This window comes from Chiloscyllium punctatum, chromosome 3 (genome assembly GCF_047496795.1).
Source record: "Chiloscyllium punctatum isolate Juve2018m chromosome 3, sChiPun1.3, whole genome shotgun sequence".
Lineage (NCBI taxonomy): Eukaryota > Metazoa > Chordata > Chondrichthyes > Orectolobiformes > Hemiscylliidae > Chiloscyllium > Chiloscyllium punctatum.
Genome location: NC_092741.1, coordinates 88,854,695 through 88,919,330, shown reverse-complemented (window position 1 = coordinate 88,919,330; position 64,636 = coordinate 88,854,695). Strand labels below are relative to the sequence as shown.

Below are 64,636 nucleotides of genomic sequence, written 5' to 3'. Positions count from 1 at the left end.
CTTCATTTTATTTCAATTCAACATGACCCCTGAGATCTGCACTTGATTGGCATTGGGTGAGTTAGCACGGAAAATATGGTGGGTGGTTTGGTGTGAGTTGGCAATAACATGGTGTAGGAATATAAATTTTCCAGGCTTAAGTTGCCATTAATGCCATGAAGGTCCATTGAGGGTGGAATGGTGAGTGGATAGAGGTGATTGGATATGAGATTGATGGCTAAATTTAATGAAAGGATTGGGGCAAATTCTCAGAGAACCACGTCAGGCCTTTTAACCAGCCCACTTTGGCATTCAGAAGCCTGTGGAAACCTTTGATATACATCCAGTGGTAAAAGGTCTGATCCTATCCTTCCCTATCCACAGAGTTAGAAATTTTCCAAGATAAGTTACCCATCAAATAGCAAAGATCCAACCCATAGAATTCAAAAGTCAACAGATTTGGACACAATATTTTAGTTGAGGCCAAAACAAATCTGTACACCATACTTTTAAATTATACAAAGACTTTAGAGAGGATGCAGAAAAGTATCAAACAAATGGTTCAGGAGATAAGGGAGTTCAGTTACATGAATAGTTCAAAGAAGCTGGGGTTGATCTCTTTCAGAAATGGAAGAGATTTAATGGAATTATTCAAAATAGTGCAGACTAGAGACAGAGATAGATTGATACAGAAACTGTTCTATTGTTAGAAGGATTAGGAAACAGACCTTACAGATTTAAACTCTATAGCAAATGAACCAAAGGAAAATGTCTTTTACTGAATGAGAGTTTACTACCTGGAATACACTGCCTGAGAATGAGTTGAAATTTAAGTATGATTTTCAAGAGAGGATGAGAAAAGAATAAATTTCTAAGTCTACAGAAATAGGGCTGGGAACTGAAATGAGTTAAATTGCTCTTCCAGAGAGTCAGCAATGTCTCAACATCTCAATGGTCTCCTTCTGTGCTTACTTTTGCTTAGGTCCATCGAACCACAAGCCAATCAGGCAGTGAAGAGGTCAATATTGGGGCTTTTAGTGGATGCTGGGCAAAGGTATCACTTATCAAGAGCTGCTGACCAATCCGAGGCCAGCAGTTGTTCTGCCTAGCAACACCACTAAAGAGGTGGTGCCTGCTACCCAGATGATAGACACTGAGGTTACATGATGGAGGACCAATCCATGTCACAATTAGGCAATATCCAACAAGGTTTTACAGAATTGGGGTCATAGGAATTGGGTGGATAGAAGGTCAGCTGAAAGGGCTAGGGTAAGTCTCAGTGGGCATCTCCTTCCCAGTGTCAAATTCTTCTGTTAGCCACTTTGATCTTTGATCTAGAAATGCCCCCACTCATTCAATCCCCACCATGGAAGATGATAAGTTGCTATTACCTACCTATCCACCTGCTGTGTTCTCCAAGGGTCAACAGGATGGCCATCACTGGCTTAATCCAGGCAGCAGCACATGAGGATTTACACGGTCATTAGTAGGCAGTGACAGGAATGTCAGAGTTAGGAAGGCAGCAGAGTTCAGATACTTCACCATCCTGGCTAATTAAATACCCTTCCCACATCTAAACATACTGCAATAGAGGGTCAAAGGCTGTGCTCAGGGGATAGAAAACTTATGGGATCTGTGAACTGGTAACTTCACAGCTTTCCTATTATTACTCAATAATTTCAATGTAGGTTCAAATCAGATGGATTAAAAAAAAGTACACCTGATTGCATCAATTTCCCAACAGGCAACTAAGATTAAAATTGTCCCTATTGGCCAGGATGTATGATCTGTGTTTCACGTGATCCCATGGGTTTACCCACTCAATAGATTACGAAAAGTCACCCTATTGATTGACTTTTCTAGTTTTTCCTCTAACAGTTCAACTTTAGCAGTTGTGGTCAATAGGTATCCTCTCCTTGCAATTGTGTGATCACCAAGGATAGACTTTCTAAATTAACATTCTGGAGCTCTTGTCATTCACTCATGTCTAGTGTTGTTATAGTGGAGAAAATAGGACTGTTTAATCATTTGTAATTGGAGAATTTACTCAATCATTCACAGTATGATCACTAGCACAGGTAAGGTATGATACCACAGACAACATGCCCATGTTGTATTCTGAGGCCTGACTGCAATCAATTTCTTGACATACTTCAGGAAGGATTACTCCAATCTTAATAATATGAAGCCAAGCATATTTTACCTTCTGGGCTTCAATCAATGCTCTACTGCTGGGTATCTGCTTAAATCCAGTTGCAAGAGGTATGCAAACATACAATTAAGTTTCATGGAAGGGATTTCGGAAAGATCTTATTTAGGGCAAATGTCCTAAAGGTTCCTTATGGGGATTTTGATCAAGGAAAGCCTCCTGTCACGTCTTGCCCAGTCCTCACCAAGAGAGGTGACAAGCTGAGCTTGATTCTATCCTTCCATGTATTTATACCCACCCCACGCCATGTTATGACATGGTTTGCTTTTATCACAGTCACCCATCACCATGTGCTTCTAGGTCCCTTATCACAAACTAGAGGGCATAGGTTGAAGGTGAGAGGGGAAGTATTTAGAAGGGACCTGAAAGGCAACTTTTTTCACACAGAGGGTGGTACATGTTTGGAATGAGCTGCCACAGGAAGTGATGGAGGCTGGTACAATTACAGCATTTAAAAGGCATCTATCTGGATGGGTATATGAATAGGAAGGTTTTAGAGGGATATAGGCCAAATGCTGGCAAATAGGACTAGATTAATTTAGGATATCTGGTCTATCTGATATATGAGTTGGACCAAAGGGTCTGTTTCTGTGCTGTACAGTGCTATGACTCTATATGGGTTGCACTCAGCACAGCCACCCATTTTCTCATCCACTCATTCTGCTGAAGAGATTGATCTGCCTTCCTCATTGAGGTGCACAAAAATAATGAGGTATTTAGATGGCGGGAACAAACCTATTTCCCCTTGAAGAGTCTAATTACCAAGGGCAGAGATTTGAGATGATTGGTACAAGGTTAGAGGGGGTCATGAGGTTTAACATTTTCACCTTGAGGATGGTGGGTGTCTAGAAGTCACTGTCCAGTTTGACAGTGGAGTCAGAATCCATCAACTTGTTTAAACAGAGCCTAAACCTTCATCTGAAGGACTATGGAGCAGCTGCTGGAGAGTGAAATTCAGGCAGGCAGCTAGCTTTTAATTTTTATTTGAAAACACAGACACGATGGATGAATGGCCTCTTTCTGAGCCTTAATATTTTATTGTTGCTCAAAATTTAAACACTTTTTTTCAATGGTTTTGTTTATTTTAATGGTTTCATTTCACTCAGTCTTTAATTGATTGAAGGCAGAAATGGAATAATTGAAGATTTAAGTTATCTGTGTCTTCTTGGGAATCCAGTCTAACTTTAATATTTAATTGTAAACATGAAAAAATACTATGATGCAGAAACCCATGATGCATTGTATTATACTCCTTACAAAAGCAGCGAATGATTTTGAAAAGATATTTAGCAAGCACATTTATAACTAATAAATACTGAAAATTAACAGATTAATAAATGTTTACAAAGACCAAAAGAATTACGGATACTGTAAATCAGAAACAAAAACAGAAGTTGCTGTAAAAGCTCAGTCTGGCAGCATACCTAAAGAGAAATCAGAAAGTTCCGGGTCCAGTGACCCTTCCTCAGAAGGGTATTAAATGTTGGTAATACATGTTTATAATTTGAGAATTCTATGTGGCATTTCTTTTCTTGGACATTATTTATTAATATAAAGTGCAAACAATTAGTTACATTTGAAAGGAACTGAAAATGACTGTGAATTACAATGTTGTTGAAAGCTCTCACAAACGAAAGGTCAAATCCTATTCCTCACTCTAGAGCAGTGCAAGGACTGGTCTTTCAAGCTGGCAAGGTGCCTAGTCTTCTCTGCTATGTTCACATTGTTCTCCAGAAAAGCTCTCCAGAACAGAACACTCACAAACAGAAACAAATAAGCTGATCAGTGAAGACATGTACATTCTCACACAATTTAAAGGACAGAGTATTTTTTATTCTTTTACTTATAAATTTGTATTTCTTCTGATTTGACTTGTTTTAATAGCTAACCATTAAATGGTTATGTTGCAATATTTTTGTTTCCATCAATTTTGCAATTTTTAGCTGATTCAAATAACAAATGCAATGATATAAAGCGTTTAGGTTAAAGACACTGTGAAAACAAAATAGAACTTTTGGAATAATTTATCAGATGTTTTCCCTTCTGGGTGTTTCCTCAGCCTGAAAGAGCAGTTCCCACAGTAATGCCAGCTGAGAGGAACCAGGGAAACTGTTACATAATTATGGAAATAATAAGGTTTGTCCACCTGATGTCCTCAAACATCAGATTGCGTTCCAGAGTGAGCATGCAGGATTGGACGCACAGACTGCCTACACCATTTATTACTAATACAGTCAGTACAGATATTGAATGCTGCATAATGATTCCTATGATTCATGTGTGGATTCAATGTTGTTCATTAGTTGTACGCCTACAGGGGTATCTAGTGAGGGGGAGTGAAGCAATATCAGGAATCCAGCAGTGTATTCATTTAAAGGGCAAGTGTATTTTATTTGCAGTGACTGTGTAAACAATATGATCAATAAATGTGTGAAGGAAGAAGTGAAAAACACCAATGGTGTTCTGAAAAACTTAGTGCACCCAGTGGAGGTTTTATCTCTTGGGTTCAAGGAACTCTGCAAGCATTGTCTCAGGAGATAGTGGGAAGAGATTGCTAAGGGTATGAAAGCAAGAAGAAAGACACTAAGAACACCAATGCAAACTTGGAAAAAAAACTGAATAACCAGAGCTGTTAAGGTAGGTAGATAGCTTAAATTACTTCTCATCATAGCCGCATCATTCCCAAACTATACTTACACATCTCATGGCACCCTAAAGAAATACCCTGCCACCACCATTCTACACTGTCCTACAATCACTCTATTACACTTCAATAAAACCTACTTCTTGTCATACACTCATACACTCTAAATGGTTGTAATCCCCATTTACCTACAATTTGTCTTTCACAGACAAGCTAACCTAAGATTACAGCTACATTTTCCAAACACCTTACAAGATTCTCAATGGCACAGATGGTATCTCGTGAGAGAAGGTTGTTCACAACATCAGGCTAACCTTGGAGGAAGAAGAGCTTGCCGGTACACCTTCCAGTCCCTCGAAGTGAGCATTGTGACAATGGGAATGAGAAGACTAGCAACTGGTAAGATGAAAGAATAGAACGAGAGAATTGTTACATTTGCTTATTATGCCTGAATGACCTTTCCAAATGAGCATCTCGATTAGTTCTATTCTCCTGTAGCTTCCCACAGCTCTGCATGCTTTTTTTAAAAAATAACAATCTGTCTCTGCCTCCACCATACTCTCAGGCAGTGCTTTCCTGAACCTAACTGCTGTCTATGTAAAAAAATATCCTCATACAATTTTTTGCTTTTTTACTGATTGCTTTAAATCTGTGCTCTTTGCTCCCCCTCCTTTCTTCCAATTTACTCTGACCAGGCTTCTCATGATTTTGAGCGCTTCACTAAGATCTCTTCTCAGCTTGCTCTTCCCCAAGGACAACAAGACCGTTTGGCTCCTGACCTCATTTCAACTTTGGTTCGAGCTTGAACGAAAGCACTGAACTCAAGAGAGGAGATGATAGTTACTGCCCTTAATGTAGCGATAACAAATAGCTTTGTGTACCATCAAGGAGCCTGAGTAATGTCGTGGAGAAAATGTAGAGAATCACCAGGAGACGCAGAGAATTCTTCAAGAAGTAGGTCTTTTATTTGCAAACAAAAAACCATGATACCGAGAAAGCAGATTCTCAAATGTCCACGAACCTTAAGGTCCATTTTTTTTATCATGTTTCTGTTAGCTTATCAGCATGTCTGTTAGTTCCATCATCTCTTCAGTTGTACATTCTACTTAATGTTATTCTAATATCACGGTTAGATATTTAGTATCAACTTTTGTAACAATGGTCTTTCATTCCAGACCCTACTTAATATTTTCCTAATGTCATATCCCAAATATTTATGGTCCCAATCCTATCATAATGATACTTAACAGGGATACTAACTTTACTAACTGTTATCTCATCTCGCCATAGTGACCTTTCAGCCTCAACTTTACTCTGCTAATTGGTGTAAGAGCATTCCAATATTCTTATCCCATCCTGCCTTCCACAGACCCCTTGCAACAGATTGCCAGTGGTTTTCATGCTTTAACCCTTCCCTTGCTTTCATGCACTTTATTTTCCATAGTTAAAACTAAACTCAACGGGAATCTGGGAAAAATTCTCCACTGGTTGATGTCATACCTGTGGCTTTAAGAGTTGGTCAGAGAATTGTGTCTGAGGCCCTGACTGCTGTGATAGAACATCTTCTGCTGTACTTACTGGATAAGTGCACCTGCAACAACAGTCAAGAAGCTTGACACCAGGGAAAAGCAGCAGCGTGTTTGATTTATAATCTTGAACATATAATGCTCTTTTACAGGATGCTTTGCAGTAACCCATTAATGCTTTAACAGCACCTTTCAAACCATGACTTCTGCAATCTAGGAGGCTAAAGGTTGTAAGTGGAAATCCATTGCTGTTCTTTCACTCTTACTAGGTCAAATGTACGGAACTCTCTACCAAGATTATAATTATTCTTTCAAATGGTTCACTAATATCTCGTCAGTTAGAATTGGTAACAAAGACATTCATGTAATAAAATCATTACTTAACAGGTTTGGAGCAAGTTAAATTCATGATAAAATAAAAGTGCATATGATTTTAATAAATAATATAGAATCATTTATCAGCCAGGCTTCAGTTTAGAATTTCTTTCATGTTTTCATCAAAATACCCCAATCAATTTTCAAACTCTTGTATGTTGAAAACTGTGTTGCCAATAAACTTTGAACTGTGGTTTATTTCTACTTTAGGCTTTATATCTCAGACAAATAGAGAAATAAACAAGAAGTATAGAATACAAAAATTACAACAGGAAATGCAGGCACCATAAACATGGTGTTTATTGCAAACGATTCAATAATTGTACTCTGCAGCATTGTTTCCCTGAAAAGGAAAGCGGCGGTACATAATTTATCTGAAAGAAAGAACTCATTCATCTATTTCTAAACAAGCTGAGCCTCATTTTCATGAAAGGCCTTGAAACAAAACGTGCTTTACTTCAAGCTTTGCTGGACACTATTGTCAACTATAGATAGACTCTGTTGTAGTCCAAAACAAATCACAAAGGCAATTATGCCCTGAGAAGAATGGTTCATAGAATAATTCTGTTTACCAAGGAGATCCAATCCCTCCAAATCTCATTACCACAACACCACTCTACTCAGGACAGTTTGAGAACTCTCTGCTTCTACCTGAAGTGAAGGGCCAATCGATTTCCAACATTCTCCTTCATACCAAACATCTCATTGAAACAATCTTTTCAGTTCAATGCATTTCCCTCAAATAGGTTGTGTTTCTATTGGTACCCACATGGGTTTCTGCTGAATCTCATGTTTTGTTCTAGTCTGCTCAGGTGTCTTTGCCCACCTCTTTATTCAGCTGCATTGATAACTGTATCAGTGCTTTTTCCTGGTCTTGTGCTGAACTGGAAAATTCTTTACCTATGCTGTCAATGTAATTTTTACTCTTCCTTCTGTTCACTTTTCTGGGCATAGTTAATCCAGTAGTATGGGCGGCAGGGTGGCACAGTGGTTAGCACTGCTTCCTCACAGCGTCAGAGACCCAGGTTCAGTTCCCGCTTCAGGCGACTCTCGGTGTGGAGTTTGCACATTCTCCCCGTGTCTGCGTGGGTTTCCTCCGGGTGCTCCGGTTTCCTCCCACAGTCCAAAAATGTGCCGGTTAGGTGAATTGGCCATGCTAAATTGCCCGTAGTGTTAGGTGAAGGGGTAAATGTAGGGGAATGGGTCTGGGTGTGTTGCGCTTCAGCGGGTTGGTGTGGACTTGTTGGGCCTAAGGGCCTGTCCCCACACTGTAAGTAATCTAATCTAAATATAGTTTCAAGCCCTCGAATTCCCACAGCTACTTTGTTGATATTTACTTCTGCCATATTTACTGCACTCTCCCGGTTTCTCTGTCTCTGTTGCATTTCCTTTCAATTATTCACCCATCATTCTAGTGCTTCTGACATGGCTCTTCATTTTGGTCTCAAGCAAGGTTTCTGTCTGGGCTTCATCCCCGGTGGAGAAGGAGACAATTTATCCCCAGCAGGGGAATTAATTGTCCCCACTTGGATAGCAATTGCTGACAGGATGGTAGCAAGTGCTGGTCAGATGCCTCCTCTCAAATACAGGAACATGCTCTATTGCAAGAACCTATCATTTTGTCCCTAGTCCTGTCCTAACCTTTCTGTGTAAAACCCCATCTTTCAAGTAAACAGCACTATAAACCAAATAAAAATTCTGAATGTGGAAAAAATAACAATGATAACTCACATGAATCAGGTTACAAAGTAAGGTATAAAGTAAAACAGAAGACAAAATGCAAAACAAAAAGAGAGAGAATGGGTAGAAAGAAAACTAGGGCCCCATAAAGGACCAGCAATATAGCAGCAAATAGATCCTTTATGTTTATATGATATTTGTCTTTTTGTTATTTTAATAAAGGGGTTAATCTGTTCAGCAGACAAGACAATGGCATGTTAACATGTTAAAACTTCAAGCCCACAATTTACTAGATAAATCCAAACCAGGTGACTAGAAGTAAAATATTTCTTCAAATACATTTATAATTTCTTGTTTTGTTTAGTTATGTGAGGTTAGTAGAGTGGAGCTAAAGCTAGTCTTGACAGCTGAATACTTTTTTTTGAATGAAGAACAAAGAATATTACAGCACAGGAACAGGCCCATTGGCTCTCCAAGCCTGCACCGATCCAGACTCTCAATCGAAACCTGTTGCTTATTTTCCAAGGATCTGTACTCCTCTGCTCCCTGCCCATTCATGCATCTGTCCAGATACATCTTAAGCGATGCTATCATGCCTGCCTCTACCAACTCTGCTGGCAACGAGTTCCAGGCACCCACCACCCTCTGCATAAAGATCTTTCCACAGAAATCACCCTTAAACTTTTCCCCTCTCACTTTGAACTCATGACCTGTAGTAATTCAGTCCCCCACTCTGGGAAAAAGGTTCTTGCTATCCACCCTGTTTATACCTCTCATGATTTTGCAGACCTCAACCAGGTCTCCCTCAACCTCTGTCTTTATAATAAAAACAATCCTAATATACTCAACCTCTCTTCATAGCTAGCACCCTCCAAATCAGGGTGAACCTCCTCTGTACCCTCTCCAAAACATTCACATCCTTCTAGTAATGTGGCGACCAGAACTGTACACAGTATTCCAAATGTGGCAAAACAAAAGTCTTATACCACTCTAACGTAACCTGCCAACTCTTGCACTAAATACCCCATCCGATGAAGGAAAGATACTGTATGCCTTCTTGACCACTCTATTGACCTGTGTTGTCACCGTCAGGGAACAGTGGACCTGATCACCCAGATCTCTCTGTACATCAATTTTCCCTAGGACTTTTCCATTTAGTCTATAGTTCGCTCTTGAATTGGATCTTCCAAAATGCATCATCTCGCATTTGTCCAGATTGAACTCCATCTACCATTTCTCTGCCGAACTCTCCAATCTATTTAAATTCTGCTGTATTCTCTGACAATCCCCTTCACTTTCTGCTACTCCACCAACCTTAGTGTCATCTGCAAACTTGCTAATCAGACCACCTAAAACTTCTTCCAAATCATTTATGTATAACACAAACAACAGTGGTCCCAGCATGGATCACTTTAGTTTTATTGTTTGTTGTATTGTTAACATTGGTATCAGTTTCTCTGAGTCTGTCAGTACGATTGTAAACGGAGAGTTACTTTTGCTCCCCTGACTTGTTACATGTTAGAGAAATGGCAGAACGCTTCTATTTAGTTGTGATATCAATCACTAGAGCACTCTGAACACCACTGATACACTCACTTTAGCCAAGTAATGCCTAGGCTCTTGAAACCTGTCTCAAGCCATCAATAATTACTTACAATTTAATTGTGTGTTGTTTTCTTCTGACTATTGCTATGATTCTAATAGTGTTTGATGTTTCCATATTTCTTTCAATTTGTAGAAGTCAATATGGAATAAAGTGACAAATATTGAAGCAGTTTTGCCAATTTCCTGGCTTCGGCACAAATGTGTTGCTTCCAGACAAGATGTTCTGTTTCCACTTGGAATACAACATGACTGGGAAAATGAGAAGAGACCATGCAAAGTTTGGCGAGCTTCTTAGAAGAAGGAAGACAAGGGCACTCGGCCAGGAGCCATATCTGGCTCATTGTGTTAAAGCAGCAATTCTATCTCAACCTAAGGAGGAGTAATGTTTGAAACATTTATGTTTCAATAAGTACATCCTCACTGAAATTTAACATCTGTTGCAGCTACAACTGCAATCTTTGCCATTGCCATTACCAAGGTTCTACCCTCAGCCCTGTGCAGAAAGTTCACAGTTTTTAGCTCAAAACAGAATGTCAGTTTTCACATGTACACTGATAAAAGGTAACTCTACCAGGCCAACCAGCTCTCACTACTCTTGCACTGTCTGTAAATTGTCAGGCTGCTTTTTTCAACATTAATTATGGAATGAGCTGAAATTTTCTTAAAATAACTATTGGGAAAACCATTAAATACTCCACTCCATAGCCATCAGCTCTGTCAGTCTCTGCTGCAGGTCTCTGTGACTGAATAGATTCTTCACAACCTTGGTGTCATATCCAGGATGTTTCATAACAGGTTCATTTCTGCTTATTTGCATCTGCAGTGTTTTTTTGTCTCTAATTAGGTTTGTATCACTGCTGAATCTCTTCAAAGGATGCTCACTTTGAAACAGTTCTCTGACTCCCTCAGTCATGGACTCAGTGAGTCCCTTTCTCACTGCCACTTTGTTGTGACCTCTTCAGCCTTTCAGCTCCTTGACCACACCATGAAATGAACCCACTACTACAGCCACGTGACCTTCCTCAGCTCCTATCTTCCCAACCATTTCATTCCTCACGGCCTACAGATACATTATAAATCCTCAAAATTCGGCCACCTATTTTGACCTAATACTACCCGAAACTTTGCCTTCTCCACCTCCTGATATTGTCTGACTTGCTGTATTCTTCCAGCCTCCTGCTTGTCAACTTTAAATTCCAGCATCTACAGTTATTTTGTTTCTATTTCTCTCCAGGAGCATTCACTTTCCCTTGTCCTGCCTCACTTCATCTGCTGCTGTATTCCTAATCCATCCCTTTGTTACTATAAATTTGACTATTGTGACTTCTGGGTAGCCCCTCATGTTCCATTCTCCTAAACCCTTTAAAGTCATCTGAACTTCTGATGCCTCAGTCCTAAATATCAGCACAGACATTGGATCCCATATGGGTTAGGCAGAACTGTCCAACAAAACATTATAGTCATTGATAATAGTGATAGAGTGAACACAGGTGGCATTTCACCAGAGGGCAAGATCGTCTCCCAACTTTGATTAGTAACACAAAGGTGTAAACATCAGGGGACTAGTCTGTCTGCTTGTCTAAAGCAAGCAATTATATCAGTATTGGAAGGCACCACAAGGTATTTCGACGCAATGACTGAAAATATGGAAGAACCAGTTAGACACAAATGGGGCATGAATCCTGTTCATGAATGCTTTTGGCTCTGGGACTCTGATAGCAAAACAGCAAAGCCAACTGTTACTGTAAATCTCAACATTGAAGAGTTGGGCCCAAGAGTGAGAGATGTGGCTCTGACATTGGTTGGTCTGGAGAAGGTGGTGGTGAGTGGAGGGGAATCGGCCCAGCGGTGAGAGTTGGCACCTGAAGATTGGCAACTTGGACTTTGGTTGGACCTGGTGTGGAAGAATGCGAGGTGGTGGAGGAGAGATGACAGCACAGGTGTTGTTGCTGATGAGCTGGCTCAGGACTGATGCCCTCTCTTTAAGCCTTTTTTAAAAATTTTTAAAACTATTCAAAAAGATTGTGGCAACAGTGAAAACGCTTTACACTGTATTTCACTTTTTCTCACGTGACAATAAAATCATTCATTCAAATCTCTGTGATCCTTGTATGAACTGTCAAGGTTAATGAGGAAGATGATGGTCTAGTTACCTGGTTAGTCCTGACTTAATAATAAATCTTTGGCTTCAATTATATCTCCATTGCTCAGGTTTGGTGGGGTGCAGAGGGGTATCATGAGACCCTTGTCCCTGAGCAATTATTTTGCAATATTCAGAGTGAATATGTGGGGTGATAGCAGAATAAATGAAAGGAATGAATCCATTGTGATTCCCTTTGACATGTGCAGAAACCAATGTAACAACTTGCATCAATCCTGTTTCTGGGCTTTGTTATTAGCTGAATATTATTAGATATGTTGTCTTTTCCATTGAGAAATACGGCTGTTCAGATACCCTGTTTTTAATCACACAAGCAGTTAATGCCACCCGGCACATGAGGGAAGTTAATCACTGATGCAAGTCTTCTAATCTTCTTGTGGTGATAGCTGAATTAAAGAAAGAAAGGCTTGTTTTTATGTGGCACTGTTTATACAATCACAGAATCACAGAGTTGTTACAATGTAGGTGGAGGCCTACATTGGTTTAATTGCATAGTGCCAGTCTCTTGCCTTTTCCCCATAACCCTGCACACCATTTCTTTCCAAATAATCATCCAGTATCTTTTTGAATCCTTCAATGGAATTTTCTTCCGCCACAGGTAGTGCATTCTATACCCTAACTACCTGCAGAGAATTTTTTCTGTCACATCACCCTTCTGTGGTTTACATATCACTTTAAATCTCTAACCTCTCACTCTTTGATCTAATACAAGTAGAATAAGCTTCCCCCTACCTACTCTGTCCAGCTCAGTCATAATTTTGGAACTCCACCAAACCTCCTCTCAACCACAACCACTTTATAGCCAATGAAGTACTTTTTGAAATGTCACTGCTGACTTAGGAAATGCCTCAGCCAAATGCTGAGAGCAATTTCCCACGAGGAGCAATATGACAATGACCAAATAGTCTTTCTTTTGTGATGCTGTTTGAGGGTTATATATTGGCAAGAATACCAGGGAGGATTCTCCTGTTCTTCTTTGGAAAAATTCCATGGAACTTTTACATTCACCAGATGAGGCTTTAACATCTCAGTCAAAAAATGACCAACCTATTACTACAGCACTTCTTGGTACTGCATTGGAATGTCAACTTTGGATTTTTGCTCTGAAGCCATGGAGTCAGACTTGAACCTAGAACAGGTGACTCAAAAACAAGACTTTTACCAATTAAGTTCAATTGGAATGATGATGTATTGGTGAGATCTGTGAGACTTGGCAAACAGAGCAAAATGCACCTGTGAACTGGAGACTGAAATATGTTCCCTATTGCAGACTGGAAATATCCAATGGCAAAGAAGTTAAGGGCTGTGCCAGCACTAAGAAAATAAAGATGTACAGAGCACAATGGGAATGTATCAGGAAATGTATCAGGAAATGTATGGCTGTTATTTTAATCTTGATTTTAAAAATTTTGTGAGATTTTCGAGCGGCTGAGAAAATGGATATTGACAAAAATTAAAATACTGTACCAGCAGGCTTCAAATTAAATTATATAAAATCTGCTATAGCTATTAGAAACTAACTGGTTGGGAGGATTTTGGGTAATCCAAGATGGAGGATGGAAAGAAATTGTGGCTTTAGGAGCTGTTGCTTTTCTAAGGTATTTTCAGTGTTGGAGCTGCTTTCCTCAAATTCTAAAGAAGTAATTATTGTTTTATAAGCTGTCACATTGCTTTAGAACTTCAGGAAAAAAAGATGGCACTTTAAAAAGGAGGAAGATGGACATAGCAGGGACCATGTAGGAAGTGAAACCAACAGAGCAGTAAACCTGCATAGCTGTCTGACTAGGCAGTCAACCTTCACTTTCATCCCCTCCCCCACTCACCCATTGTACTCTATGCTACTTTCTCCCCACCCCCACCCTCCTCTAGCTTATCTCTCCACGCTTCAGGCTCACTGCCTTTATTCCTGATGAAGGGCTTTTGCCCGAAACGTCGATTTCGCTGCTCATTGGATGCTGCCTGAACTGCTGTGCTCTTCCAGCACCACTAATCCAGTCAACCTTCACTGCTGACTGCTTCTGCTGTTTAGTTTCAAGCATGTCTGGACATCAGAGTTTATTCTAAGAAAAACAAACAAATGGTGAAAAATAAACAAACAGCTGACCTTGGAGAAACCTGTGTGCGGGAACTCACAGAAGGGGAGCAAAAAATACAAAAGATAGGTATTACTTTATCCTGGAGCAGTGTTTTTAGAGCAGTAAGGCTGTGCTCCAGGTCGTTCTACAATAACATACATTTCAAGAGCATGAATTGGCCATAATGTGAGTGATGAATTGTGGACATTGTTTGGATAATATGAACTTTCTGCTGAACGGGTGTAGTGATTTGTTAATAGTGAACTTCTACAGCACAATTTTCTATAGCAGTTTTCAATAGCGCGTGATTGTAGAGGAAGACAACTGTTGCGTTATAGCAGAACAACCTGTGTTTTTAGGGTCTGTAGATTGTGAAGGAGTAAAGATGGCCTTTAGTCGGGTGATGTGCTTTTCCTGTTGGATGTGGGAGATTAGTGAGAGTTTCCATGTTACTGATGATTATGATAGGAAGTGTGGTTGCAAATCCTATCGGATTGCATGGATCAGTTGGAGCAACAGTTTGAGGCAATGAGGAATTTGCAGAGGCTGGGGGGTGTGATGGATGGCAGTTGCAGGAAGGAAGAAAAATTGCAGATGCAATCAGGTAGATGGGTTATTTTCAGAAAAGGTAAGAGGAGTAGGCAAGTAATGCACGAGTCTCCTGTGGCTATACCCATCTCAAACAAGTATGCTGTTTTGGAAAATGTATCGGGTGAGGAACTCTCAAGGGAATGTAGCACTGACAGCCTGGCTTCTGGTACCGAGACTGACTCTAATGTAATGAGGGGTTCCAAGCGATTGATTGTGATAGGGATCTCTCCAGTCAGAGGCACAGACAAATGTTTCTGCAGTCGACAATGAGTCATTAGAATGGTGAGTTGCCTCCCTTGTGCCAGGATCAAGGATATCTTGGAGAGTGCAGAATGTTCTCAAAGGCATGAGGGATCACCAGGAGGTCATGGTGCGCATTGGAACTCACGACATAGGAAGAGAAAAGGATGAAATTCTGAAGACAGAATACAAAGGGTTAGCCAGAAATTTAAAAAGTAGGTCCTTGAGGGTAATAATTCCCCCAAGGGATTGGATGGATGGATTATTCCCACTGTCACAATCTAGTGAGGGTAGGAATGCAAAGATAGAGCCAATGAATGTGTGGCTGAGGAGCTGGTGCAGGGGAGAAGGATTCACATTTTTGGATCATTGGAATCTTTTCTGCGGTCAAAGTGATCTATATAGAAAGGATGGATTCCATATGAATTGCAAGGGGCTGGTGGGAGATATGCTAGAGGATTTAAACTAATAAAGGGGGTGGGGAGGGACGAGGCAGATATTGAGAAAAGAGGCTGGTGCAGTTGAAAAAAGCAAATCAAACAGTCAGGGCAGACAAGAACAAAGCAGGACTGATAAATTAAACAGCATTTATTTCAACTGCAAGAGGCCTAACAAGTAAGGCAGATGAACTCAGGGCACAGTTAGGAACATGGGACTGGGAAATTATAGTAAGTACTGAGATGTGGTTCAGGGATGGACAGGACTAGCAGCTTAATGTTCCAGGTATAAATGCTATAGGAAGGATAAAAAGGAGGGACAAAGAGGAGAGAGAGTGGCTTTTCTGGTCAGGGATAACAATATAACTGTATTTAAGGAGGATATTCTTGGGAGTATGGCCAGGGAAGTTATTTGGGTGGAACTGAGAAATAAAAAAGGGATGATCACTTTATTAGGATAATATCGACACCCCAATAGTCAACAGGAAATTGAGAAACAAACTTGTAAGGAGATCTCAGTTATCTGTAAGAATAAAAGGGTGGTAATGGTAGGGGATTTTAACTTTCCAAACAGAGACCAAAAGTGTTAAGGGCTTGGATGGAGAGGAATTTGTTAAGTATGAGAAAATCTCCTTTATCGATATATGGATTTACCTACTAGAGAAGGAGCAAACTTTGGCTTACTCTTGGGAAATAAAGCAGGGCAGGTGACTGAGGTGTCAGTGGGAGAGCACTTTGGGGCCAGTGACCATAATTCCATTGGTTTTAAAATAGTGATGGAAAAGGATAGACTGTGTGTAAAAGTTAAAGTTCTAAATTCATTAAGGACAAAATGGTAACTAGGAAAAGAATAAGGCCCCTTAAAGATCAACAACGTTGCTTCCATATGGAATTGCAGGAGATAGGTGAGATACAAAACAAATATTTTATGTCCGTGTTTACTGTGGAGAAGGATATGGAATATGAGGTTGGCTAACGTGGTGCCACTATTTCAGAAAGGTGGTAAGGAAATACCAGAGAACTATAGACCAGTGAGCCTGACATCAGTGGTGGGCAAGTTGTTGAGGGGATCCTGTGAAACAGGATTAACATTTATTTGGAAAGGGAAGGACTAATTAGGGAGAGTCAACACAGCTTTGTGTGTGGGAAATGGTGTCTCACTAACTTTAGTGAGTTTTTTGAAGAAGTAACGAAGAGGATTGATGAGAGCAGAGCGTGGATTTGATCTAAATAGACTTCAGTCAGGTGATTGACAAGATTCCTCATTGTAGGGTGGTTAGCAAGGTTGGATGACATGGAATATGAGAAGAACTAGCCATTTGGACACAGAACTGCTTCGAAGAGGGTGGTGGTGCAGGGTTGCTTTTCAGACTGGAGGCCTGTGATCAGAGATATGCCATTAGATTCGATGCTTGATCCATTGCCTTATGACATTTATATAAATGATTTGGATGTGAACAAAGGAGATATAGATAGTAAGTTTGTAGATGACACCAAAATTGAAGGTGTAGTGGACAGTGAAGAAGTTTACCTCAGAGTACAATGAGATCTTGATCAGATGATCAAATGGGTTGAGAGTGTGGTGCTGGAAAAGCAAAGCAGGTCAGGCAGGATCTGAGAAGCAGGAAAATCAATGTTTTGGGCATTAGCCCTTCATCAGGAAGCAATTATCCAGTGAACATGATTCGAATGGTCTAATATCAAAATAATTTTTCTAGTCAAGTTGCTATATACAAGAGCTCAATAAACAATTCATAATGATGAATTTTAATTTGTTTTCTGGGTGTGAAACTGGCATCGCTGATTAGAAACACAGTGATAGAGATAGGGAAGTAGTGGTGCAGTGGTAATATCACTGCTGTGTTTTTCCAGCACCACACGTTTGACTCTGATCTCCAGCATCTGCAGTCCTCACTTTCTCCTATATGGGCCAATGGGCCAAGGATTAGCAGATGGAGTCTAATTTAGATAAATGTGAGGTGCTGAATTTTGTAAAGGCAAATCAGGACAAGACTTATACACGTGATGGTAAGGTCCTGGAGTGTTGTTGAACAAAGACACCTTGGAGTGCAGGTGTGTAGTTCTTTGAAAGTAGAATCACAGTTAAATAGGATAGTGAAAAAGGCATGTGCTATGCTTGCCTTTATTGGTTAATGCATTTAGTATAGGAGTTGGGAGGCTATGTTGCAGCTGTACAGGACACTGATTAGGTCTCTTTTGAAATATTGCAATCAATTCTAGTCTCCCTGCCAAAGGAAAGATGTTGTGAAACTTGAAAAATTTCAGAAAAAAATTCACAAGGATGTTCCTAGGATTGGAGGGGTTGAGCTATAGGGAGAGGCTATAGGTGCTGTTTTCCTGGAACATCAGAGGCTGAGGGTTGATCTTTGAAAGGTTTATAAAATCATGAGGGGCATGGATAGGGTAAATAGACAAGGTATCTTCCCTGGGGTGGGGGAGTCCAGAACTAGAAGGCGTGGATTTGAGGTGAGAAGGGAAAGATTTAAAAGGAACTATGGGGCAACTTTTTCTCACGGAGGGTGTTGGGTGTGTGGAATAGGCTGCCAGAGGAGTGGTGGAGGTACAATTACAACATTGCAAAGACAACTGGATCGGTATATGAATGGGAAGAGTTTAGAACGAAACGGGCCAAGTGCTGGTAAATGTGACTAGATTAGTTAATTTAGAATATCTGATCAGGACCGACAAATTAGATCGAAGAGTCTGTTTCCGTTTGTACGGCTCTGTGACTCTATGGTTGACAATACATGTCACATTTGTGTGTGATAGCTAGAACAGCCAGGCAGAATGTGCATTGCAGTTCCAACTTGAAACATCAGACTTTTTCACACATTGAAACTTGCAGGGTCTCCAAAAGCTCTCTTGAGACTAAAGAGGAGGAGAAAATCAGAGGAATAATATCTATTTCCTTGCCCAAAGCAGATTGTTGAAAACTTGCTGGAAAAGTGTGAAAGCTTTTCATAATAGATGTACCACACTGTTTATACCCAAATTATGTCTGAATAGATTGAACTAGATCAGGGCACATCTTTGGAATGCAGAAAATGTTAGGTTGATGTTTCAGGTCCAAGATGTCCCACTTGAACTGTGGATTGAAATCTGTCATGGTATTACACTGTCTTACTAATAGAATGCTTTACAGTGAAGATAGCAGTCTCCACTCATCAGCAGGTAAGACACACACTAGAAACTATAAAGGACACTTGAGGCAGAAGCATTTAATTTGTTCTTGAAAGTTAATTCTTTTACTTATAAAAAGGTCAGAGTATGGTTAGGAAGGGTATCTTGGGGAGGATCAATTTGATTGATACAAGAGTTAGAGAGCAATTTAAAGATTTGCTGAAAAATGTGAAAAAATCTTTGGAACAATTATCCAGTGAACTTGAATCGAATGGTCTAATATCAAAATCATTTTTATAGTCAAGTTGCTAAACACGAGCTCAATAAACAATTCATGATAAAAGAATTTTATTTGTTTTCTGGGTGTAAAACTGGCATGAAGGGCTTTCTCCCGAAATGTCGATTTGCAGATCCTCGGATGCTGCCTGAACTGCTGTGCTCTTCCAGCACCACTAATCCAACATTGCTGATTAGAAACACAGTGATAGAGACAGAGAGGTAGTGGTGCAGTGGTAATATCACTGGGCTAGTAATCTAGAGACTCAGACTCATGCTCTGGGGAAAAGAGTTTGACTCTCATCATGGCAGATAGTGAAACTTGAATTCAATTTGCTAGTAAAGCCAGCAGTTAAAAACTAGCCTAATGGTGAGTACGTGATCACTGTTGATTGTTATAAAAGCCATCCGGTTCACTACTGGCCTGCACACTACTGGCCTAAATGTGACTCCATCCTCACAACAAAGTGGTAGACTCTTAAATGATCTCTGGGCAATCAGGAATGGGCAATAAATACTGGACAAACCAATGACATCCATATCCAATGAATAAAAAAAACCTGGAGTTTAATAAGATGCGATCTAATACAAACACAAGGTTCTTAAAGGTCTTGACAGGGTAAATGCTGAGAAAATTATTCTTTTGGCTTGAACATGGCTTCACATTTTCAGAATAAGATATTTATTCACCTATGACAGAACTTAGATCAGATATTTTCATGCATTTAGAATTCTCTCTCCTGGCTTGATTTCAAGATAGGGGATTTACAGTTTAATTGGACACTTTATAAATTTAACAGAGTGTTCTGGTAAGCGCTGTTGAGGTAGAGGATCAGCTATGATCTTGTTGTATGGCAGAACTTACTCAAGAGTCCAAATTGTGCAGTCCAGCTCCTATTTCTAATGTTCTCATGTTCAGAAAAAAAATTCTTTTTTCTGAAAATACTATAATTCGTGTTCTTGTTAGAATGTGTCATATTTGACTACAGCGGTTTAAGAAGGCAGGCTCCCCACCACCACCTTCTCAAGGGCAACTAGGGACGTGCAATAAATGCTGGCCCAGTCAGCAACACACACACAACCCACGAGTGAATTAAAAATGAAATTGAACTTCACTTTGTCTTGAGTTGATTTATTTGATCTACTTTTTAAAAATTCATTCATTTTGATGTGGACATTGATGGCTGGGCCAACATTTATTGCTCATCTCTAGCTTCCCTTGAGAAGGTGTTGGTAAGACTCCATCTTGTACTACTGCAGCCCATTTGCTGTAGGTACACCCTCAATGATGTTAGGGAGAGAGTTTTGGGATTTCAGCCCAGCAACACTTAAGGAATGATGGTATATTTCCAAATCATGTTGGTGAGTGGCTTAGCGAGGAACTTCTAAGAGACAGGGTTTCCAAGTATTTTCTGTCCTTTTTCATTTGGATGGTAGTGGTTGTAGTTGTGGAAGTTGTGTCTAGAGAGTCTTGATGAATTTATGTTGTGCAACTTGTAGATGGTATATACTATTGCTTTTGGATGCTAATGGTGGAGGGAGTGACTGGCATCATATGCAGAAACAACCAAGTAGACTGCTTTGTTCTGGATAGTGTCAAACGTCTTCACTATTGGTGGAGCTGCACTCATCCAGGAAAATGGGAAGTAAACCATCACACTGCTGACTTTTGCCTTGTAGATGGTGAATAGGCTTTTGGGGAGTCAGGAGGTGAATTAATTGCTGCAGGATACCTAGCCTCTGATGTGTTCTTGTAGCTGTAGTATTTATATGGTAGTCCAGTTGGGTTTCTGGTCAATGGTAACCACAGGATGTTGATAGTTCAGTGATGCTGATGCCATTGAATGTAAAGGAGCAACGATTAGATTCTCTCTTGTTGGATGTGGTTATCACCTGGCATTCATGTAATGTGAAAATTACTTGCCACTTGTTTGCCCGAGCCTGAATTTTGTCCAAGTCTTGCTGCATTTTGATGTGGACTGTTTCAGTATCTGAGGTAGAACAAATGGTGGTGAACATTGTGCAATCATTGGTGAACATCTATCACATTTGATAGAGGGAACGTCAGTGAAGAATCAGCTGAATATGGTTGGGTCGAGGACACGACCCTGAGGAACTCCTGCAGAGATGTTCTGGAGCTAAGATAACTAACCCTCAGCCCCTGACAACCATCTTCCTTTTTACCAGGTATGACTCCACCCAGTGGAGACCTCACTCCCTTGATGCTGCACTGGTCAAATGCAGCCTTTATGTCAAGAGAAGACACTCTTACTTACCTCTGGAACTCAGTTCTTTTGTCCATGTTTGAACCAAGGCTGTAATGAGGTTAGAAGTTGAGTGTACCTGTCAAAACCCAAGCTGGATGCTCCTGAGCAGGTTATTGCTAAGCTGAATGTAGAATGACAGCAACAACACTGACAAAACCCTTTGTTCTGCTTTGAATAGTGCCATGGACCATGGGATCTTTAATACTGGATTAGTGGTGCTGGAAGAGCACAGCAGTTCAGGCAGCATCCAACGAGCAGCGAAATCGACGTTTCGGGCAAAAGCCCTTCATCAGGAATAAAGGCAGTGAGCCTGAAGCATGGAGAGATAAGCTAGAGGAGGGTGCGGGTGGGGAGAGAGTAGCATAGAGTACAATGGGTGAGTGGGGGAGGAGATGAAGGTGATAGGTCAAGGAGGAGAGGGTGGAGTGGATAGGTGGAAAAGAAGATAGGCAGGTCGGACAAGTCAAGGAGACAGTAACTGAGTTGGAAGTTTGAAACTAGGATGAGGTGGGGGAAGGGGAAATGAGGAAGCTGTTGACACAACATGGTTGAAGAGCTTCAGAGCAGAGGAAATGACCTTTAATGTCTACCTGCATCACTGGGAGCAGGTAAATGGAAGTTTGGTTTAATATCTCATTTGCAGTAATGTAACTTATGTTCTGTTCGGTTACTGAGCCATGAATTTGGCAGGTTCTGCATTCTAATTTGCTAAGACTGAATTGTGCCAGGTTTTACTAAATGAAAATTACAAACATTCAAGAGGCTGCTGTTTGTGGATTGCGCCCTCTAGTGTTTGTGTTCTCATTTATTCTGTTTAAATTGTGGTTGATTTATCTTAATATGTTGTGTCTCCATTCTGCTCCCTGGATATCAAAAGTGGTAGCACTAGAAAACTATGGCTCAATATTCCATACACTAAACAGAGTAACCGATAATTTTTCAAAATGACTCTGCTTCACAGCAATGTGACAAGCTAAACTTATAAAGAGAAACAAAAAGGAGATGAAATGAAATGTCTCTCCCTAGTGTTTCTCATCTCTTAAAGATGTGCACAAGTACAAATAATTATCGCCATGACTTGTATTGTAATGCACCTCACAGCAGATGGCTTGAAGTGATCTAACTTGCAGGGGAAGAAAATTGAGCTTCCTGGATAAAAAAGAAAACAGACAATCTAAGGATAGTCACAGAGAAAATTTAGGTTTTTGAGAGTAGGAGACAAAGAATATGATTGAAGGATCTCGGGCAAAAACACGCTTAGTGACAAGAGACTATTAGAATAGTTATGTATGGAATTAACATGTACATAGTTAAGATTTTCAGCATCAGATGAGCTGAGAAAGTAGCAGAAAAGTATCATATGAGAGTATAAATATTGTTTACCTTTTACTTTGGTATTTCTTGTGAATTTTTCTGATGAGTATAAGACAAAACAATGCCACAGAATGTGCCTTTTCCAACAATTTATTATGTAATAATTTGTGTTTGGACAGAGTCAACAATAGTCCCAAAGTTACCAGAAATAATTGATTTTCCAGGATCCCATGTAATACCAATATGTTAAGTGGTCTTTTCAACAGGAAAAGATCCATGTGGGACCTTAAGGTAACAGGAACAGCTTAGCCAAGAATTGATGCTATTCCTTAGCTTTGAAAAACAATTTGTGTCACTGTAGGAATAATCCATAAACACCCACTCCTGGCTTTTAGTTTAGTCATAGTGAACTACACTTTCTGGGTGTTAATGGTACCTTGGTGCATATGTATATTGCTGAAATGACCCTGACTTTGGTATTTGTGTTAACTTGTTACTATTCTATATCGTGTGAGTTTGAGATTAGAATTCTTTGAAGGTAGCCCATTGCTCAGCCACAGTTGTTTTCCACCAAACTTTGGGGCAAGAGAAGAAATCAGCTGGATAAACTGACATTGATATCAGCTCCTCCTAGTTTACCCTTTTGTCATTCTCTACCTTCATCCTAATCTTTTCGATGGAACAATCCCTGCTCCCTCACTGTCACGTGGTTTACTTAGCCCACCTCATTTCCAAGAATCAGGTCTGGTGGGGATCCTTATTTTTAGTGCTTTGGACAGATATGGTAGTAAAAGATTACCCTGAACTAAATCTAGGAATGTTTGCCACTTTGTGATCTTTACATTACTTCTATCCCAGTCTATATTCAGGTAATTAAAGATCTCAATAACTACTGTATGATGTTCACATCTCTCTGTAATTTCCTTGCAGACTTGTTCCTCTACATCCTACCCTCTAGTTAGTTGGTTGTCTATAGATTGCACTAAGCAATGAATTTGCACTTTATTTATTTAGTTCTTGTCAAATCAATTCTGCCCTTGAACCATCTGGGGTATTGTCTTTCTATAGCACTACTCCTTAACCAATACTGCCAAACCTCCTTATTTTATCCTTGATAGTTTTTGAACATCTTTGAACCAGAAATATTTCATAAGTCCTTAAGCAATATCTCAGCTATAGCTATAACATAATAATTCACATGACATCTGCACCTACATCAATTTTATTGTCTAGGCTCCACGCATTCACATAAATTCAGTGTTATCCTGAATCAGACACCATTATTTTCTTCCATTCTGCAACTCCACCTCTAACTTACCCTTCTCTATTCTAATGCTTCCTGTCTCTCCAAGTGTGTTGTGTACTCGAGTTATAGGAGAAAGTGAGGACTGCAGATGCTGGAGATCAGAGCTGAAAATGTGTTGCTGGAAAAGTGCAGCAGGTCAGGCAGCATCCAAGGAACAGGAGAATCGACGTTTCGGGCATCAGCCCTTCTTCAGGAATGAGGAAAGTGTGTCCAGCAGGCTAAGATAAAAGGTAGGGAGGAGGGACTTGGGGGAGGGACGTTGGGAATGCGATAGGTGGAAGGAGGTCAAGGTGAGGGTGATAGGCCGGAGTGGGGTGGGGGCGGAGAGGTCAGGAAGAAGATTGCAGGTTAGGAAGGCGGTGCTGAGTTCAAGGGATTTGACTGAGACAAGGTGGGGGGAGGGGAAATGAGGAAACTGGAGAAATCTGAGTTCATCCCTTGTGGTTGGAGGGTTCCCAGGCGGAAGATGAGGCGCTCTTCCCAACTCGAGTCATGCTCTAATATACTTGCCTGGTTCTCACACCACTGTTCAGTCAGCATGAACAAAACACCAACCAATTTTTGAATCTTTGAAACAATGTTCCTCCAAAACAAGTTCAGCTTTTACACCCAAGAAAATGCTATATGCTGTTCAACACATATTTGTTCATTCTATACCTCCCTTACCATCCAATCAATCTGCCTTTAATGCTCCCTGCTACCTATGCTTTGAACTTACATCTTTGTATGGTTAATTGTCTATCTCTTTCCTTCAGGCCGTCTCTGAGCTCATTTTGCCCTTGAATTGACCTCCTCCTCCTTCAATCCTATCCCACTAAATTGCTGATCTCCTAACTTCCTTTCCTGCTCCCTTTTGTAGCTGTCAACATTCCACTCCTCAAAAGTCAACACTTGACCTCACCTTCCTAGAAAATATCATCCTACCTTTTAACATGAATCTACACTGGGCCCCAGTCAAGCAACGGCTTGATTTAAATTTAGTTTTCATATCACTGATCTCCTTGTTAAGAATGAATTGTACCTTTACTCCAAGAGTAGCTATTTAGCACATATGAAAAATGCTGTGACATGGAACTCCAGGTAGACAATCTCTTTTGAATGTTTCGTAATAGTTTTGTTTAATGAAATCTGTTAATATTCACTCATAAGAATGTGTATTTCACATTACTATTCCCCACCCCCATCCCAAAGCTGTGAGATACCTGCATTCCTCTCATCTTGGCTTCTTATACATTCCTAATTTGAATTATTCCACTATAGTGCTGCAGCTACATGACCCCATATTCTGGAATAACCTGATGCACCTCTCTTTCTTCCTGTCTTGCTGACATAACTCAACAGAAGCCAGTATCCTATCACCAAGTCAGCCTTTATTTACATATGCACAGTACATAGACTCTGACCAACTAGCTCAGAGCCAGTCCTGAGAGTGAGGAGTATCCCTGAGATTCCTGTTTATTTGTTTCTAATGAGTAGAACCTCTGACACTCCCATTTATTTATTTTTTCTTTTTTTCTTCTTGTGAGCAGAACCTCTGTTTATTATTATTACTGTTATTATTATTATTACTCCTGTTTATTATTATTATTATTATTTCTTTTTTTCTTTTACACTACCACCTAACAGCTTAACAAGCACCCATGCTGTGTATGTGCAGGTGTCGGACACCGGAAAAAACAACCAAATGTGTAAATCTTTATTTATATTCCACCACTAGGAAGAAAGGAAAACACCTGAATGGCCAGTGACAAGCTGTGCCCTTCTCAAAGGCCAATGCTGCGTGAACAAACAGTGAAGGGGAGAGCAGAGATTAAATCAAAATAGAGTTGGAGGGGGAAATGATCCACTCCCCTCCCTGCGGCGCCCACCTTTCCCTGGGTGTAGGTGGACACCTCGTGCTCTTTCTCCAGGGACACCTGGGCTCTGACATAACCGCGGAAGAGGGGCAGGCAATTGGCCCTAATGACCCCCTCTACGGCCCGCTGCCTGAACCTGTTTATGGCCAGTTTAGCCAGCCCCAGGAGCAGACCCACGAGGAGGTCCTCTGACCTAACCTCCATCCTCTGTACCGGGTGACCAAAGATCAGGAGCGTGGGACTGAAGTGCAGCCAGCAACAGAGAAGAAGGTTTTTAAGGAAATCAAAAAGGGAGTGCAAGCGCCCACACCCAATACATACATGGTCCACAGACTCCACAGCACCACAGTTCGGCTGGGAGTCCATGAACCACTACAATCTGCATTTGCAGGGGACTGCCGCGTGCAGCACCCTCCACCCCAGATCCCTGAGATAAAGAGAGATGACTCCCACATAGAGAGCCCTCCACTGGGGATCCCCACCATCCAGTGGCAAAAGATTCCTGTTTATCTTCTTCTCCTTGTTTTCTCACTCAATTTCAAACTCAGCACCAGGTGCAAGTCCCACTGATTCTCAATGTAAGTGGTGTAGGCCTCGAGCCTTGGCTCTGATTTACAGCTGCCCACTCTGACCTGCTCCCTCGCCGGTCTCACTGCCCCTTTGAATGTAAGCAGTGTAGGCCTTGAGCATTGGCTCCAATCTGACAGAGCTGGATCAGTGTCAAGGACTCTCCCGTTCTGAGCTTTTCCCTTGTATATCGTGTTGCCCCTTGACTCCCACAGTAATGCCTCACACCAATTAACTGTTTTCTCTGCACTCACCTTGAACCTAACTGAAATAATTCCACTGAAGCTGGTATCCCATCACCAAGTCACCCATTATTTACACATGGAGAGTCCTTGACACTGTTCCAGCTCCCTCAGAGCCAGCAAGATTCCTGTTTATCTCTGTCAGCCAGGACTTCCTGATTCATCCAGGGTAACAGCGCCAATCAGGGAACATCTACTCAATGAGATTCACCTGGCCAACCTCGTTCCAATCACAACACTTGCATTAAGACAAATCTTAAGCTAACTCTTTGTGGTCACCCAAACAAAAATCTATTTGTGTGGGTTGATGTCATAAATTGGATTTTCTTGGTTATTATAAAACAGTCAAGGTTAGAAACCTATTTCCTCGCCTGACCAAACTAAAAAAAAAATACACACTTTCTTTCTGATTAATTTTGCCCTGGAATTTCCTTGATTGGAGTCTCCTGTTAGAAAACTGCAGAGAACAATCCACAAACATCGCAGCCAATAATGGAGAAAATCAGTTTGGAAACCATGCCCCTTTTTACACTGGGTGCTGTACTCTGTAGTTTAATGTCCAGCAGTCACATTGACAGCTACTGTGAAGTATGTAAGGTATGTTTTGAGGGGTAAGGTGGTTGGTGTTTGACCAAGAGTGTCAGAGGTAGGATAGCAACGAGTGAGGGGTTGGGATGTAACATGGGGGACAGTGGTAGTGCATCGCAGGTTGTCATGTGGATTAGGGGTTAGAATGCCAGGTAGTTGAGGAGCTAGGATATAAAGAGGGACTAAGCGTGTCAAGCAAATTCATAAATTCATAATTTACTTCTGTCCTCACAGAGGAGGACGTGAGTAACTTGCTAGAAATGATGGGTAACTTAGTGTTAGAGAGGAACTGAAGCAAATCTGAGTGGAGAAATGGCATTGGAGAAATTGATGGGATTGAAGGCTGATAAATCCCAGGGCCTGGTCATTTTCATGCCAGAGGGCTTAAGGAAGTGCTTAAGAAATACTGAGATGTGCTGGTTGTCATCTTCCAAGATTCTTTAGACTCAGGAACAGATTGGAGGATAGGTTGATATAACCCCATGAATTAAAAGGGAGGTACAGACAAACAGGGAATTACAGACCAGTGAATCTGATGCCAATTGTGGAGAAGATGACAGAGTCTATTATCCAGGATTATATATCAGAGCATTTCGAAAACAATGGTAGAATCTGACACAGTCAGGATGGATTTACAAAAAGGAAATCATACTTGACAAATCTACTGGAGTTCTTCAAGGACCTAACTGGTAAAGTTGATCAGGAGAGCCAGTGGATGTGTTTATTTGGACTTTCAGAAGGCTTTTGACAAAGTCCCACTTAAGAGATTAATGTGTAAAGTTAAAGTACATGGAATTGGGGGATAGTGTAGTAAGATGGATAGAAAATTGTTAGTAGACAGGAAACAAAGAATAGGAATAACTGGGTCTTTTTCTGATTGGCAGGCAGTGACTAGTGGGACACTGTGAAGATCAGTAAATGTACCCAACCATTCACAGTATGTTAATAATTTAGATGAGGGAATATCTCAAGATTTGTGAATGACACAAGGCTGGGCAGGTGAACTATGAGGAGGATGCAAAGATATTGCAGTGTTATTTGAATAGGTTGAATGAGTGGGCACATGCATGACAGCTTAATGTGGATAAATGTGAGGGGAATGTTCAACGAGATTCTGGTCTCCTCGTGCACCAGTCACTGCAAGTAACAGGCAGGTACAGCAAGCAATAAGAAGGCAAACGAGTACAGGATCAAGGATGTCTTGCTGACGTTATACAGGGCATTGGCGAGGCCAAATCTAAAATATGGTGTGCAGTTTTGGTCTCCTTATAGAAACATACAGATGTACGGCACGGATTCTTCAGTCCAACTTGTCCATGCCGACCAGATATCCTAAATGAATCTTGTCCCATCTGCCAGCACTTGGCCCATATCCCTCTAAACCCTTTGAACTCCTATACACATCCAAATGCCTTTTAAATGTTGGAATGGTACCAGCCTCCACCACTTTCTCTAACAGCTCAGGAATGCAGCAAAGTTTAAGTGAGTCAGAACCTTCTGAAACTTCCAATGCTGAAGGATTTTTTTTGAAGGTTCCAAATACAGAGTAATTGCCCCAAGGAAATATCAATTTCTTGGTCAATTAGGATTTCTACACAGTCCTGGTGCCCACAACCCCTATCTATCCTACTGACATCTGAGCAGGAATTTCTGAATCAGTTTTCCTGTGAAGTGCCTTCAGGGATCTCATTATGTTACTGATCATATTCAAGTTATCATTTCCGAGGGTTGATTTTCCCTTGAAATTTTCTCTATCCAGTGTGGTATCATGCTGTTTCATGCAGTTTGAGAAGGAATTGTGTGGCATATGAATGTTTGCCGCTACTTTCCTAAACACTACTAATTAGAGAACTGTTAGCTGTACGAAACACATAACCACCACTTGGCTAAATAATCAGAGGTGTATTGCATGACTATCTATACCAGTCATTTAAAAAGTGTTTTGATGTCTGGAATAAGATCAAGAAATGTTGGAAAAAATCTTACAAACTTGATTGAAATTTTTGAAGAAGTAACGAAGAGGATTGGTGAGGGCAGAGCAGTGAATCGTGATCTATATGGACTTCAGTAAGGCATTTGACAAGGTTCCCCATGGAAGACTGGCTAGAGTCATAGAGATGTACAGCAAGGAACAGACTCTTCAGTCCAACTTGTCCATGCTGACCAGACATCCCAACTCAATCTAGTCCCACCTGCCAGCACCTGGCCCGTATCCTTCCAAACCTCCTATTCATATAACCATCCAGATGCCTTTTAAATGTTGCAACTGAACTAACCTCTACCACTTCCTCTGGCAGCTCATTCCATACACGTCCCACTCTCTGAGTGAAAAAGTTGCCCCTTAGGTCTCTGTTATATCTTTCCCCTCCCACCCTAAACTTATGCCCTCTAGTTCTGGACACCCCCACCCCAGGGAAAAGACTTTGTCTATTTATCCTATCCATAGTTAAAAATCACACAACACCAGGTTATAGTCCAACAGGTTTAATTGGAAGCACTAGCTTTGGGAGCACTGCTTCTTCATCAGAACAACCAAAAAGGAGTGGCGCTCTGAAAGCTGGTGCTTCCAATTAAACCTGTTGGACTTTAACCTGGTGTTGTGTGATTTTTAACTTTGTACATCCCAGTCCAACACCAGCATCTCCGAATCATATCCTATCCATGTCCCTCGTGATTTTATAAACCTCTATAAGGTCACCCCTCAGCCTCTGATGCTCCAGGGAAAACAGACCTAGCCTATTCTCCAACTTCGTTTAGCTTAAATCCTCCAACCCTGGCAACATCCTTGTAAATCTTTTCTGAACCCTTTCAAGTTTCACAACATCTTTCCGATAGGAAGGAGACCAGAGTTGCATGCAATATTCCAACAGTGGCCTAACCAATGTCCTGTACAGGTGCAACATGACCTCCCAATTCCTGTACTCAATACTCTTACCAATAAAGGAAAGCATAGCAAAAGCCTTCTTCACTATCCTATCTACCTTCAACTCTACTTTCAAGGAGCTATGAACATGCAATCCAAGGTCTCTTTGTTCAGCAACACTCCCTAGGACCTTATCATTAAGTGTATAAGTCCTGCTAAGATTTGCTATCCCAAAATACAGCACCTCACATTTATCTAACTTGCCACTTCTCAGCCCATTGGCCCATCTGATCAAGATCCCATTGTAATCTGAGGTAAATGTCTTCGCTGTCCACTACATCTCCAATTTTGGTGTTATCTGCAAACTTACTAACTATACCTCTTATGCTCACATCCAAATCATTTATATAGATGACGAAAAGTAGTGGACCCAGGACCGATCCTTGTGGCACTCCACTGGTCACAGGCCTCCCGTCTGAAAAACAACCCTCGACTACCACTCTCTGTCATCTACCTTCGAGCCAGTTCTATATCCAAATGGCTAGTTCTCCCTGTATTCCCTGTTTCCCTCTTAAGTATACTCCTACTGCCTTTATATTCTAATGATTCACACGATCTATCCTGCCAATACCTGACATATGCTTCCTTCTTTTTCTTAACCAAACCCTCAATAAGAACAGCAATGTTTTTCAAAGGGAATGCTGAACATCTACTTTTGCTTGACTCCTGACTTGAGACCAAGGTTTCCTTATGGTTTATGTTTTTTTCATATGTTGTAAAGCACTTTGAACAAATTCACTTGATTTTATCAAAATTACATGAGATTTGAAATGCTTGCACCAACAATAGAACCTGTCAGGGCAAGAATGCTGCATGTAGGCATGTATCTGCATTCTTTTGCCACAATATTTGCTCTGTGGTATAAGGGAATGGGGCAAGACTCTTAGAATCAGATCCAGCCCACCATTTTGAAAGATCTTTTAGCTGCACCCAACGCAAGGGCATGAAAACACAGAACTTTGCATCTGCCAGCATTAAAACAATAAGTTTTGAAACCATTACGCAATCTGTATCTACTCCATTGTTTCCGCAAAATTTGAATTTAATTGAAACTAGCGTTAGTTAACCAGTCTCACTCAGAACTTTATTCGTGTAATTAATGCAAACTGATGAAGATTCTTTGACCATGTATCTGATTAGGAATGCCAGCAAAGAAACAAATCCTACTCCTCATCATTGATCTCCTTATCATTGAGACATCCCAATGCTCCTTACTTATTCAATCATGCATAGCAAATCCAAATATTCCATCCTGTTTACCAACTGTCAACATAATACATTAACAAAGACAAGTTTGGAAATGCTTTAAGTCTAAAATAAAGAAAGTAGAGAAAGTATACAGCAGGCTTGCGTCTAAAATCAAAACCTTAATACTTCAGTTGGAAACACTGTCAAAACCTTAAGTGTGAAGAGATTAAATTATGAATGTCAAACTTCACTTTTTCAAAAAATGACAGACCTCTGCGTATTTCCAGCTTTTTTTGCTTTTGTATTAGTTGGAGATAAAGTAACCTTAGAAGCAGTACTATTCTGCATTTAAGTATAAAAACATAAAAATAACAAGTAAAAATGAAGAGAAAAGAAAATAAATTGCACACAGTTTTCTGGTTTTGCGCCCAATGCTTCCATTACTGCCATGTTGTGAACTATGATGCCATGGCGATATTCAGACCATGCCGTCGGTTTAACATCTACGATTATGATACACCGTAGTTTCGGAACATTAATTAGGATTTCCTTTAGCTTTAGTAGTAAGGTTAGATCTCTTGAAATACAGGAAGAAGTAGCCATTTGGATACAGAACTGGCTCAAAGGTAGAAGACAGAGGGTGTGGAGGAGAGTTGCTTTTTAGACCAGAGGCCTGTGACCAGTGGAGTGCCACAAGGATTGGTGCGAGGTCTCCTACGTTTCTTCATTTATATAAATGATTTGGATGTGAGCATAAGAGGTATAGTTAGTAAGTTTGCGGATGACGCCAAAATTGAAGGTGTAGTGGACAGTGAAGAAGGTTATTCAGAGTACAATGGGATCTTGATCAGATGGGTTAATGGGCTGAGGAGTGGCAAATGGTGTTTAATTTAGATAAATACGAGATGCTGCATTTTGGAAAAACAAAACAAAGCAGGATTTATACACTTAATGGTAAGGTCCTGGGAGTGTTGTTGAACAAAGAGACCTTGGAGTGCAGGTTCATAGTTCCTTGAAAGTGGAGTCACAGGTAGATAGGATAGTGAAGAAGGCATTTGGTATGCTTTCTTTTATTGGTCAGAGCATTGAGTATAGGAGTTGGGAGGTCATGTTGTGACTGTATAGGATGTTTATTTGGCCTCTTTTGGAATATTGCATGCAATTCTGGTCTTCCTCCTATCGGAAGCATGTTGTGAAACTTGTAAGGTTTCAGAAAAGATTTACAAGGATGTTGGCAGAGTTGGGCGATTTCAGCTATAGGGAGAGGCTGAATAGGCTAAGGCAGTTTCCCCTGGAGCGTCGAAGGTGACCTTATAGAGGTTTATAAAATCATGAGGGGCATGGATAGAATAAATAGACAAGATCTTTCCCTGGGGTGGGGGAGTCCAGAACTAGAGGGCATAGGTTTAGGGTGAGAGGGGAAAGATATAGAAGGGAACTAAGAGGCAATCTTTTCATGCAGAGGGTGGTCCGTGTGTGGAATGAGTTGTCAGAGGAAGTGGTGGAGCCTGATACAATTGCAGCATTTAAAAGACATCTAGATGGGAATATGAATAGGAGGTTTACAGGGATATGGGCCAAGTGCTGGCAAATGGTACTAGATTAGGTTAGGATATCTGGTCAGCATGGACAAGTTGGACTGAAGGAAGGGTCTGTTTCCATGCTGTATTTCTCTACGACTCTATAACTGAATTTCTAGTGGTGATTTGTGGAAAGAGACAGAGTGAATGATACAAGTCAATAATCTTTGAACAGAACTAGAAGAAATTAGAAATTTGAAATAAAAGCTGATATTGCGAGAGAAACTCACACTTCCTGAAGCATCTGTGGAGATGTTAAGTTTGCTCCTTTCTCCAAAAATATTGCCTACCTGTTGAGACTTTTCCAGCACTTTCACTTCTTATTTCAGGTTTCCAGCATTCACAGTATTTTGCTTGTATTTGAAATTAGAAATTTTAATGCTTAAAATAAGACGGATTGCAGAAAAAGTAGAATTTGAAGGGACAAAGGAGAAAGGTTTGTTCGAATGAAAAACAGGTTCAATTAAATAAGAAACGGGGTGACAACGTAAAGCACAGGGGCAAGGGCGATTAGTGGTAAATGGATGATAAAAGCTTGAGTGGAGACCTGCAACTATTTTCAGCAGAATCAGTAGCAGCTGTCCCACAAGGTAGCGATGGTGGATAGGATCTGAACACAATGTAGAGTCCGAGGATCTGGTATTTCTGATATGATGATGTTTGGAGAATGTCAATGTGTCAGGGCTAATGCCAGTCTCTGATTCACAGTTCAGTGAACCTGAGAAAGAAAGCAGTGGAACATAACTGGCTTTGTGGCGTCACAATGGCACTGTCCTACGCATTCCAGAGAGCGGAACGTCATTCCGAGGAACGTTCGATCAGCGCCTGTGCTTCTTCCGGGTCACTGTCGTGTGTGGGAGACTGGAGCTGCTGTTAAGTGCAAATATTAGCATTGGGAAGGAAAGCTCAACAAATGAGCGTTTAGATTGCGAAGGGATTGCACTAAAATTGTACTTTTATAGAGTGCGGTACTTCGTCCGGAAGAAGGTGATGTTTATGCGGAACAACCTCTGTTGAGCATCTGCAGCAGTACTCTTGCTAGTATAACAACGTGTGAAAGAAAGCAGGCCTCTCATGTTATTTTGAACCTTTAGCATTGCTGGACAGATGAGAATGTAGTATATCGTAATAGTTTGCACTGCACCTTTAAAGAGTTGTTTCTACCTTTTTATTGGGTATTGAAACTTTCCCATATTGACTAAAGGTCCATAACATATTTCGTAATGAGTGTTACATTCGTTCTATAGCTCCTGGAATCTCGAATGAGCGTGTTTATATTGGTTGGCTGGATTTCTGAATTCTGAAACAGCAAATATATAGTTTTCCCTTAGCAGTTACATTTTGAATATTCGCAGTATGTAGACTGTTTGCATTCTTACTAAACGTTGATGTATTCTAATTAAGTTTATAAAAAAATCTCAGATCTTTAAACTGTTTCCAAACTGAACTGTTGTTGAATGACTTCGCGTAATTTTTCTGGTTGAGTTACACGAGCGTTGTTTCAAAGCTTTGAGATATGACCATGAAATAAATTCAGATCTGTGCTTATTTAAATATCATTTGACAATTTTGTACTTGCATAAAAAATTATTGCCTTCAAGAGTCTTTGTATGATATGTTAGCCTTTTATTCTGGATTAAGGTAATTGCAGCCAGTTTAAACCGTGTCCTCGCCGAACTTGTACGCGCACTTCTTTCCTAGTAGGGGTCCTTTAGTAGTAGCCGGGAATAAGGATTCTCGGCCAAGTGCAATGCAAAAGGAATGCAAATTAAAACCGGGCAAGTGCTTCAAAATACTCCTGCATATCGAGTATAACTATCCTACAAATAGGAAATGAGGGAAATAAATTGGGGAGATTAGTGATTATTGTTACTTAAGACAGCTGCCCTTATTACTCGTGAAGTTGTTTCATGTCTTTGCAAACAATGAAAGTTTTGAACTGTCGATTACAAAATCTTATATGCACATTTTTTCTAACTGTTCCATATGAGCCCACTTGTTCGTTTCCCCAAATTCTGAAGACATTTCTCTGATTTTTCTTAACATATGCAGGCCTAGGTTCCATAGTGCTTCTTAAGTTGTAGTAGGTACAACCTTTGTTTCCTCCTGTTCTTTGAAGGCAAATGTTGTCTGAAGTGGTTTTTTTCATGCAGAATTGGTAATGCTTACTGGTGATGTGTTCAGTTCCATTCACAATTCCACAGATAGTAATGCAAGCTTGTACCTTTTGCACATTCGTTCCTGAGCTGATGAGTGGCAAATAACATTTGTGCTACATAAATGCTGTATAAGGACTGTTTTCAACAAGAAAGCATCACTTCCTCCTCCTCTTGAAATTCAGTAACACCATTATTGCCCAAAACTTCCCATACTGACTACAAGTTCAGACCTATTTGTATTTAATATTGAATTTGTTCTGTAGCACCTTGCAAACCCCTAATCTCTTAGGAATGTAAATTCAATAAATATGGGTTATGAAAAATAGCTAGAGGAAATGTTTTAAAATAAATCTAACATTTTAAAAACTTACTTTCAGTGTCAAGTGCAAATGGCGATGTTCTGCATCCACAAATGTCTGAAATGTGGTTTAAGGAATCAAACATTGAAACAAAGAGGTCTATCTGTGTACACGTCCGTTTATAGAGTGAATGAAGATGACATAAAGGAAAAACTTCAACAACATCCTGGTGGATCCATTGATTTGCAGAAAGATCAAAATGGAATTGCTAACCTGATTATTAACAACCCTGAACGAAAGAATGCATTTTCTGGTATGGTTATCTGCTAATCAGCACAGACTCAGTAAACAGTCCAGTTAATATATTCTTTGCCACTTATTTTTCCAGGGGAAGAAAACAGTTCCCATGAATTCTTTTTTATCATAAGAATGCTTTTTGTATAATATTGAATGAACAAATGATCTATATCGAATGGAAAATGAAAGTTAAAATCCAGTAGTTGAATTAATTAGATGCTAATTGGTTGTTTTAATTAAAAACATAATCTATTGGCTTCCGTTAGCTTTGGACTTGGCACAGATTCAAAACACATTGAAAAGACCTTTTGAGACTCATGTATCTAGATTTCTCTCCAAAATTTCATGATTAGCATTTCTTTCCCTATTTAATTTATTCAAGAAATGGTTTGAAGTTTGGTCAAAACTTGCATAAGCTTATGGAATGTCATTGGCATGATATTACTGGATTAATTCATGAACAATGCACTGCCATATCCAATCTTTTCATCTGAGATTTCACCCTTTTCAATTTAGACTTGCCGGTTTGGTGGGTGAGTGCACAGACTGCTAATAATTATTCCATAAAGATACTCCTGATTAGATAAGTATAGTGAATTATAATGAAACCTGGACCAACTGATGCTAAGTGGAAAATTGAAGTTAAATTCCAAATATAAATTAGAATTCTGTTCAGCATTTAGTTGTGTACAATATTGCCTTGAGGTTACCTGATTCTGTTTTATCACTTTTTTTGGTAAGATCAATTTAATAATTGATAGAGAGAATCGATAGATATGTTTGAATACAGTAATCACTCTGACCATGTTTGGTAATCATCAGTGACACATTTTTGATGCACAAAATCCCTTTTCCTTTTACAATTTTTTAAAATCTTTCTCTTTTATAAGGAACAATGATGTTAGATTTCCGGGATAGGGTGGAGGAGCTAGAACACTGGACTAATGGAAAAGGTCTTATAGTGAGAGGTGCAGAGAATACATTCTGCTCGGGCTCTGATCTAAGAGCAGTTAAAGCAATGTCAAACCCTGAGGTAGGTAAACAAACGAGGGAATGACTCGTGGTTTGTTTCATTTCTTATAAGTTAGTTGGGGATGGGGAGCTTTTACTAAAGATATGTTTTGAATATATAAACTCCTCATGCTTCACTCTACTGGAAGTTTTATACCTTTTTTTCAGGGTAGATTTTCAGTTTCTGTTTTTCCATATTTATTTGCTGTATGCAGATCTGCTTTGACAGGATTGTTGTAATTCTCAGAATTTATTGTGAAACTGTGTAGTCTAATGCCACTCTGCCACTTACAGTACAAATAATATAAAAAGTACTGATTGGAACATAGTTTGTTCTAAATTTGATTTTAATATTGCCAATGGATTTGAAATTTAATACAGTCACTACTTTGGATGGATTCTGTTATGATAATAGTTTCTGAAGAGTTTTATTCCACTTTTGGAATATTGCGTGCAAATCTGGTCTCCCTCCTATCGGAAGGATGTTGTGAAACTTTCAAAGAGTTCCAAAAAGATTTACAAAGATGTTGCTAGGGTTGGAGGCTTTGAGCTATAGGGAGTCTGAATAGGCTGGGGCTGGGTGGGGGAGTCCAGAACTAGAGGGCATAGACTTAGGGTGAGGGGGGGGGACGAATTTAAAGGGACCTAAGGGCTCACTTTTTCACACAGAGGGTGGTGCATGTATGGAATGAACTGTCAGAGGAAGTTGTGGATGCTGGCACGATTACAATATTTAAGAGGCAACTGTGTGGGTATATCAGCAGGAAGAGTTTAGAGGGATATTGGCCAAGTGCTAGCAACATCTAGCAAATGCTTTCCATTTTCAACACTATTTTGCATGTTCTAATCCAAACAGATTTGTAATGATTATTGTCTGCATAACACTGAACTTCCTTTAGTTTTAATTTGGACAATTTTGAGAAATGATGTGAAACAAAGGTGTGGTCCCTCCTATCTTGCCTTTTGGAAAACCAAGTCTTCTGGATATTTTTATAAATTGCCAAACATTGGGTCATTTTAATTAAGTGCCTATTGAACTAATTATTAGCTCTTCCTGTAGTGGTCATTCTGTGTTACGGGTGCTCCCAGTAAGCCTTGACCCATTTGACCTAACTTGCATTGAGTGTCAACTGATCAGTCAGTCAACATGGAGAAAGAAGTGTGTGGTGCTGGAAAAGCACAGCAGGTCAGGCAGCATCCGAGGAGCAGAGAATCCTGCTGCTGAAAGGCTTATGCCAGAAATGTCGATTCTCCTGTTCCCCTGTTGCTGCCTGACCGGCTGTGCTTTTCCAGCACAACAAACTTTGACTCTGATCTCTAACGTCCACAGCCCTCACCTTTCTCCTCCCTGAACATGGAGAAAGTTGTGAAGTTTCAGTTGGTTCCACAGCATGTATATGAATGAACGGAGTGTAGTTAATAAGATAGGTGAGTGACCGGTGCAGATTTCCATGTGGCAACAATGGTGACATGGCTTGAGGAACAGCAGGACAAAGTGTTAAATATTCCTGTTACAAGTATTTCAGAAAACAGAAGAAAGATGAGAGGTGATTTTGGCTAAGGACAGCATTGCAATATTGGAGAAAGAGGGTGTCCTCAATGATGGGATTTATGTAGGGAGAACTAAGGAACAAAATTGCATTGTTTGGTGTAAGCTGTAGACAACCACCAGTGCAGAAGGTAGAGGAACAAACCTGCAAAATGTAGATTCGTGTAAACATAATCATATCGGGGGACTTTAATTACCCACCTTTGTGCCGGGATAGTGGTAGTGAGGGACAAACATTCCTTGATTGTGTTTAGGAGAATTTCTGTCAACCATATGCATCCAGTCCAGCTAGAAATGAGGCATTATTAGAAGTGGTTCTTGGGAATGAAGTGGACCAAGTGCATAGAGTCACAGTCAGGGAACATTTAAGGGACAAATCATTGTATCATAGAATTAAGAACATTGGTGGAAGATGGCATGAATAACTTAGAGTAAAAATAATCAATTTGGTAGAGACCTGACTTCAATGGGGAAAGAACTAAGCTGAGTCAGACTGGAACAAGAGGTCGGCAAGAGAAGCTGTTAAGCAATGTTCTACATTCAAAGAAGAGAAGACTCTGGCATAATTGAACTATATTGCCACAAAAAGGAAAAGGTAGGGAAAACAAATCCAGAGCTCCATGGATGACGGAGTTTCCCCAGGGGTCGGTATTGGGACGTTTGCTCTTCCTGATATGATTTTACCCGGGTGCAGGGTAAAATGCAAAACTTGGGAGTAATGTTAGCTGGGAGAACAGTGTATGGCCTTCAAAAAGGCATTCACAAGTTAAAGTGGGAGGTTGGTTACATTTTGATACAAAAACATGGAGCAATAGCATGAAATAAGTGGTACTGTTCTAATGGATGTGCAGGTGCAGAAAGATCTAGCTGTGTATGTGCATAAGTTGCTAAAGATTGCATGATAAGGAGAAAAGTTGTTAATCAAGCCTATAGTATTCTTGGTTCATGAGTAGGGTAAGAGTATCAGAGCAGAGACGTTAATGTCAAACGTGTATAGACTACTAGACAGACCTCATCTGGAGTACTGTGTACAATTCTGATAAAGAACTGGCACCTAACATAAAGTAGAATCACAAAGTCTTTGATAGGCACGTAAGTTGTAAAAGATGGTGAAAGAAGAAGTAGACTAATTAGGAGCCAAATAGGAAACTTGCAACTGGAGTTGGGTGCATGGTTGAGGTATATTTTGCATCTGATTTTACCAAAGGAAGGAAATATTATCTAGGCCATGACAGAGCAGGAAATTTTGTTTTTGGAGGGTTCAAAATTGATAAGGAAGGATTGGATAAGCCATTAGTACCTCAAGTTGATGAGGGATCTGGATCAGATGAGATGATCCAAGGATATTGAAGTAAGCAAGTTGCAGAGGCACTGACAATAATCTTTCAATCTTCCTTGAGGACTGGAGAATTGCAAACATTAGGCCCTTGTTCGAAAAAACACTTGTAAGGATAAACTCAGTAATTGCAGATTAGCCAGTTAGACTTCGGTGATGGGGAAGACTCTAGAAGCAATAACCTGTTTTCGAATTAAGTCATGTCGACAAATGTGTGTTGACTAAGAGCGGTCAGTATGGATTTCTTAAGGAAAAGTTATGTTTAATTCATTTACTGGAGTTCTTTGAAGGAGGAAGAGAGAGGGCCGATATGGGTTATACTGTTGATACAGTGCACATAGACCTGCAAAAGGCATTCACCACAAAAGATTTGAGAAAAGTTGTAGCTAATGAAGACTCTATCGACTGGTCTTGAACTCAATGGAATTTAGAGGTGGGCTTCTCATAGAAACATATAAAATCCTGATGGGACTGGACAGGTTAGATGTAGGAAGAATGTTGCCGATATTGGGGAAATCCAGAACTTGGGGTCACAGTATAATAAGGAGCAAGCCATTCAGGAATGAGATGAGGAAGAAGTTCTTCACTCAGAGTTGTGAACCTGTGGAATTCTCTACTATAGAAGTTATCGGGGCAAGAGCGAGCTGGGTATGGCCCTTGCTTCTAAAGGGATCAAGGAGCATGGAGAGGAAGGAGTGGGATACTGAAATTGCATGATCAGCCATGATCATGTTGAATGATGGTGCAGGCTTGAGGGCCAAATGGCCGACTCCTGTACCTATTTTCTGTTTTCTATGAATGAAAGGGACTTTAGAAATATTGTAACAAAATTTGCCGAGTGAAAGAAAACAGAAGGAAACTTATTTTTTGGGCTCGAGGCATGTTTGTCAATGTTCCACAGTGGTCACTTGCTTTTTCTGAAATGTTCTAGATCTTGGAATGCAGGGGACAATTTTCAAGTTTGTGCATGGTACAAAACTTGGAACAGTGTAAAGGAGGTAGACAGTGTGGAATTTCATAAAGACATCAATAAGTTGGGAGAACAGGTTGAGAGATGGCAGATGAAGTTCAATAGAGGACTGAGGGGAAACCATTGTGGTAGAAAAATAAGGAGAGATTATATCAGATAATAGTTACTACTGTAAAGGGTGTGCAAGAGCAGAGGAACTTGATGCAGCTATGCATACGTCACTAAGGATGGCAGGGTAGCTAGAAGTAGCAATTTAATAAAGCATGTTATATTCTTGGTTTTATTAATAAGGGCACAGAGTAAGGAGCAGGGAAGGTTCTGTCAAACTTGCATCCTGGTTAGACCTCACTAGAGTATTGTAAACAGATCTGGTCACCACATAATGGGAAGGATGTGAATCATTGGTACAGAAAAGATTTACAAGAATTGTTCCAGGGATGGTAAACTTCAGTTCTGAAGCTTGATTGGAGAAGATTAGGAGAATCTGTCCTTGCTCATAAAAGATTCAAAAATGTGACAGCACCAATTTTTTAAGTGATTTGCAAATGAAGTAATTGCAACATGAGAATAAAACTTCCACACTGCAAGCGGTCTTTCTCTGAAGGAGGAAGATGGAGGAACGTTTAATCAAGTTGTTCAACAGGGCATTAGATGATTATTCAAAAAGAAAAAATGTGCAGGGTTCTGGACAAAGTGTCATTCTTCCATACCAAGTCACAATGGTTGGTGCAGACATGATGAACTGAATTGCCTCTTTCTATCCTTTTATGACTACTCCATTTTGTTTAAAAAAAATGGAAGATCCAAAATCTGAGGTAGGCTATTCCATGGTTTGAGACACTATACTCATGCTGTGGAATTTTTCACAAAATAGTTAAATAAGCATCAGTGGAATGAGCAGGAATCTTGCTGCTTAAAGATAATAACAATCAGAAATTAAATCTTCTGCATTTCCTTTTAGGATGGGTTGAGAATTTGTATGTTTATGCAGAACACCCTGACAAGACTTCTGAGGTACTGATATATAATTAAAATGTGATACAATGTCTCTATTAATAGAAATCAGAAAATGCTGGAAGCACACCGATCAGTCAGCATTCTGCAGAGTGAACAAGTCAATGAATAATGTGTCCTTCATCAGGACTGATCAATCCTTATGAAGGGATGTATTCTTGAAACATTAGCTGTTCTCCTCAGACTGCTTTTTTAATATAAATGTTTAACAATTATAGATTTCTATAGAACTAACTGTGAAGTTATTCCAGTTTTTGGAGTTTATAATAGTTTGATTTCATTTGAAATTGGCTATATTTTTACATTTGAAACTCTTGAACTTTTTAAAATTGGACAGATCATAACATACTTCCAATGTGAAGCTGCGTTTCGAAATATGTATATTTGAATGGAGAACCAGATTGCTGCTTTTACCTTCACTTTCTTCTGATATAGAAAATAAGTACAGCTAAACTGTTTTCCTTTTTGGTTGATTTTAGAGTTTTCCTTCACACAGATATACCTTTTTAAACATGCGTTGCAATACAGATTGCTTTGTATTCATAATAAATAATCTGAAAGCTGCAATCTTCACAACCGTCTGGATTTAGTTATGGTAAAAAATAAATTGCAGCACCACTGTATATATGTTCTGCAAGATGCAAGTCAATTTCTGCCATCTAGTGACAGTTGGAGGCTATTTTGTTTTTTCAATTGCAGGGGGAAAAAAGTGTTGTCCCTTATTTTCTAATGCCCATTGAATTAACTCTGCCATTTGATAATGGCTGATCTATTTCTCAAACCCATTCTCCTGCCTTCTCCTCAAAATCCTTGATCCCTTGACTAATCAAGTGCCTATCTATCTCGGTCTTGAAGACACACAATGTCTTAGCCTTCTGCAGCAATGAGTTGCACAGACTCACTAGCCTGACTCTTCATCTCAGTTCTAAAGGGTCTCTTCACTGAGATGGTGCTCTTCGGTCCAGTCTCTCCAACTAGTGGAAGCATCTTCACGTTCACTCTATTCAGGCCCCCTCAGTGATCTAAGTTTCAATGATAGGCCCCATCCAATCCATCTAAACTCTATTAGAGTATAGTCCAGGCCTCCTCCACTGTTCCTTATATGACAAGCCCTTTGTTAAGGGCTGATTCTTGTGAACCTCCTCTAAAGGCTAACATATCCTTCTTTGCATTCTATATATGAACCATATATAGCCTCAACAGTCCAGCACTGCTTTTGTATTCTCGTCCTCGTGAAATGAATGCCACCATTTCATTTGTCTTCCTGTCAACTGAACCTGCATGTTCAGCTTAGAATCCTGACCTAGAACACTCAAGTCCTTTTTGTGTTTCAGATTTCTGAAGTTATTCCACATTTAGAAAATAGTCTGCACTTCTAATCTTCCTATCAAAGTGCATAATCTCACACTTCCCCACACTGTATTCCATCTGCTATTTCTCTCCTCCGCCCCCCCCCCCACAAACTTAGGCTGTCCAATTTCCACTGCAGCTTCTCTGCTCCTCAAACTCCTGTTCCTCCTGTGTCACCTGCTAGCTTAGATACAATACCCTCAGTGCCTTCATTCAGATCATTAATGTACAATGTGAATAGTTGTGGTCCCAACACTCACCCCTGCAGAACTTCTAGCCACTGACTATTGTGAAAAAGATCTCTTTATCCCCACTCTCTGCCTTCTGCCAGTCAATCTTCTATCTCTGCCAGTACCTTGCCCTAAATGTCAGGGGCTCTTTTTTTAGCAGCATCCTGTGCAGCACCTTGTCAAAACGCCGTCCAGAAATCCAAATAGATCACGTCCACACAGGCTTTCCTTTGTCTAACTTGCTCATTACCACCTCAAACAGGCGACTGACTGTGTGGAGTTTGCACGTTCTACCCGTGTCTGCGTGGGTTTCTTCCGGGTGCTCCGGTTTCCTCCCACAGTCCAAAGATGTGCAGGTCAGATGAATTGGCCATGCTAAATTGCCTGTAGTATTAGGTAAGGGGTAAATGTAGGGGTATGGGTGGGTTGCGCTTCGGCAGGGTGGTGTAAACTTCTTGGGCTGAAGGGCCTATTTCCACACTAAGTAATCTAATCTAATCTAAAGAATTCTAACAGGAACTCCCCTGTGCAGACTTTGTCCTATATCAACATGCACTTTCAAGTACTTTGAGATCTTCTCTTTAATAGTGAACTCTAAAATCTTAATGACCAAGGTCAGGCAAACCAGTAATTGGTTTCCTGTCTTCTGCCTCCCTCCCTTCTTGGCCATTTTCCTGTTCTCCAGGGCCTTCCCTGACTACAGTGATTCCTGGAAGATCACCACCAATGCCCCTGCAATCTCTTTCAGATGCCTGGCATGCAACCCATCTGGTCTGGCTAATTTGTCCACCTTTTAGCTTCTTCAGCACCTTCTCCTGAGTAATGGCCATACTAACTTATGCCCCCTGATTCTCCAAGTTCTGGTATGCTGCCGACGTCTTCCAACGTGAAGACTGATGCAAAGAATCTATTTCTGTTCTTTTGTGATTGTTCATTATTTCTCCAGCCTTATTTTCCAGTGGTCTATTGTCCACTCTTGCCTCTTTCTCTCGCCTTTTATATATACCTAAAAAAACTTGTGCAGTCTTATTTTGTTACTGTAAAGCAAAACTGCCAAATCCTTTGGTTTTTAAATTCTTCTGCTACCTTTCAAAGTTAAATCATCGAATCGCTACAACAGTGTAGATGCAGGCCATTCAACCTACTGAGTCCACACCTACTCTCTGAAGAGCATCCAACCCAAATCCCTGTAACCCTACATTTCCCATGGCTAATCTACCTAAACACTGGACATTATGGGCAATTTAGCATAGCCAATCCACCTAAACTGCAAAACTTTGAACCATGGAAGTAAGCTCGAGCACCCAGAGGCAATCCAGCCGAAATGGGGAGAATGCATGCTAACTCCATACAAACACTCACCCGAGGCTGAAATCAAACCCAGATCCTTGGCATTGTGAAGCAACAGTGCTAGCCACTGTGCTGCACTAATGTCTGTATCTACAAGTTTTTGTTGATTGCCAAAGTCTTAGTAACTTTTTTTTTAAATCTCAAGATTTGTTTTATAACCTGACATTTTTCTTTGAGTAGTTTCAGTAAATCATTGTACTATGGATAAGGGGAAAGAGACAATGATCTTAAACTAGCAAACACAAGGGGAGGCTCTTGGTATTGTTGCTGGACTATTAACCTAGCAATTCAGAAAATGTTCTCAGCACCAGGTTCGAATCACACCAAGACAGTTTGTAGAATTTGAATGCATTAAAAATCTGGAACAAAACCTTTAATCGGGACACAGTTGCTGGGGAAAAATCCATCTGGGTCACTAATGTCCTTATCTGGTTTGGCCTACATGTATCTCCAGACCCACACCAATGTGGTTGTCTCTCAACTGGACAATAATGATGGCCAAGACAGGGATGGCCACATTCCTGTGAATGAATTTTTTTTTTAAAAGTTCAGCTTGATTTTGATCTCTTAAATGAGGAACTTAATTTTTGACTCAAGGTTTGGGAGAAGATTTGTAGCTCGGGTGCTCGTTGTTGTGGTTCTGTTCGCCGAGCTGGAAATTTGTCTTGCAAACGTTTCGTCCCCTGTCTCGGTGACATCCTCAGTGGTTGGGAGCCTACTGTGAAGTGCTTCTGTGTTGTTTCCTCCGGCATTTATAGTGGCCTGTCTCTGCCGCTTCCGGTTGTCAGCTCGAGGTGGCCGGTATATTGGGTCCAGGTCGATGTGTTTGTTGATAGAGTCTGTGGAGGAGTGCCATGCCTCTAGGAATTCCCTGGCTGTTCTCTGTTTGGCTTGCCCTATAATGGTAATGTTGTCCCAGTCGAATTCATGTTGCTTGTCATCTGTGTGTGTGGCTACTAAGGATAGCTGGTCGTGTCGTTTTGTGGCTAGTTGGCGTTCATGGATACGGATCGTTAGCTGTCTTCCTGTCTGTCCTATGTAGTGTTTTGTGCATGGGATTTCCCATGCAAGGACTGCACAAAACACTACATAGGACAAACAGGAAGACAGCTAACGATCCGTATCCATGAACACCAACTAGCCACAAAACGACACGACCAGCTATCCTTAGTAGCCACACACACAGATGACAAGCAACATGAATTCGACTGGGACAACACTACCATTATAGGGCAAGCCAAACAGCGAACAGCCAGGGAATTCCTAGAGGCATGGCACTCCTCCACAGACTTTATCAACAAACACATCGACCTGGACCCAATATACCGGCCACTACAGCGGACAGCTGGAACTGACAACTGGAAGCGGCAGAGACAGGCCACTATAAATACCGGAGGAAACAGCACAGAAGCGCTTCACAGGAGGCTCCCAAGCACTGAGGATGTCACCTAGACAGGGGATGAAACGTTTGCAAGATTAATTTTTGATTTTTTTTAAATTTTGTGGGTTGCATTGTATTCCATACAAACTGTTTTTCTGTTAGAGATGTTGAATTACAAGTTAAATTATTGCATTGACATGTGATTAATTGTAATTGACTTTGAATACTAAATGCGTCAGACATCTGTTAACCTTTCTGAAATTCCTAGTGCAGACTACCTCTGATTAGTGTAGCACTAGTCCAGGGGAAGGCACTAGGAGGAGGAGCAGAACTTACTACAGCCTGCGATTTCCGGTAAGTTGTTAAGCGAATTTTTTTTCTTTAATTTTAGCTTAAGCAACATTAAGTACTAATTGATTTCCAATGTTACACTAATTTCTCTAAGGTAAAGAACACTTTAGTCTAACTTTTAGAATTTTTTTTCAACTGTGTAGCCAAGGACATTTTTGTTTCACGATTTGGTTAACTGCTTTTCAATTCTGTTCTCTTGAATGAGAACATAGGCTAAATAAATAGTGATTTTAATTCTATTTACAAGGCAAAACATAAATTAAAGAAACTTCATAAATTAATAATGTTGTTTTTCAGTATTTGCTGATTTTGAAAGTCCATTTTACTAATTATTTAAAAAATAGAGACCTTCTATAATGGTGTAGAAACTAGACATTTAGGAATAATTTGTGTGTTTGGTACTGAGATTATGTAGAAAATACTGGTTTCACATTCTAATATTTCAATCTGAATGAGAATTTGTGTAGAGTGGTACTGCCTCCTTTTGCATCAAGCATAAATTTTCCTTTTGAAATCTTTTTGATACATGAGATATATAAAATGCTGGGGAGGAAGTTAATTTTGAGATCGTAGTGATTTGTCACTTGTATGATTTTTTAAAATGTAGGATAATAGATAGGTAGGAAGAAATTGACTGACTGTGTAAAAATCAGCAAATTTGTCAGGAGGGAGAGAGTACTGATGTCACAGTCACAGCTATAGCTAATTTCTGGCTTTGATTAGGACATGTTTTGTGGCAGGGTCACAAAGTAGATTGGAGACATTCAAGCATCGGGTGTCTGGAAAGATGGGCATGGATTTACTTGGGAGGTTATATGTTCGAGGAGCTGAAATATGGCACAATTAATTTACAGGGTCAAATGCGTTGTGTGGGATTTTTGACTCTGGGTATGAGTCAAGTTAATGACTGCAAATCTTATAATCCATACAATCCATATAATCCATACCTTATAATCCATACAAGGTAGAAGCAGGCCATTGCTCATTGAGTTCACACTGATCTTCCGTATCCCACCCAGAGCCACCAACCCCCACCCTATCCCAGTAACCCAGCATTGCCTATGGCTAACCCACTTAGCCTGCACATTGCTGAACACTGTGGGCAATTCAGCATTGCCCATCTCCCTTAACTGTACATTTCTGGACTATGTGGAGGAAATCCGAGTACCCAGCAGAAACCCATGCAGACACAGGGAGCATGTGCAAACTCCTCACAGACAATCACCTGAGGGTGGAATTGAATCCAGGTTCCTGGTGCTGTGAGGCAGCATTGCTAACCACTGAGCCATTGTACTGCAAATGGTAAGCAAATGTTCTTGATTATCTCTTCTGCACCCTTTATAAGCAAAGGGAGGAAAGCACTTCAATGATTTTTGTTTACAACCCCTTTTACAGTGGGTCTTGTCTTTGCAAATGACAAACAACAGATAATGTAAGCACTTACAAGTACAGAATACTACCTGTTAAAAGATCAGGTAATCAGTCTTGGCTTCAGGCTTCTTTGTTCCATTGCTGGGTCCTTGACCCAGGACTTCTTTCATGACTGTTTGGTCCTAGGTTCTTGCCACCAATCAGCTTTTTTGGTTGGGGGTTAAGTGCTATTTCCAAATCCACTCCCAATCTTCATGTGGCATACTCTCCCCCAGTTCTGCTGCCATCACTTCCAGATGTTTCCAAGGCCTGCTTCTGTTTGGTGATATCCTGATTTTACAGTATCTGTATATTCTATTCTTGGAGCCCACTTCTCGCTTCCTGCAGGCTCAGTAGTTCACGTGGGTTGACTATTTTACCCAATTTTTTATATATATGTGGTCAAGTTGTTGAAGTCTCTAAGTCCACAGTCTCTCATTGTTAGTATAATGATAAAGGACATTCACAAAGCTGAACATCATTTTAGTATCTCAAAAGGAGAAAGGATGAGGTATAAATAGATTACAAACATTATATATCGAATAAGCTCAAAATATAATGTGACAACTACATGTAGGGACAGAATCTGCTCTGTCTAAATATAAAGTGGAAGAGTACAAGTGACTATCAACTGCTGGCAAGTTGTAGAAGTGGTGTATTTTGTCCTTTTTTATTATTTTGGAGAGGCTTTAAGACACAAGTAAATAGCTTGTGCGACCCTCATTTTTATTATATAGAAGTTAGAACAAGAGAAGCAGCATAAATGGGTGGAACCAGGCTCCGACAGAACCAGGTTTTAGTTCAGTTTTCAGTTGTTGGGGTTTGAAGCTGGTTATGGAAGCTGCCATATCTATTTTACTCAGTTTGCCTTTACCAAGGGTGTGTTTGTGGGGATGTTATTATATTGGAACAGTTACATCAATTCTTCTTTATTTTTGTTTATTCTTACACCCCATTAAAGTACAAAGTGTCTTTTGTTTAAAGCCTAGTAGCGTGACCAATTGAATTATATCTGGCCACAGTACCTTACACTTACCTTTTCAATAAGACAAAAATTAAGGTCTAGGCTATCTCTTTGATATAGCTAAAGCGGGGTTCGTCTGGTCAGTAACTATATACTCATTGACTTGTTTGCTCATTTTACCAGGCTCATGACTTCAGGAAGTGAGATTCGCTTTGTTCACAAACACATGGGATTGGTACCAGGTTGGGGTGGAGCAACCAGACTGATTAAATTGATTGGCTATCGGAATGCTCTTAAACTACTGAGCAGTGCCCAACATGTGAACCCTGCAACTGGTCTGAAGATTGGTCTTGTTGATGAAATTTTATCATCCACTGATGAGGGTAGCTGCCTTGAAGAGGCAGAAAACTGGCTGAATCAGTACACAGGTGGATCTTCACAAGTCATTAGAGCCATTAAGAATGTTGTGGTTTCAGGGAGAGAACTGTCACAAGAAGAATCACTAAAGAATGAAAAGAGTATATTTGGTACTCTCTGGGGCTCTCATGCCAATCTGAAAGCTTTGGATCAAAATATCAAACATAATTAGTGTCAATCCAATATACAATGGCCTCAATTAGCCTCTACTATTGTTTCAAATTCAACTTGATGTGGAAGGCAGCATGTTTTGTATGAGCAAGAGCTGAAGACAAAATATAATGTTTCCACCTAGGATGAAATGGCATTTTAATTTAAAATATCTTGTATGTGTGACAAGTCAAAATATGCCTAAAACTATGCCTATAGTTCAAGAATTATTTCAGACTGTAAAGTACTGAGATGTCCACAGAATGTATAAAACACTGTAAAATGGTTTTGTTTCTTTCAATCAAGTCTAAGCATGAAACCTATTGTATAATGCATTTGTGTCTAAATCATGGAGTAAATTCAATTAAATAATAAACTAGTTTGACATGGTTGTTTAGAAATTTAATTTCTAAAGAAAAGTTTTCACTGTACTCTTATCAGGAATGACTGAGCAAGATATGGTTCTTTCTCCTAAAAGGAGAAAATGATTTTTTTTACAATTATGAAGGGGTTTTGCAGGACAGATATGGTAAAGGAAGGAAGAGTGACTACAGCTAAGGGCTATAATATCATCACCAATTAAATCCAACTTGGAATTCAAGAGAAACATCTTTGCAAGAGTGGTTTGAAATTGGAACTCTACCATGTGAAATTCACATGAATACTTTAATGTATTTAAAGGAGAATTAGATAAAAAGCGCAGAAAAGAACAGGCTATACTGAGGCTATTAGATGAAGAGTGGAAATAGGATGTGATGGAACATACACTGGCACAAAAAAGGAGTACTGTTTTACTATAAATTTACAATTTTCAAACTAGAACTTAATACCTTCACTTGCAAACACAATCATAGCATATGCAAGATAACTGCAAGCAAAGATCATATACATTATTTTATTAATGACTTAGATAATAGGATAGAAAGTCAGCCATCCAAAGTTGCTGAACACAATTTGGTGGCACAGCAGATAATGTAAGTGACAGCATAAAATTGCAAAGGAATATTGACACTTGGAGAAGCAAAACTGACAGATGGACTTCAAAAGTATGAAGTTATCCATTTGGAATTAAAAGTACAAATCAGCATATCTTTTAGATGCTATGAAGTTAGGTGCATGGATCTTTGAAATGCCAAAAACAAATGAAGACAATAAATCAAGAAAACTCTAGAGGACAGGAGTACGAGAAGTCAAAGTCAAAACTGTGGTTAGACCCCAGTTGGATTACTGTCAGATTAACTTTAAATCTGAAATGGATAACTTCTTTAAGCACAGGTATGAAGGGGTATATACCAAAGGAAGGTTTGGACCACAGATCAGCAAAGGTATAATAGGCTCAAGGGACTGAATAGCCATTCACGTTCCCATATCAGACAATAAACAGGTGTCTTAATCCTTTCAGGCAGTCCTGTGGTATTAAGTGAAAGTTTTGTGTGAATTACACATGTACTGAAACTTCAATGATCTGTGCAAGTTACACCAATATCAGGCACATTGTACCAAAGCAAAGCTGACAGAATGGAATCTCCTAAAACCTGATGAATTACTGTAACAAAAAACACAGCAGTACACTGAACATTCAAAATAACTCACTTATTAGTTTGGGAATTATCCTAATGTCTTCACTCAAAGGACTGAGAAAATATTCAGATACATGTACTCATCAGCACTTTGACTCAACTATCTGATACATCTGAAAGAGAAACGTAAGACCATTAGTGAGCAGAAAGAATTGCATTGCCGCATTAATTTTAAAAGAATCTTTGCTCCAAACTATGTTAATGTTTAAGTTTTTCTGTTAATATGCCATGTGACTTCAAAGTCTGCATGTGCTCATTCAGCAATGATTTGGTACAGAGACAGTTTTCATGGTTGTGTTTTATATATACACACACACACAATACTGTTTAGGAGGAGTTTGGTTCAAGTTTATATTAAAGTCTGAAATTGAAAAATACAAATTTAGAATCCAATGTTACCATCATGGTTAGCTTATAATGGGGCAGGATGTGCTAATGACAAGTGAAACATGCAGGTAGAAACTTCAATCTAATTATTTTTAAGAATTTATTCATATAATGTGGACACTGGTGAGGCCAATAATTGTTGCTTCATCTCTAACTGCCCTCAAGAAAGCAGTGCTGAATCACTTTCTTGAACTGCTGGAGTTTACAACTGTAGTTTCGATACAACCAAGTAGCAAGAAGAGGGCACTCAAATCAGTCGCAGTATTGTGGGTCAGGAAGCACACAGACCAGGTAAGATTTCCTTGCCTCAAAGGCATCAATTAACTAGATTGTTTTTACAACAGTAATGCTGGTTTACTTAATTAATTGAATAAAAATTCTCAATTTGTGGTGCATTAGTAGTCTAAAACACAAGTTAGTTGTGTTCAAAGTAGTATATACAGGAAGATTTGGAATGACAATTTCTTGTTCCAGATTGACATGAATATGGAATTGTTCATGACACTTACATTTTCAAGCTAAACCCAAAATATATCAAAGTATTAGACTGCAGGATGGAGAATACACCATTTACAAAAAAAAAACTGATTAGCTCAAAGACTTAAGTTTAGTATTTGCATTTTAAGAAAAAAGTGACTATTTAACAATTTTAAAGCTTTGTAACAAAATAACTTACTGGGAAGTCTGAGCAGTTACAAATTGCAAAAACCGATCTTTGCTCAAATTACATCAGTTTGTTGAACAGAAGTCATTTTATCCATTGTTGCTAAACTCACTGTCAGAAGTTGGCTTTTGTAAATAATTGGTTTGCAATGCAGAGAACCAATGTGACAACAAATTTTATCAAAATGTTTAAGCTTTATTTTGACCATTGCTATAGTCAGAATAATGTAAAATTGAAGTTAACTAATTGTTTCTGCTAGTCTAACACTTCACTGAATGTCAACTATGTAGGCAATGTTACTTGTACAGCTATTACCAGCCTCAATTACAATGATACAATAGGGTGATGTACTTACTAAAAGGGAGAAAAGGAAAACAATGATTCTTAATTTGGCTATACAAAGCAAAAGATCTAGTCAAACACTTGCCAGACAGAACCAGATAATTCTACATGGATGTAATTTTTAAAAAAAATCACAAAAGGCATCTGTACAATACCAAGAAGAATGAAAAGCCTTCAGCACAATTGGTGCTTGCAGGGAGTTCAGATTTCACATTTTATAACATGCACAAAGGATGAATCATTCTGAAATTCAACACTAAAATATTTTAAAGCAATGAAAATAAAGTTAATATAACCACAATAAATATCGTGCAATTCCTACATTAAAGAAACTTACAAATTGCAAAAATGGCAATCACGCCAAAATGAAGTAAAGCAATTAAAAGTTAGTTCTAGCTTTAATTGAGTGCAATTCTGGTTGAGAAATTCTACATTCCTCAGTTGCCCTTAATCTTGCAAGCGTTAACATTTGTTCCTTAGAAGTGAGAACTGTCAGATCTAGACCTCTGTTACAGTGCATTGTCCATCAGGTTGCTGCTCCCTGCCTCTGATGCTGCTGCTCGGCCCTTCTGCTGGAGATGGCTCCTCTCCTGGTATCTCATTATTCAGATAAGCAAGTCTTTGCCTGTTGTGGTTGGAAGTTGGAGACTCATGATGCTGACTGGTGTTCTCATCCTCTGTATCAGAACTTGTTGCAGACTCAGTGTTATCATAAGACATATTGGCTGCATGCTGTGCAGTTGAAACTCTACTTACAGAAGCTACATATTGCTCTTCGCCTTCTCCTCTATGACTCCTGGTCAAGTTTTGGCCACTTATTTGTAACTGTGCAAGGGAGTTCACAATCAATACATTTGCATCTGGTGAAGGAGTTATTGGACTTACTGGCTGATCAACTAATGAAGTTGCTGATCTAACTGTGGGCCTCATAATGGGAGCAGTAGGCTGTATGGATACAGATCCAGCATTAGCAAGACTAACTGCTCCATCTGCTGAATTATCTCTTTCTGAAGTTAATCCACTAGAATCGCAGTCTAAACGAAGACCCGCCACTCCCTTCTTGGGAATATCTGCTATGTCTCGTTTCATCTTTCTGCGGCGACCATGCTCATTACGTCTAAACTGAATCATGTTCTCCAGGTCCGCAACATACAAATACCCAGCTATGAGCATTTCAATTGTCTTTTTGCCTTTCAAATGAGCATCTTCCAGCTCTATACTTGTGCGTTCATCGTACTGCCACCAGCCATTTGTGCCTTCATAGTACCAAGCATACTCCCCATTTCCTCGGCTTGCTGCTTTGAGCTCTTCAGGGGACAGCAAAGCTGGTTTGTCTAGAAACTCCTCAGGAATTTCCTGACGACACAGTGCACACCGTCTGCTTTGCCAAGACGCTCCTTTCACACACAAGAAACAAAAGATATGTTTGCATGGCAGTTTAACAGGATGAACACAAGTCTGAAGACAGATAGCACATTCCGGTACAGTCAGAGAAGGTGCTATGTTTGAGCAAGACTCATTTAACTTCCTTCCTCCTGGAATCATGTTTGATGCATGATCGACATCCCCACAGCCAGCCATTCTAAGAAGAAGAATAAAGATTTTGTATCAGCAATGTTAATATAAAACAAACACAGAACGGAAAGGGCTTCCTCTGTCAGCTAAGTCAAAAAGCGCATACAGTACTCCAAACATTTTGCAGAAAGTCTTGCCAAAACTAGAGAAGGCAATAATCAGACAATAGGAGGAAAAGTGAAAACAGTTTTGGGCCCCTTATCTAAGGAAAGATATAATGGTATTGGAGGCAGTTTAAAGAAGGTTCATTAGGTTAATCCCAGGTATAGTGGGACAGTCTTAAAAAGGAGAGGTTGAGCAGATCAGACTTGTACTCATTGGAGTTTAGAAATATGAGTGTCAATGTTATTGAAATATAGATTTTTTAGGAACTACACCTTAGAGGGCTGTAGAGGCTATTAAATATTTTCAATTCCAGACTGAAGAATGTCACATTTAAAGTTTAAGTACATTTGCACTAATATTCCCAATAGCAGTCTCACATTCATTGCATTTCAGCTCCAGATATTATAGCTTTCATACGCAGGCTTTGGGAACAAAATATTGAAACTTGTCTCCATACTTTAGCTTGCTGCATAACAGTAATAGTATTACTATAATAGTACATTTACTTTTGTGGTAAACAGGTCTCTCATTTTTCTAACCTCAAGTTTCAAATAGTTCCTTCCATCATTTTGGTCCTGTGAACTTCACTTCCAATACAGTTCATAAAGATGCAAGCTGAAATTGGTCAGTAAACTGTGTGTCAACAGGACTCAAATAAAAAAAATCTAAAACATACTCGATAGTCTTCTAAGGCATGTCGATGTGAGCATTCCAATCCATGACTTTTAAAATAATCTTCTTGTTACTGAGTATACAGGTGATAGTTTCTTGATAGATAGTTGCATTAGCTACAACTTGTTTCAAGCTTCAGTTGTCTGGGGAGTACAGCCCAGTTTCAGATGCAGTCCTGCATCTTTTTAAATCTTAACATTTGAGCACAGGGACTGGATCAATTATTTATTTACAAAAAAATATTTTTTGATCAAGGAAAATAGGAAGAGTTGCTTTAAAAATAATGTTTATAATATTCATGAATGATTGCCAGTTCATATATACCTAAATCACTGTACTATTTTGCTTTTAACAGAACATTTACTAAAATGAAAAAGACAAGCTGGCAATTCATAAGGAGTTTTTTTTTTAGCTTAACTGTGTGAACAATGAGAGCACACACTGAAAATTCCAGCAAACTGCACATCTTTTTTCCTAAAATGCATTCATTGGATATGGACTTTGTTGGTTGGGCCAATACTTATTTTGGAGAAAGTGAGGACTGCAGATGCTGGAGATCAGAATCAAAAAGAGTGGTGCTGGAGAAGTACAGACTGTCTGGCAGCATCCGAGGAGCAGCAGAGTCAACATTTCAAGCATAAGCTCTTCATCAGGAATGTTCCTGATGAAGAGCTTAGGCTAAAACGTTGACTCTGCTGCTCCTCAGATGCTACTTGACCAACTGTGCTTTTCCAGCACCACACATTTTGACCCCCATTACTTATTGCTATCTCTATTTATTTTCAAGCAAGTGGTAGTGAGTTGCTTTCTTCAACTGCTGCATTATAGGTAGGTAGAGCCACACTGCTATTATGGAGAGAGTTCCAAGATTTTGACCCAACAACAGTGAAGGAACAGTTGCCAAGTCAGTGTGGAGGGGAACTTGCAGGTAGTGGTGTTTCCATATAGCTGATGTCCTTGACTTTTGGGATGGTAGTGGTCATGGTTTCAGAAGGTGCTGTTTATGCAGCTTCTGAACTTTTGCAGTGCATCTTCAGTGTTGTTGAAACTGCACCCATCCAGGGCAAGTGGGGACTATTTAATCACACTCCTACTTGTACCTTGTAGAAGGTGGATTAATTTGGGGAGTCAAGGACCAAGATACTTACTGCAAGAGTCCTAGCCACTAACCTGTCCTTCCATCCATAGCATTTATATGGCTAGTCCTGTTCAGTTCCTGGTCAATGATAATGTCAATAGTTTTCCATCCATCATTTTAAATGGTCAGAGGTTTATGTATATTGAAAAGCAAATTTTATTACTTGGTGCACGAGATCCATGAGGCTATTACCAGGGATGAAAAAAATTCTCATCGAAGCCTTCATTAAACATAGATCAAAATTCTTTTAGTAAAAAGAAATCGATTAAAATATATACAATATTCCCCATCTTGCATTCATAACATACATTGTAGTCCCAAAATTATGCTTTGGGATCCCAGGTACAATTTTGTATCAGTTCATCAGAAACTATTCTCTTTGTTACATTAACTGAGACACTGCCTACGTTAAAATAAATAAGTAAATTCCACCAATAGAATAGTAGAAGTGGAGTTTGAATGAGCGCATTGGGTATTACGCTGATATCCACAACAATTTTTGTATCTAGAATTTCTTTCACGGAATAAGTATTTTTAAAATAATATTCGATATTCTTCATTCTAATGTTTCTTTTGGAAAACACAATTTAAATCTCTTTCCCATTACAAAATTGTCTTTAACGCAGAAGTTATGACTTAAAAGATGACTCAACAAATTAATTGAACGCATTATGGATATAAAAGGACAAATAAATTACTTATGTTACACTGAATGAAGAAATTCAAGAACGAGTTGGGTTTTTCGATGAAGGAAGCAATCAAGCATTATGACAGGCAGACCACAGCACTACCTTCCTTGCTGGATGTAATAATTTATGCTTCAATCTTATAGATCCTTGCACTTCATCACAGAACACAGGAGATCATTCAGCCCTGTGCGTCAATGCTGGCTCTCTGGACAACGTTTTGTTTTCAAACAACGACCTAATTCCCTTTGAGAAGTCTCAATTGACCTTGCCTTCACCACACTCTTAGGTACTCAAGATCCTAACTACTTGGTGGTTGAAAAGGTTTGCCCTTATATTATTGCTTCTTTTACCAATTATCTTAGATTTGTGTGCACTGGTTTTCAAGTTTCCACAAGTGGGAACAACTTCTCCAAAGTCTACATTGTTTAAGACCCTCATGATTTTGAATCTTTTATAAAGTCTCCTCTCCAAGGAGGATCACCTCAACCTTTCTAATCTTTCAACATAACTAAAGTTCCCCAACCCTGAGACCAGGATAGAATATTTAGTACCAGATTCAAATATCAATTTGTCATACCAGTGGGAACAGAGTTCAATGTATAAAAATATTTAAACATACTAACAGAACTGTGGATCCAGTTACAGATTCTTGCTGCAAGTTCCTGCAGAGATCAATGGCATCAAAGATGTTGCTAAACCTCCCCAAACTTCTGACTCCGCAGACTCTAAATATGAAAAAAAAAGGCAAGTTAGAAGAAAATCATATAATTTAATGTAACAAAGATATTTACAGACTATTTTGTTATTATACACCTGGAACAGATAGCTGCTATGACAATTGACTTTATCATTAACTCAAAAAAAGTGCAAGAGAACTTGATTATAAAAGGAGAAACCTACTGAGAAAAAAGGCAATTTAGCTAGGTGCTGTAACTTACATATGGTTAAAAGTTCTAGTTTTCGTCACATCAAATTCCAATTGCCATCGCTCTGTCCTCTCTAATTTCTAGTCATTTCCATCATATATACCCAAACACAGGCATTTGTAACAAAGACCATATCCGAAGAAGATTGCTCAGAGCTCAGACAGAGAGAAAAAAATACACCAACACTTCTCATCTTATTCGTCAAATCCCTGTACATTTCACAGTCCCATTACCACATCCCTAGCTTCCCCCCCAATTCCTTCTTGCTATTTTCTTACCTTTGGCACCCACCTGGGCTTTAGCTGTTCATGGGGATTTGCTCTTTCAACCTATTTTCTTTGGCCCCTTTAATAACCTTTTTAAAATTCACCTCTTTGACTAAAAGCCTTCAGCTTCTCTGGTTAATTATCTGGCTTTTCTTCACACCTCTGAAGCACCTTTCATAACTTTTGATGTTTTTAATATATAACGCAGATAAATAAACAATAAAACTATAAAGGTAATATAACTTCTCATTAGAAGGGAACTGAATGCTTTAAGTCACTTAGCATTTTAGATCTAATTTAGTTAGCGTATAACAAGTATATTAGGATTGGCTCTAGATTCTAGCCCAATGTATCAAGAGTCACATTGGTCAGTATCTCATACATTTTATTAAGGCTTGAGTTATAACATGCAATTCTGCTTTTAGCGTGCTATTATTAGGGACAACCTGAAAGAAAGGTTGTACATGAATCCTGTTTTATATAAAATTAACTCTGTCATCACGTTCTGATCACTCAGTTGTATCAGTTTACTACTTTACATACATATAATTTTTCAATTGACATTTCTTAAAACCTAAAAGCCAAAATTTCTCCAGTCTTTCCTCATCAATCACTCAGTCCTCCATTACTATGAATCAGCCTTGCAGCTCTTCTCTACGTATTCTGGCATCTGAAGTTCTTTACACCTCAGTGACCAGGTATATGTAGTATTCAAGGTATGATCTGCTCAGTCTAATAGACAGTTCAAGCATGGCATCCTCTGCCTTTTAAGCTATTGTTTTGGCAGTATAATTCAGTAATGTATTAGCATTTTCTGTAGAAAGAACTCTCAGTGCCACGTTTCAATAATCTTCATTCATGTTCTCAATGCTTTCTTCAGACGTTTACACATCAGAAATTGCTATCGGCACAAAGTATTGGCAAACCATAAAGGTGAACAATTAATCTATTTATCTTTGAAGCAAGCATCATAAATACTAGACAAAAACAACACCAGGTTAAATAGGTGTTGCTCACACTGGAAAATGATTTGATTGTGGTGTGCTCCGGCAGTCAGTGCTCTTCCTTGTTTATTCTCCATATTTACAGTGTATACAGACCTAGAACATGGGTAACAAATTCATAAAATGTATTGAGGGCAGAAAAAGAGAAAGTTTGACAATCAATGAGGAGTACCAAAAACAACTGCAGAAAAACAGTAGAATTAAAGTAAGTGTGACATTTTAGGGAAAGAACAAGTACAGGTAGCCCCCGCCATCCGAAAAGCGTTCCCAGGAAACTTTTCACAAGCCGAAAATGGCATAAGGCGAAGCTGCATGATTCATACGGGAACAGTATTGCTGTTTTCGTAAAAGCAAAAATCCTCTTCGGATTCGCGAAAACAGGCACTAATGTAGATCTTTCGTAAAAGCAAAATTGCATAAAGCGACTGTTCGAAAAGCAGGGGATACCTGTAAAGGACGAAAAGACAACTAAAGATCTGCATGACCAAGAGTTCAAACTGAACAGGTTACAGAGATCAGGGACTTAACTCTATTTAACCTCACCAGCCATATAAATACTATCAAAGGAGGTTAGAGGCTGGGAATTCAGCACTGACTCTCCAAATGCAATCTACAAGGCACTAGTCTGGAATGTGATGGAATACTCTACACTTATTTGGAAATGTACACCTGTAAAATCACTTAGGAAGCTCAACACCACCCAGAACAAAGCAGTTTTCTTGATCTGCAGCTGATTAACCATGTAAAACATTTATTCCCACCACTGAGTGAACAGAACAACGACGGTTTGTACCCTCTAAAATCTGTAAGCTTGACACCCTTGAAGGAAAAGGACAACAGACACTATGCAAACACTACTTGTAAGGCTCCCTAAGCAAAGCTACAAAATCATGCAAGAGGACATATCCGTCAAAATATAGGCAGATTATATTAATTATGGTATATCATTAATTCACAAGGCACTGAATGAAACACACAAAATGTAAGAATAATACTGATATACAGATGGGTGTAAATTTACTGTGAATGCAAAATCAGCCTGTGGAGTCTATACCATGATGTCCTTCAAAGGAAATCAATGCTAGCAAACAAATCTCAGTGCTGCCAATTCAGGAAAATATCTCAAATACAAATCCATTACATGCAATGTTGCAACCAAAAATATGGTTATCTAGTCACATTTCCTTTTATGCCTACAGTCACAAGAAAAAATGCTTAAAGTTGAAAGAACATCCTTCATAAAGAAAAATAATTACTTTGTTTTGATAATTTTTGGTGTGACCTCTACAGATGGAAACAAGAACAATCAAATGATGTGAGGAAGAAAGTAGTGGCACACCATCATTTGTTCACACAACTCTCTGTAAGAAATATACCTGATCCTGCATCTAGTAAAAAAACTGAAACAGGCAGTTCCCCATTAGGGAGGGAATAATTAACAATTCATATATTTATATCTTTAATTATAAATCCTATATCTAGTGCATCAGGTTTCCCATGTGTTTTAGGAGAAAGTGAGGACTGCAGATGCTGGAGATCAGAGCTGAAAATGTGTTGCTGGAAAAGCGCAGGTCAGACAGCATCCAAGGAGCAGGAGAATCGACGTTTCCTGAAGAAGGGCCCATGCTCGAAACGTCGATACTCCTGCTCCTTGAATGCTGCCTGACCTGCTGCGCTTTTCCAGCAACACATTTTCAGCTTCCCGTGTGTTTTATCTGGATAATATGTAGAAATACTTAATGACAGGTTCAGATTGCAATTCTCAGCATAGCAAAAAGTTGCACTTATAACATCACAAAGTTCTCAACTATATTATAAACCTCCCAAGACTAACCAGCACTGCAGGATCATCTTCAGTATATGGCCAAAAACATTTTTTTTAAAACCCACTAAGTCATCCAAATTAACTTAATTTTAACATTTTGGTCTTAAATTTTTTCTTTGTTCTTTCGGAGCCCTGATTTAAGAATTTCAGAACTAGTTTGCTCACACTCCCTTTGGACAGTTTGCTACCCAATTTTGCCTACTACTGCCTTAATCTTTTGTTTCCTCTGCCCATCACCAGAAAATACAAATCTGAGCAGCTCATTCCTAACAATAGCATGTACTCTGCAAAGAAAAACAATTAGAAAAAGACAAAAAAAAACAAGAGGAGAACAATGACAATAAAAACAGAACAAAGATCAAGATTAAAATAAAATCTAAAATTTAGTCTCGTGCGTTTGTCCTCTATTTTTACAGCTATGGTCAGATATATGCTTGTTGCTGTGCCTTCCACATTCCTGCTTACTGCTTTCCCATTTTCTAATGCAGTCATTTAGGTAGCCTTAAGTGCTGGCTTGCGCGTGGCAAGGTACATGCACATCAAACCACAAAGGGAACATGATCGTTACTATTTTTCCATTATTTCTGCAAAATGAACACTGGAGGGGGGGAAAGAAATGCCTTGTTAGTTTGTAACATTTAAAATTCAAAAATTCTGCAAGGAAAAATCCAGAAACCTTTTCTTCAATTATGTACTGTACTTCTCCCACATGCACAAAAAAGTTTTAAACATCAATTTGCAACATTTCTTTATAATAGCAGATTTCTGTGGCTTACAACGACCAGGTCCAAGATCCTAATAGGACACATCACTTTTAAATGCCATTTAGGGCCGGAAGGAGTTTCAATTGGGACATCTTGGGATGGGAAAGAAAGGGAGTTTTGTTCCACCTGAATGGCAGATTCACAATCAGAGAACTCACACTTCAGATGTTGGACTCTAAAGTTCCTTAATTAGGAGTGATCTGAGCAGGTGGGGACATACTGCAGAGTTTACATTACAGCATTTTGAGGAGAAACTATATTTAGCTCCACAAAAAAGGGCTGGCAAGTGACAATCTCAATCAAGTATGAAGTTTGGTTTAATCTCAAAACATTTTATGCTCCCTAAAACCTTGCTTTTAATCAAAGGATTAATACATTTTCAACATAATTCTTTTCTAATACGCATCTTGTTTTCCAGTAAAACAAATAGAGGGAAATAGAAAAAAAAAGCAGATTTCAAATTTTTCACCCCAATTCTTCAGTCAAGCTCTATTGACTTTGTGGACTCATGCTGTAAAAATACTACACAACGAGAATTTTCTTTTTAGGAAAGGCCTGTACATAGCAACAAAATCGAAATTCGTGCAAGGCCCAAAGTGGGAGCTGAATATAGTAGTAACGAGCAAGCAGTCATCGAGCTTGAGTTTGAAAGCCTGCAGATACACAGGACCAAAGAGGCCTGCAGGGAACAGAACGGAGATTTCATTTTATTCCTATGAAGTTATTCACAATAATAAGACAAGAATGCAAACTAATGGGGAAAGTTTACTCACCAACAACCATATCCCCTCAACGAAAAAAAATCTAGCGTTTCATAAATAAACCTGACGAGGACAACGAAATACATTTGCAGAATACGGACATTTTTTTTAACTAAGCCGAAACACATGCTTATTATTTTTGGTTGAAGAAGATCCGACGACGAAACCAAGGCGAACCGCTGGTCCGTGACAGTAAGAGGAAAAGTGCAAGGTTAGCGGGGGGCGGGGGGAGCTTTCAGTGGAGAGGGGGGATGGCACAGGCAAGGGAGCGGTCTCTCCGCAAACACCAGTCCGGTTGCCCACGCGCTCCAAACGGGAACATTGTACCCGCCGTTCGAGTGGAACGCGGGGGCCCGAGCGACACAATCAGCACCGAACGCAGCCGTCACCATAGCGCCCGAGCGGGGCCGATTGTTCCTTTGTCAGGCAACAAACGCACGGGGTTCGGAGCCCAATGTCTGGGGGTTCCCGCCTTTACCCGCACTCACCAAAACGCCGAGGGAGGGGGAGGGGGAGGGGGGTTTAAAAAAAACAAAAACAAAAACAAATACAGCTTCTCAGGCCCCAACTTACCTCAGCGCCTCCACCGCCGTCGCCGCGCACCTCAGCACGCGCAACTTCCAAACGTCAGCTCGACGGAGCGTGCTGACGACAGGCCGCACAGTCACCCGCAGGAGCAGCTGCCCAAGGGGGCGGGGTCTGGGGCTGGGTGGGGGGCGGTACCCTACTGTCAATCAGCTGCACAGCTGGATCCTGGCCACAGACGTGTTATCTTGGGAGGCAAATCGCGAAACTCAAATTTGCTCGAGTTTTGTTTTTGATGAGAGTAGCCTTGTTCATGCCGCTTACGTGGACTTCCAAGGCATTTTTTTTTAAAACTTGATAAGATGTGGCACCAGATTTATGAGCAAAGTTATAGTGAGCTCGTAATAAAAGTGACAGTAACAATATGGATAGATGATTAGCTGGGTGACAAAAACATGTCTTGGCCAATGGTCTCCGAAGTGGACTGCCTGAGAGTTTGGTGGAGTCAGTATTAATCGGTTCCGCTGAAGCCAAATACCAAGAGACTGGATAGTTAATAAAGGTAACTGTTAATAGGATAACTGTGAATTCGATTAATTCAATTTGTTCTTTGTAATGTTAAGACATGCAATGTATATAACTATGAACGACATGGAAAATTGTACAAGTACCAGAGATTTATTTACATGAATAAAGTATATTTTGAAATATATAAAAAAAAATCGGTGAATTCATCAGGGAATTATACTATAATTTGCAAGAATTAATATGTTGGTCAAAGTTTGGGAGAAGATTTGTAGCTCGGGTGCTCGTTGTTGTGGTTCTGTTCGCCGAGCTGGGAATTTGTCTTGCAAATGTTTCGTACCCTGTCTAGGTGACATCCTCCGCTTCCGGTTGTCAGTTTGAGCTGTCCACTGTAGTGGCTGGTATATTGGGTCCAGGTCGATGTGTTTGTTGATAGAGTCTGTGGATGAGTGCCATGCCTCTAGGAATTCCCTGGCTGTTCTCTGTTTGGACAGCTCGAACTGACAACCGGAAGTGGCAGAGACAGGCCACTATAAATGCTGGAAGAAACAGCACAGAAGCGCTTCACAGGAGGCTCCTAAGCACTGAGGATGTCACCTAGACAGGGGACGAAACGTTTGCAAGACAAATTCCCAGCTCGGCGAACAGAACCACAATAATATGTTGGGTTGTCTGGAAAGGCAGGAAAATGGTACTAAGTGCTCATTCAATGAGATAGTGCCTCTTTTTTTGCATTGAATAATTCTGAGGTTCTGTTGTAGCCTCTGGTACTCGATCTTTCCATGGACGTGAACAGTTTTGGAAGGGTGCAGAAAAGATCGATAAAGATGTTGATGGGATTGGAGGGTTTGAGCAACAGGGACAGGCTGAATAAATTGGGGCCAGTTTCCCTGGAGCACAGGCGATTGAGGTGCTGACCTTATAGAGGTTTATAAAATTGTGAGGGTCACGAATAGAGTGAACAGCCAAATTCTTTTTTCCCAGGACAGGGGAGTCCAAGACTAGAGGGCTTGGATTTAAGGTAAGAAGGGAAAAATGGAAAGGGGACTGAAGAGGCAAGTTTTTTTTTACAGAGAAGGTAGTATGTGTATGGAATGAGCTTCTAGAGAAAGTTTTGGAGGCTTGTGCAATTACAACGTTTAAAAGACATCTGGGTGGTTATATGAATAGGAAGGGTTTAGAGGGATATGGGCCAAATGCTGGCTAATGGGACTAGATTAATTTAGGATACCTGATTGGCATAGACAAGTTGCATTAAAGTGTCCGTTTCTGTGCTGTACAATTCGATAGGTTTCTGGTTTATATAATAAAAGCATACGCTAGAAATCTGAAACAAACAGAAAATGCTGAGAAACTCAGCAGGTCTGGCAGCATCTGTGGAGGAAGACACAGAGTACGATTTCAAATCTGATATGAATGATTTTTATTGTCACATTTATTTGGGAAAATACAGTGAAAAGTTTTGTTGCCACAGACTGGCACCATTTTGGATTACAAATTGAGTGAAAAGAAATTACTTAAATAGAAGTTCATCTTCTGTTCAATTGGTAGAAAAATAAGAAATAATATTCAACTTTAAAGTCGACCTTGTCAAGCATGGCTCCGGTTTTCTTATTGTCTCCAGGTGTTCCAGTCTCCAGGCCGCAAGGAGTTCTCATTCTGGGTCCAGCCACAATCCTCCAACTGTGGCCTAATCAATGAACAGCTCCAACATTACCTCGCTGCTTTCATAATTTATGTTACAAATGTATTGAATTGTCGCACAAAGCTAGCCATATTGTTGTGTTTGATTTTTTTTAGTCTCAAAAATATACTTAATTTATAAAATAACTTTGTGTACATAGTCACAAATACTGTTCAGTTCTGTACAGTAGCATACC

The 64,636-nt window shown here is 39.7% G+C and overlaps 2 protein-coding genes across 7 annotated transcripts; one reads left to right on the top strand and one right to left on the bottom strand.

Annotated features, from left to right (window-relative positions):
* Nucleotides 1-33,577: 33,577 nt before the first annotated feature.
* On the top strand, nucleotides 33,578-49,393 carry echdc1 (enoyl CoA hydratase domain containing 1). 2 transcript variants are annotated; one of them, XM_072556019.1, is made up of 6 exons: nucleotides 33,582-33,757; nucleotides 35,307-35,541; nucleotides 36,416-36,558; nucleotides 41,353-41,405; nucleotides 45,990-46,070; nucleotides 48,625-49,393. In XM_072556019.1, the coding sequence occupies exons 2-6, from the start codon at nucleotides 35,319-35,321 to the stop codon at nucleotides 49,028-49,030; spliced, it is 906 nt and encodes a 301-aa protein (XP_072412120.1). In that variant the 5' UTR covers nucleotides 33,582-33,757; nucleotides 35,307-35,318; the 3' UTR covers nucleotides 49,031-49,393. The 2 variants fall into 2 exon arrangements, with proteins under 2 accessions (XP_072412121.1, XP_072412120.1); XM_072556020.1 differs by lacking the exon at nucleotides 41,353-41,405 and having other exon boundaries at nucleotides 33,578-33,757; nucleotides 45,985-46,070.
* Nucleotides 49,394-51,813: 2,420 nt separating this feature from the next.
* rnf146 (ring finger protein 146) lies at nucleotides 51,814-62,362 on the bottom strand. Of its 5 annotated transcripts, XM_072556006.1 has the most exons (4): nucleotides 61,719-62,232; nucleotides 58,370-58,452; nucleotides 56,784-56,885; nucleotides 51,814-53,563 (listed from the first exon to the last, which is right to left on the bottom strand). In XM_072556006.1, exon 4 carries the CDS (start codon nucleotides 53,560-53,562, stop codon nucleotides 52,480-52,482), a length of 1,083 nt encoding a protein of 360 aa, XP_072412107.1. In that variant the 5' UTR covers nucleotide 53,563; nucleotides 56,784-56,885; nucleotides 58,370-58,452; nucleotides 61,719-62,232; the 3' UTR covers nucleotides 51,814-52,479. The 5 variants fall into 5 exon arrangements, with proteins under 5 accessions (XP_072412107.1, XP_072412110.1, XP_072412109.1 ...); XM_072556009.1 differs by lacking the exons at nucleotides 58,370-58,452; nucleotides 61,719-62,232 and adding an exon at nucleotides 62,280-62,362; XM_072556008.1 differs by lacking the exons at nucleotides 58,370-58,452; nucleotides 61,719-62,232 and adding an exon at nucleotides 62,280-62,298 and having other exon boundaries at nucleotides 56,780-56,885.
* Between the last annotated feature and the right edge of the window lie 2,274 nt (nucleotides 62,363-64,636).

Bases quoted from the DNA above. Each gene is read 5' to 3' on its own strand.
- rnf146 (XM_072556009.1), bottom strand. From the start codon at position 53,562: ATGGCTGGCTGTGGGGATGTCGATCATGCATCAAACATGATTCCAGGA.
- echdc1 (XM_072556019.1), top strand. From the start codon at position 35,319: ATGGCGATGTTCTGCATCCACAAATGTCTGAAATGTGGTTTAAGGAAT. The intron at 41,406-45,989 runs GTACTGATATAT...TTCCTAGTGCAG, and splicing joins ACCCTGACAAGACTTCTGAG to ACTACCTCTGATTAGTGTAG. The intron at 46,071-48,624 runs GTAAGTTGTTAA...TCATTTTACCAG, and splicing joins ACTACAGCCTGCGATTTCCG to GCTCATGACTTCAGGAAGTG.